Source organism: Brassica rapa, chromosome A02 (assembly GCF_000309985.2).
Source record: "Brassica rapa cultivar Chiifu-401-42 chromosome A02, CAAS_Brap_v3.01, whole genome shotgun sequence".
NCBI classification, from domain to species: Eukaryota; Viridiplantae; Streptophyta; class Magnoliopsida; order Brassicales; family Brassicaceae; genus Brassica; species Brassica rapa.
In genome coordinates this window covers 12,023,433-12,076,643 of record NC_024796.2, presented here as the reverse complement: position 1 = coordinate 12,076,643, position 53,211 = coordinate 12,023,433, and the positions used below count along the sequence as shown (strand labels likewise).

Here is a 53,211-nt window from a genome sequence, read left to right as displayed (position 1 = left end):
CTTATAATTTTTTATAGGGTACAGAATCAACTTTTCCAAAATAAATTGAAGTATTTTAAAAACCGATACAGAAGAGAAAAAAACTCAGAGAATCAATAAAATGTCACTAAGTCATTAGCTGTGGGCTTGGGCTGATCATTCAGGATCAAGACGACTTTTCGGCTGTTAACTCAATCAAATTTTCTGGCAAATATCCGGTTTTGAAACATTTACTTTTAGTGGATTGGAATCTTGGGCTTTTTTAATAGTGTAAATTATCATTCCATGTGTTTCAGTTTATTTGATACTAAGTGTTTTGTCCGCACATGCGGACTAAATACTTATTAGTTTTTAATTTATTAATTCAAAAATCAGTATATACTGACATATATATATATATATATATATATATATATTTATTTATTTTTATTATTCTATTAAATTTTTAAAACACTAACATATTAAAAATATTTTATAAATATCCTGATTCAAATGTGTTTTCTCAATTAATTTTAACTATATTTCTTTTTACATCTTCATTTTTAAGGGGGGGGGGGGGGGGGGGGGGGGGGGGAGGGGGACAAATATATGGTCAATTAGCTACTTATAATTTTTTATAGGTTACAAAATCAACTTTTCCAAAATAAATTGAAGTATTTTAAAAACCGATAGTTTTCAGAAGAGAAAACAAACCCAGAGAATCAATACAATGTCACTAAGTCAATAGCTGTGGGCTTGGGCTGATCATTCAGGATCAAGACGACTATTCGGCTGTTAACTCAGTCAAATTTTCTGGTAAGGGGGACAAATATATGGTCAATTAGCTACTTATAATTTTATATAGGTTACAAAATCAACTTTTCCAAAATAAATTGAAGTATTTTAAAAACCGATAGTTTTCAGAAGAGAAAACAAACCCAGAGAATCAATACAATGTCACTAAGTCAATAGCTGTGGGCTTGGGCTGATCATTCAGGATCAAGACGACTATTCGGCTGTTAACTCAGTCAAATTTTCTGGTAAGGGGGACAAATATATGGTCAATTAGCTACTTATAATTTTATATAGGTTACAAAATCAACTTTTCCAAAATAAATTGAAGTATTTTAAAAACCGATAGTTTTCAGAAGAGAAAACAAACCCAGAGAATCAATACAATGTCACTAAGTCAATAGCTGTGGGCTTGGGCTGATCATTCAGGATCAAGACGACTATTCGGCTGTTAACTCAGTCAAATTTTCTGGTAAATACCCGGTTTTGAAACATTTACTCTTAGTGGGTTGGAATCTTGGGTTTTTTTAATAGTGTAAATTATTATTCCATGTGTTTCAGTTTATTTGATATTAGGTGTTTTGCCCGCACATGCGGACTAAATACTTATTAGTTTATAATTTATTAATTCAAAAACCAGTATATACTGATATATATATATATATATATATATATATCTTTTATTTTTTATTATTCTATTAAATTTTTAAAACACTAACATATTAAAAATATTTTATAAATATCCTGATACAAATGTTTTTTCTCAATTAATTTTAATTATAATTTTTTTTTACATCTTAATTTTTAAATTATTATTTCCAGATAACAACACAATATATAATAATTATCTTATTTTTTAAATTTTTTATTTTGAAAATTTCATTACATTAATTTATAATAAATTATCTGTTATAACTTATAAACCTAATATTAGTTATATAAAATTCGTTTTTAATTAATTATATAATGAATTTTTTCAAAATTTTATTTTTCATTAATATATAACTACACATCTTTGTTTTTTAAACTTAATAAAAGAAGGAATAAAAAGTGATGTTTGTGAGAACATATTGAAAATAGAAATTGTAACAACATGTTTATCTTGATAATATAAGTTTATAAAATAAACCATTAAAATATGTATAACATTATTACATAAATTGGAGCATTGAGATATACACTAATTATATATTTTCTTATAACATGTTTCTGTTTTTGGATAATTTTTATTTTTATTGTAAATATTTTATGATTAACTAATGTTTAAGCTAATTATTCATTAAAGGTACAAAGATTTTAATCGCTCTAACTTTTAACGTGAGAATTAGAATGCGAAAAATCACTTTGTAAATAATAATGTATATAAAATAGGTTACAATAAATATCAATTATACTTATGAATTAGCATTCAGATACTTTTTATAATATAAGATAGATTACGATAAATATCACTTACATATTATATTATACTATTATTTAACTTTAATATTAAAAAAATACTCAAAAATATATATAATCTTGATTTATTGTATAGATTATATCATAACAGTTACTAATACTTAATTTAAAATAATAATATTATCCAAATTAATGAACTAATGACTCAGCTAAAAATTACTGAACATGATAAATAAGCAAAATTCTCTAAAATTATGGAGAAGACGACAACTAAACAAATTCACTTATCAAATAATAGTATAGATTTAAAAAAATTTACAAAATAAGTTATGTTTTCAATATATTAGATAAAAATTTAACATAAGTTAAAAAAATTGTTTGAGATTTATTGAATTTTTCTTATTAGTTGAGTCAATATGGTTTTATAATATTTTTACATCATCAAGATAAATTATAAAAAAATTGCATATTATTAATTTGTATGTATTAACTCTAAACATCAAATACATAAAGTAGAGAGAGTAGTTTATCCACGCAAAACATTAGATATGGAGGCAAAACGGAACTGGGGACAATACATGAATTTAAACCCAAAACTTACAAAAATAATTCTCTTTTATAATTTTCAAGTGAGGGTACGCACACTATCACCCATACGAAATGCAAGTACACCCGCCCCTTCTCGGAGGCCTGAGGCATTTGCCTACACATGGGCACGGCCCTGGTGTGTCTTGCGGTCATTGCTTGGCTGGTGGTGGGGGATACACATCTGTTCATTTTGATGATGAGACTTTTTAAAGCTTTTTCTTTAGGTAGATACAATTTTAATTCATTAAAAAAACAAAAAAAAATTCATAATAACATATATTAAAAGTTGCCATCTTACATGTTTTATTGACTTTTTCTTATTAACCTAATCATATCGTTATTATCTTTCTTTTATATATAAGACAAGCGGTTATGTTTTTTTTTTGTTCAAATACAAGCGGTTATGTTTATAACCACAAAACTAGATACTGACCCGCGCAGATGCGCGGAATTGTTTATAGTTTATTTTTTTAATTATAATTTTATGAAATTTTATAAATTTTGGTTTGCGTCCAAATTGTATTTTTAATTTTTGGTTTGCTTCCAGTTCAGTTGTGGGTTTTGGTTTTCGGTTTAAGAAATATAATAATTTTTCGGTTCTTTATGAATTTCTTTGGTTTCGATTTTGTTATTTTGTTTTGGTTCAAATAACAATATTAGAAACCGATAATATTTTGAGTTCAATTTGAATGTGTGGCTCTGATTTTGGATTTGGCATTTTATATCTTGATTCTAGTTTAGTAGCTATAATTTTGGTTACATTTTTGGTTTTTATTTTTTTTTTGTTATTGAATGACTTAATATTTTAAATATGTTTAGAGAACAGGTATATCTCAAGATAACATATCCAGTCAGAAAATATCTGTAAATTTCGTACTTTGATGTGATCAATGTAAGCTGTATATTATTTTTGGATTTTATGTGATAGTATGGACTTAGTGTCCACATATATAATTTGAGTTTTATGCTATGGATGGGCAGAAAAATCTGAATCAAAAGAACCAAACTGAATCGGATATGAAAATATAATATAGAATCAAAATTAAAATTGGTTAAACATCCTAACAGGTTCAAAATTTTAGTATCTAGAAAATTGGATCCACTCAAAACCAACAATATCTGAATATATCTGAATTAGATTTATATACCTAAATATATTAATTATTTGAAGATTTAATATCCAATAAAATATCCAAAATATATAAAAAATTTTGAAGTTGTCCAAACTACTTAAAAATATATATACAAATAATCAAAAGTAAATATCTAAAATAGCTAAACAATACTCGAAACACCAAAAATACTTGATATATCTATTGATTCTCCATCTAAATATTTAACCCAAACCAATTTTCTGTTAATTTAAGTATTTTAGCATATATTATTAAAAAAATTATGTTATATTATTTTATTTTTATATTTTGAGAAATTTTAAGTGTATATGAATTTTAAAATTATTGAAATAATTTAAATGGGTAATCGAAACCCAAACGGAATCCGCAAAAATCGGGCCAAAATTTGTAAATACCCAAATGACGCTTAAATCCTTAACATTAAAAATCCGAAACCCGAATAGATCCAAACCGAACCCAAAAACCTCTATGCTCTGTTTCATTGATTATGAGCAGCTCATGAAACAATATTTTGTTTAGATATGATAGTGTGGCCAAATTATATTCAAAATTTTGATGGTGTTAAAAAAATCTCAAATTATACACGAGAAGTTAGCTTAGGATTTGTCCGTGAATGAATATATTAGAATCGGTTTGTTCACATTATGAAAAAATCTGAAGATATAGGATCAATAGAACATTTTCACATGCTAGAAATATATAAAAGACACAATGCAGAAAGTCTGCGAAAATGAGAGGGCAACATATAACTTACTCGCAATGTTTTGCTGTGCTCCCATTACTATCATTGGATGTGACAATGCTCGTATATGTGGCATACTCAGTGCCATAAGACTCCAAAAGGAGGCAATTTAAGTGCTGCCTGAAAGTAAACACCAGTGCACGTCCAGTAGTTTCTGCTCTGTCAGAATTCTGTAGAATTAGAAGAATGACTGCCACTTGTATCTAACTTAGTATTAGAACCTTGATATTCCTTGAGTATTCTTTATTACTCTCCATGGACGCTTTTCTAATTGGTCTTTTATTGTTTCTACTTTCTACTTTCTTTTGTTTTTACCTCAACAACAGTGCCAAGATCTTTGCACTTCACTATTATTCTCTTTCAACCTCACATATGAGCCCTTCACTATGATTTCGTTGAGATTCACTGTCTGTGCAATTCTCACAAGTATATCTCTTCCTTAGCTATTCTCACGTATGCTCCTTCTTTATCCCATGAGCGTGTAGCTTCCTGCAATGAGCAAATTATATCCACAACAACAATCATTAACTCATATGAATTGCTCATAATCTGAATTGGTGACATAGGTAAAGGCATCAAATACATACACACACAAAAAACCCTAAATCATATGTAAACTAACAAATCAACTAAATTCTAAACACTAATTAAAAACTCAAATTTTATTTTGCTAAGATTTTTAGTTTGGATTTGGAATCAAAACCCAGATATAGGTTTCATTGGATGTAATACATTGGCTTTGAGTCGATTGATTGATGATCTTCAATCAGACGGCATCAATGGTATCTTTCACTCATAACCCAAAGCCCTAAACGTATATCCCACCTATCCAACTGCTTTAAACCACAAGAAATACACAAATGATCATTACTATAAAAAGGATCACACTATTCTTAAGCAATATCCTATAGAAAGAGAGAAGCAAACAGAGATTGAAGTCGAGTTTTTTTGCTGGAAAATTGTATAAGCATGTTCGTGAAGACGAAGAATTTCGTTACGGATTAGAATTATGTTTGTGAAGGATGAGATATTAGTTGGTTTAATTTAAGTATATTGGTTACCATATAAAATTGCATATGAAGCTTGTCTTTAATTATATTTAGTCACAACATTCAATGAGTCCAAAAATAAAACATGTCATGGTAAATTTTAAATAGGACTCTGTTTTAATAGATTAGATTGTTCACAGGATTAGTACTGTATCCTTTTCCGATTGGTAAAAACTTCATTTTTGACCAAGTGCGTGTTGGTTTCACCTAAGACTCGCCAAAATTGTGTTCTTAAGAGCGTCCTCATCAAGTAGATACTAAAATAGAGGTTCTCACAATATAATAATAACTAGGTAAAGACCCGCGCCTTGCGCGGGATGAGTTTACGTAATGACAATGTAAAATAAATTTCATATTTGTATTTAACTTTCATAATACATAAAATAAATAACATTTATGAGATAATGTATGTTATGAATTTATAGTAATTAATTCTATTAGAAAGAAGGTGCATTTCATATTTTTTACGTTCGTTCTGGACAGTTTTTAAAACCGGACCGGACCAGACTGGTCGGTCAAGCAGGCCAGATCATGACTCGTTGAAAAAGCTGAATCCAGTTCGATTTAAATCAGGTTATGAAAAAAATGGTTAAACCAGTCAAAATCGGTAAACCCAGTGATCCGGATCAATTTCAAAACTTGGTTCTAAAAAAATAATGTATAATTAATGTATTTTCAGTTGTTATAAAATTTAATATTTCATAATCAACATTAGATTATCACTATTTAACTCTGGTTCTTTTTAATTTAATTTTAAATAAAATAGATAGTAAAAAATATCTTTTTGGCTCATATACTATTCTCAGTTATATACTATTTTCACTTTGTTATATTTATAAAATTCGAAACTTTAGTTGTAAGAATAAATAAATATGGTAACTTGAACGATCAATCATTTGATTTTATTAATTTAAATTTAAATAGTATTCACTTGTTTAATGTATATGTAGCTGGAGCTTATTGTTTATTTTATAATTAATAAAATAGAAATGCGAGCGATGTAGAAATATTCTTTAGATACAAATAATGTAAAATTAGAAAGTTCGGTTCTACCGATTAAACCGGTCCAGCCAGTAGTTATACCAAGTCGATATCTGGTTTGGTTTTCAAAAAAAAAAATCGGACTTATAATTCATATGAATTAGACTATTGAAAATTTTGATGGGCATACAACTCTTACAAACTCAAACAGTGCATTTTACTATTGTAAAAAATCGAAGGAACAACAAAGTCAATTAATCAGATCCTTTCAAAATCATAGCCACACATATAGAAACGTACTCAAAAACCAACTTAAAAATCATTACAAAATCAATAAATTAATTAGAGAGCCATTAATCTCAATGATCAGACAAAAATAAGCAAATGAAAAATATAAACACCTTTTTATCTCTTTAATTTTTCCTGAAGTACAAAACGTAGCACAATATAAAAGCCTTTTTGAATCTCAATGATCAGTCAGAAAGCAAAAAACAAAAAAAATCTCAACCAATAAAATAATGAAATAATAATAATAATAATAATAATAATAATAATAATAATAACAATAATAATAATAATAATAATAATGAAACAAAACAACAATTTGTTTGTCTTCTAAATTCACTCTTTAATAAAATAAAGGATACTTTTTCAAAAAAGTAAAATAAAATAAAGGATACTTAGAATATCTTAAGTTTAAAATGATTAGATTACATAGAGAAATCAAGAATAAAAAAACGTTCAAAATTGTAGGAAGATGATAACCGGTGAACATTCCACTGAACTATTGTCTTTAGACAAAAGAAAATTATGACTCCTGTATTTTCTTCTTAATCACAATTTACTATCGTATTTTAGTTATTTATGGAACCATACACATCAACAGTTTAGAATGTCCAATTTATATGGTATCAACTTCTAATGGATCTGAAATTATAAACAATTTAATATGAAAAAGATGTGTTGACTTTTCATTCTCGAGTGTTATTGGATATGATATATTGGGCTTGATATAAACTAAGCAGGCTTATATTCAAAGTGGCCTTATTTGTTAGTAAACCTATCCTATTAGTATTAGTCATTTGAGTGAACAAATAGGTCTCACAACAAAAAAAACCTGAAACACACATCGACAGCAAAATCGAAAAGGGGGATTAGGGTTCAGTTGCAATCGAATTTCACTCCGAGGATTTAACGCTTTCTTACTATCCTTTCCATCGATTCAGTAAAGTTTATTTTATAAAACAACAACTATTAAAAAATGAACAATACTATCTTCCAGAAATCACTTAAAAATATATATATATATATTAAAACTAATATCATATCCCAAAGTATTTCTGGTGTGGCAAGACCAAACAATATTTGAGAACTTGCTGTGTCTGTGATGAACAAAGTTAAAAAAGATAAGAGATGAAAACAAAATTGTTGATATGGCTTTTGTTTGTAGAATGCAATCTAATAGGTAGTGACATTATATATAGCTAAATGGTGGGCTCAATGAATGACATTACCATATATTCAATTATTGAGGGATATTACATATGAATTGCTCAATTTGCGATAACATAACTATAGTAAGTCGAAATTTACTCTTTTAATAACTTTGGAAAGTCTCAATTTACTCAGTTTTATAACTGTTGAAAGGGGAATAATTGCTTGATTCACGTTACCAGTTATAGCAATGTACATTAAACTACACCCGTAACATTAATACTGATGTTCAAAAAAAAAAAAACATTAATACTAACATTCATTTCTTAGAAATTTACGAATCCCTTTACCCCCTATATATAATAATAAATATTAACTGCATGTATGTACCCGTTATATCATCTAAGTTCATGGTAAAGACAAAGTAAATAGCCAATTAAAATTAAGAAACCAAATCAATCAAAACCATAACTTGGTAAAATTTCCAACATGACTAAACCATAGTACATTAAACGGAGTTTCACCATTGTAATGCATCAATAATAAAAACTTGAACATCTAATCTAAAATGTTGGAACTATCGTTGATAGGGATGTATACGTTTCCTATATAACTTTGTTTTGGCATATGTTTCCAATAGTTTTTTTTGTGGAATTTTTATATAACATGTCTGTTCTCAACACTGGTGAAAGAAACTTGAATGAAGTTTGTAACATGTTATTCTAAAGAGTGGCTAAGCTTTATAACATGTTTCTATAAAAACATTTAGATTATGAAAATTAACACGATTGACAATAACTCAAAATGTTCATTTTGTAGGTACATATGTATGTGGGATTCACTGAAGAACTGTTCATTGTCAAAGTATTGGTGTGTTCAATAAAAAATGACTATATAATTTATGTTATAATAAATGGTCGTTTTGTCAAAATGTCATATTAGGAAATATAGTCGGACAAAATTATTTAGGTCAGTGGCAGTAGTTGTAAATTCTCTAGTAATGAAAGGGTCTCTACATAACTTGGCTGAGGAGGGCTGAGAGGTTGGCACGTCAGCATAATGGCAGTGATGTAAATATAATACAAAATTAAGGTTACTCTTTCTCAATGTTTCTCCATTAATAAGAAAGGGATAATTTTGTGACTATTTAGTTATATATTCAATTTTAAATAAAAGAAAATGTTGTAACTAGTAGGGAAGTAATACACTTACATTGGGCTTTTCCATTTTCTCTTGCTCTATATATCTTTTCATTATTTTTCCAAAAACTTCTATCGTGTATCTCATAAGAGTATCTAAAAAAAATAGTACAAAATTTTAAAAGTAAAAAAGGTGAGAGAAACTCTTGTAAAATAGAACTTTCACGATACTCTCTAGAACCATTTTACTATTGTGTCAGTTTATAATTGGCTTATTTTTTCAATGGAAATTAAAATTTAATTATTTATCAAAAATGCATTAAAACAACATTATTTAGATACTTATTCTTAGATATTTACCATTAAAATTGATCTTAGGCAGCCCCAATGAAGATTTTTTTAGTCAGGTTCTAAGTATTAAAATAATGAATTTTTTTTATAAAAAGTGAATATAGAGAAACTAATTGTTCTACATTTAGATCCTTAACAAAAAAAAAAGATAAGGTACTCTTTACACATAGGTTAATTTTTTATTGGTTTATCTCAATATTATGATTTATAATTTATCTATTAATTAAATAACAAAAAGATATTTATATTAAATTTGTTAGAACTGTTTGAGAAAATACTCCCTGTTAATCATGCTCTTAGGATCTTTAATTTGGCTCGTCACTTCTCAGTCAACCAAAATTATACAAAGTAACTTTCTCGGATTGCACACTTATTGGGAATAACATCTTCCCTGCTTTGTTGGTAATTCTACAGTCTTGTTGCGTCAATTATGTAAACCCTACTTTGTACATAAAACAAAAACAAAACCCTACATATAGATAGTTCGTGAATCAAAACATTGTTTTTTTCCTGAAAATTTGAAAGCACACACATTTCAAAAACGAGTTTGTTAGAGTTCCAATCTTGTTTCTTTGGCAGAAGAAAAGTATTGTGAATTTAATTCCCAGCAAGCATAGATATCATATTTGATTTTCCTTTTTAATTGATCGATATCATACTTGGATGATTGACAGGTCTTTTGGGCCCCGGGACAAGAATTTAGACTATGTTTGAGTGATAGCCATATTACATGTTCTTGTTTTTGGCCTGAAATTATGTAGAAGGTTTTAGCTCATAACTTCTAAGTAAAATAAACAAAAAAAAAAATCTTGAAAATGAAAAGAAAAACATCAATTTATGATCTTCCTGAAAAGATTGGGATGAAAACATATAAGCTCGAGTCTTTTTACTGCAAAATCCGTTTTGTAAGACTAGTAGTGGTGTCCATATGATTTGTAAAAACCCGTGCACGGTCTCAGATGAGACATGCATGCTACATCAACCATAGAAAGCACGTAGTAGCGTTATTATCATAAGAAAAAATATTACTACACAGATATATAGTTTATGGTACACGTCAATTATTACACATTTAATGTTGTCCTATTTTGTTGAAGTTTCAGTCGTCCTTTTTATTTAATTTGCTGAAGAAAAGTAGTTCACCAATTTAATTGGGATCGATTGTTAGTCTACAAAATTGAACAAATACGTGAAACATGCTACTCCAACGTAAAACCATGATCTGCCATAAAATTATGATTTATGTTTGCATAATCTATTCTATGATAAAAAAAAATCTTTGATTTCACGGTAGCATGATGATTTTCTTCGTTATAAACTATTTTGATTATTCAACGGAAAATTGACATTCTACTTTCTATTGCATAATCATGGTTATGCTATTCTGATGCAGAATTATTATTATTGCCAAATAATGTTCCATAATTTTGCGATTACAGTTTCTAATGCAAAATAGTGATTTGTGATTACAATACAGAATACCGGTTACAAAATGGAAGGTGAGGCGTGAAGCTCTTCCAATTGCAGTCTTGGCTTCCCTATGAGTAATCATCATTCCCACTAACTCAAGCATTATAGACTCAACCTTGTTATTATTCTTTTTGCCAAGGTTTACTCTGTGTAGTTCAAAAATGTTGTAATCTTTTACAAATTATTCTCGTATTTATATGATATTAACAAATATGGTAAAAAATACAAAATCCAGTATAATCTTTATGCAGTAAACGTTAATAACTTGATATATCAATATAATTGTTTGTTTAAAATCAAATTCCCACTATTTTTTATACCTTTTTATAAATGTGATGGTAAAGTGTAAAATTTACGAGTCCAAATTTTATAGTTTCTAGTCATGTAGATGATTTACAAATGTGAATTAAGATATTAATCCATGCTAGAAATTAAAATAATAATCACATCATCATGTAATCGTTTTATTATTGAGCTGTTAAGTTGTTGTCACACTACAATGAAGACTAACCATAATCGTAAGCAGTGAGATATAAAGCATTGAAGTGTTTTGTAAAAAGTATTAGTTAAAAACTTTTGCGAATCTTTGACAAAAAAAAAAAACTTTTGCGAAAATCTCGTTTTTGTTGATGTAAAGAAATAAAAAATAAGAAAATTATAAAAGTAAAAGAAAACAATGATCGTATAAGATCTTTAGAAAAACGAGTATAAGATAAGGAAAAACTATCGTTTTGTACGAAAACTCATGATCAAAGGAATATACAAATGAAATACGATTTTTTGAGACAAAAACGAAAGAAACATTTTTTTTAACGCTTGAAATATAATATCCATCTTTACAACATCTTGAAATACAATAATATTGATAGCTACGTGAAGCTTAGCATGTGTATATAACTCAACCATGCACTTTGTGGATTATTCATATAAACAGCCAAAAAGAAGAATATATGGCAATGGAGAAGCCGATGATTTCTGGAGAGGTGCCGGTCAGCCCGTTTTCACGGCTGTTCAGCATGCCAGGACTCGATTGCTTCAACATCGTAACCATCGGATTCAAACACGAAGCCAATCCATCAGCCTTTGTTGAAGGCTTGAAAAACACTTTGCTCAACCATCCACGCTTCTCTAGCATACTAGTAATTATAACACACATGTTCATATATGAATTTACATATATATACTCTTGCAACGATATTGCCATATTGGTGCGCGACTTTGAATTAAGTTTGAACATATTTGTTTATGTAAAACTTTGTAGGAGACAGGAGTTGGTGGAAAAAAAGCCAAATGGATTCCCACAAAAGTAAAAGCTGAAGATCATGTAGTTGTTCCGGATATAGATCCCACTATTCAAAATCCTGATCAGTTTCTAGAGGATTATACATCAAATATGGTTTTTTCACCAATTGATATGTCGAAACCGTTGTGGGAGATGCATATACTCAATATGAAAACATCAGATGCAGAATCTTTCCTTGTGGCAAGATTTCATCACTCCTTGGGTGATGGGATGTCACTTATGTCTCTTTTACTCGCTTGTAGTCGAAAAGCAAGTGACCCAGAGTCATTGCCCACTTTGGTTGCTCCAAAGAAAAGCAAAGTAACCAATGTTTTGTGGTCGTTGGTTGCTCGTGTGTGGTTCATAATTAGACTAATGTGCAACACTTTTGTTGAAGTTTTCAATTTTCTGCTCATTTTATGTTCCGTCCGCGACGCTGCAACTCCGCTTATGGAGAAACCAATTGCTACACTTAGCCCTAACAAATTTATTCATAGAGTAATTAGTTTGGACGATGTGAAAATCGTGAAGAACGCAATGAATATGGTATGTTATTCCTTTTTCTGGTATTGCCTATTACTTAACAGTTGACCAAACGTGAACTTCAATAATTTCTTGTCGTCTCTTAATCAGACTGTGAATGATGTTATTCTTGGAATGGTGCAAGCTGGTCTTTCACGATATTTGAGTCAAAAATATGGTACATCTTTCTATACATTTATATTAAGTACTACTCCCTCCGTTTTTTAATATAATTCGTTTTATAGCTATACACGTAGATTAAGAAAACCATTAATTTCTTATATTTTCTAAACAAAAATATCATTAATTATTTACTTAACCACAATTGAACCAATAGAAAAATAGAAGATATATTACCATTGGTCATACAACATTAATTATTAGTAAATTCTACATAGAAAATCGAAAACGACATATAATTTAGAACAAAAAAATTCCTCTAAAACGACTTATATTAAAAAACGGAGGAAGTAATGAATTGCATTTATTCACGTTTCTTACAATTCTTGTTTTGATCTTTTGGAAACAGATTCTGAAACAAATTCGAAGTTAAAGAGATCTCTTGAAAATGTTTCTCTTCGAGCTGCTGTATTCTTTAACCTAAGATCAAATAAGAAAATCGAGGTGCAAAATAACAAACATGCCAAAACGGTCTCAAATATTTTCTATATTTATATTATATATTATAACCTCAACGCTCTAATTAATCTTTTTTCTTTTTCAAAAAAAAAAAAATATAGGATCTTGCTAAAATGATGGCGAAACTTTCAACGTCAAGATGGGGAAACTCAATTGGTTATGTTATGATTCCGCTATGGATGAGATCTGAAAACGATATATTTGAATACATCCGACGAGCCAAAACAATAATGGATCGGAAAAAACTCTCACTTGAGCCTTTATTTTCCTATGTGTTGCTCAAATTGACCGTCGAAATTTTCGGATCCAAGGTGAGTTAGTATATATTTCGTACTTCGATCATTTCAGATATATTATTTATGTGAATGATGAATCCTAATGGAATCATTTGGTTGTGTGAGGGTGGGAAACAGGCACTAAGAAATCTTGCAATGAGAATTTTCGGACGATCAACAATCATATTGTCAAATGTTGCCGGTCCATCCGAAGAAATAAGCCTTTTCGACCACCAAATTTCTTACGTTGCTGCAAGTGTATCCGGTTTTCCACAGGTATGACCCTATGTCTTCCTTGATATCTTTTACAAGTAGAGTATCAGCGTTGTTGTAGATACACATTGAGTTTATTAATAGTAAATTTGAATAAGGGAACAATATTAACCGCAATGAATTACTCATTATGTTTCATAATAAGTGACTTATAATGTTTTCATGCGAATTAAATTTTTTGTTAAATGGTCTGTTTTACCACTATTTAATATAATTTTTTGTTTAATTTTATTAATAAATTAAAAAATAAAAGCAAATTTTAGCAAATTTTGTTTAAAATATGCATGAAAATGTAAAACGACATTTATAATGAAACAAAAATTTAAAAGTTAAAACAACACTTAATATAAAACAGAGAGAGTAAAAAATTTCTCGAAAATTGTATAAAATGTCCCAAAATAAAAGATTTTCATCTTCTTTCTTCTTTTTCTATTTTTTTTAATTTATAAGTGACTTAGTAAAAACTCATCAATGATGGTTTTTTTTACTTCTAAAATGGTAACTTTTTTTCCTTTATAACACAAAAAATGAAAAGAAAAACTAATATATGATAAATTGATATATAATTATTGGGAGTTTAGTTTAGTTTTCTTCTAAGTTATCATTGCGTTTGAACGAATGAAACAGTATATATATATATATATATATATATATATATATATGTAGAGGAGACTAACAACATGTTGTTTGTTGGATAAGGCACTCATTGTCCACATAACAAGCTATGTAAACAAAGTTATCATCAATCTTGGAGTTGATCTCGACGTAATTCCAGACCCTCATCACCTATGTGATCACATGGTCGAAGCTCTCCAGATGATGAAATCAGCTGCAGAAGAAAAATGTTCTGCCGATTTAAACGTTTAAAACGAAATGTTTGACGTAGAGATCAAAACCTACTCATCCCAATTCCTATGATATACTTGTGTTATCGATATATACTGTTTTCAATAAATGTTGTTTTCAATAAAGGTATGTGCGTGTTGCAGTTATTCATTTCCTAAGATATGTGTGTTATCTATGTATAAATATTTTTCCATAAATATTACTATGTCATTTATTATACAAGAACGTTATGCTATTTATTGCCACAAGAACATAAATGTTACGTCAATTTCGAAACAGTTTGATAATTTCTGATAGGCATGATCATTCGAATTTTGGTTTGCTTAACTTGGGTTTTGAGTTTTGGGTTTTCAGTTTTCGATTTTAGGTAACAAAATAGGAACCTCCTTAAAACCGGTTCAGATCGGTTCGGTTATCATTCGTTTGGTACTTTGGTTATCATTTAGTTCGGTTTGGTAGAAGTAATTATGTCAGGAACTGGTAAAGTTCTAAAACATTATCGGGTATAATTCGGTTATGGTACTTTATACCTAAACTACTTAATATATACATATATATTTATCCATATCATGTTTTAAAATAGTTTATAAAGAATTAAAGATTTAATTGGTGACCACTAAAAAAAAGCAAGAATAAAAAGGGAAAAAATGAAAGAGAACGAAATGAAAAATTAGAAATATTTATTATTTATTATTTATTCTTGAATTTAATAATGAACATTCTTCTATAATTTTTTAAATTATAGAAATAAGAAGGAACAATATGTGAAAATTATTTTGTATAAATGGTGTAAAATTTTAAAAATGAAAAAAATTCATTATTTCCACTCAATTCTTTTGATTACTATTTAGAACCTAAGAGTATTTGAATCAGTTTGCCCAAAAAAAAAAGTATTTGAATAGGTTTTAAGTCTAGAAGCATGAAACGACATCAAAAGATCTGAACCAAAGAGGAAAGAAGACAAAGCTGGCATCAGCTTGGGGGCACATCCAAAGCTCGGCGGGTCCGCTACACCATTAAAAAGGAAAATTGAAAGATAATTGATTTAGCATTGGTCTTTCCGAGGGCTGACAGTAAACTGTTATGATAGATATATTCTTTTCTTTATTTTCATATCAACTTATTTTATTAATTTGAATGAGACAGTACATAGTCTTCCTGAAGAAGAGATGTTATGTTGTTTGGTACATAGTTATGAAATAAAAATGAAACTCGAGTTGGATTCGAAGTCGCCGACTTATCTGCAACCTTATTTGATCTTTTGTTGATCCATCTGTATTCAACTGCTTCAAACTTCTTACTCCATTCTCGAATATCTCTTGTCCAATTGTAAACTTGAAAGTTGAGCTTATTATCTTGTAGAATTTCTTTTGTTGTTCTGCAATCTGTCTCCATAATTATTTTACGATATCCTAAACTCCAACAATGCTGAAGCGCCATAAGGATTGCTTGTAGTTCACTTTCCAGTGCTCTTTGCACTCGTTTACCTGTAGCTTGTGCAGCTCCTCTATAAATTCCATTTGAATATCTCACAACCCAACCTGCAGCTGTTAGTGTTTCGTCATTAATAAAGCTTCCATCTGTATTGCATTTAATCCATCCCTGTGGAGGCCTTAACCAATGTCCTTGTGGATGAACCGTTGTAGTATTGTTTCTCCGAACCACCTCAGATGTATCTGTATCCTCAATCTGCTTCCATTCTTTTGCATCACTCTTAGCGTAGCGTATGATGTTCATCCAATGTGTATGTTTTTGTTGAAAAACTAAAGCGTTCCTTCCTTTCCATAATCTCCATAGGATCCAGACTGGTAAATCTTGAAAATGACGTAGCCCTGCTGATGTACAGATCTGTAGACAGGCTCCAATCTTATCTTTTAGACTGGCCGAGGGATTTAAGAATCGTTAAATTTGAAAGTCCTGAGGCTCTCCATATCTGCTTTGCATACTCACATTCAAAGAATATATGATCTTCTGTCTCTTCCGCATTACAGCAACGTCGGCATACTGCATCTCTTATCACATGATATCTCTTCAAATTGCTCCCTATAGCTAATGATAGATATATTCTAATTTGCGTAAAACATAGAAAAAAATAGGATATAAGAAGACATATTTTATTTGTTGATAAATCATAGAACAAAAGTTGTAATGCATATTCTGAACTACTTAAATGATATAAGAAAACTTAATATGTATTCTAAACATTGGTCAAAATTAAAATAACCTAAACTCTAAATTTTAGATGATGGAAAACAATAAATAAAAAAAATATCAAATTTATTTTTAAAAACACTTGTATAAATATATATTCTGTAATTATTTAAATTTACTCTTTATTCAATTTAAATAAAATAATTTAATTAAGTATTGATAATTATTTTCAAAAGTCAATTTGGGAGGTTGGTTACCCTGTTCGGGAACGCGCTAGGCGCTAATCGAGCAGTCGGGTTGGGCCTAGCGCCTAAAGAGAAAATCAGAAGATTAATCGAAAATTATGCTTGGCGAAATTTTTAGATTGTTTACTATGTCATAAAACATGTTAATCTTTAATTGTGAATATTGTATAACATTAATACATTTTCATGTTTAAGATTGTATAAAATACACAAATAGAATATATAAACTTAATATAGTGTAATTTTCATCAAAATTATGAATATAAATGATATTTATAAAATTTTAGATCAAATAAATAAATAAAAATATTATTAAAAATAAATTGTAAGTGACTGAAGTGTAGATTAGATGTTAAGACATGAGCCTACATGAGAATTAGATAGCTGAAACTTATCAAGTTCAAAAGAACATGCCATGTTCGTTTGTACATCTGGAAGATGCATCGAGATGGTTAATCTAGATGCTTTATCAAGATGTTCTATTTGGGTGTTGTCCGTTTCTTCATTTCGTATATGCATCCAGATGAATCATCTAAATGCAACTATGTTTGTTTGTTGTTTTATTTTTTAATTTGCATCTGCATTCAGGTGGACTTGTCAATAAAATGATTAAAATATATTTTTAAAATTTTGGCGGTAAAATAGCATTTTAACGGTTTTGACGGAATATATTTTTTGCGGTTTTTGCGGAAAATGTGTTTTGACAAAAATGTGTTTTTGTAGTTTCGGCGGAAAATGCATTTTTTGCGGTTTTGGCGGGAAAATTGTTTTTTGCGGTTTTGGCAGAAATGTGTTTTTGACGTAAAAGTGCGTTTTTGCTTTGATGGGAAAATGTTTTTTCGCGTTTTGGCGAAAAATGCATTTTTGTAGTTTTGGCGGAAAGAATGCATTTTTGCGTTTTGAAGGAAAAAGTGTATTTTTGCGTTTTTGGCAGAAAATATTTTTGCGGTTTTTGCAAAAAAATGCGATTTGACGAAAAATGTGTTTTTGCGGTTTTGGTGGTAACATGCGTTTTTTGCGTTTTTGGCGGAAAAATGTTTTTCGGTTTTGGCGGAAACATGCGTTTTTTGCGTTTTTGGAGGAAATATGCGTCTTCCCGGTTTTGCGGAAACATTCGTTTTTTTGTATTTTTGGCGGGAAAATATGTTTTTTTGATTTTGGTGCGTTTTTCCAGTTTTTACGAAAACATGTGTTTTTGCGTTTTTGCCGGGAAAATGCGTTTTAATACATTTTTCCGGTTTTGGCGAAGAAATAAATTTTACGATTTTGACGGAAAAGTATGTTTTCGGTTTACTTGTTTATTAGTTTTGGCGGAAAAATGTATTTTTCGGTTCTGGCGGAAAAATATATATGGAAAAATATAGGTTTTTTGGTTTGAAATAATATTTTGATTTTAAAAAATATTTTGTCATTTATCATTTTGGACCGAAATACTCACCTTCATATGCAGGGCCGGCCCTGAGCTAAAGTTTTAGGCGCCAAATAATGTTAGATTTTTCAGGGGCGCCAAAGTACCAAGAGTAAGGATAGGGTTCGACACTTTCAGGCAGTATTTTAATGACTATTTATTTTGCACGTAAGTTTGAAGAATTTGGGCTTTAGGCGCCTCGTGATGATGGGCTGGTACTGTTCATATGGGTGAAAATTTGGCAAAATTTTTTAAAAATTCAGCAGGATGATCGAACATTATAATGTACAAAACGAACATCAATGGTACCAGATGAATCACCTGGGTTAGCAAACAAACCGCACTTTCATCTCTGCAGCCCATGGACACTACGAACCGCACCCTCATCATCTCTGCAGCCCATGGATACTCCTGAGATGCTTTGGTTATGTGGGTTGGAACTCCATTAATGGCGCACAGGTGCATACCGATTTTTTTCTATCTTTTAGTTAGGCCTGGGTATTCGGATCTTCGGATCGGGTTCGGGTCGGTTCCTTTCGGGTCCGGGTCGTTCGGGTCTAGAAAATTTATACCCAATAGGTACTTGAGAGGATTTCGGTTCGGGTTCGGGTCGGTTCCTACCGGGTCCGGGTCGGTTCGGGTCTAAAAATAAAAAACCTGCAAAAGAACCTGTTATTTTCGGATCACATCTGGTTCCGGTTCGGGTACAAGTTTTTCGGGTTATTTTCGGTTCAGTTCCATGAGTTTCAGATATTTTTCAGTAGTTCTCGTAACATTTAACCTGAAACCCGAAATCTTTACCCATGTAAACCTGTTTACGAAGCATTGAAAACCAAATAGCCATAATTTCATATCAAACTTATATGTTTTTGCAAACAATTTAACCACACAAAAGTACTAAATAACATAAATCTTATGAAGTTTCAATCCAAAAACAAAAGAAAATAGAAAACAACAACTTCATCACGTCTTCTCCCAAGTTTCTTTGCTTCGAAATCAAGTTGAACAATGAACAAAAGTCAAATCACAAAACAACAAAACAAAACTCAAAAATCAAAAGAATCAAACAAACGTAACTTAGTCATCAAGTGAATCATCGAGCAAGACAAAAACGAAACGAAACCATTATCAACAATAAAAAAGTGGAGACTACCACAGAATTAAGAAACTTGGGTTTAGATTAAGGAATTATCACAAAATTAATTTGAGAAGTCTCAAAAAGTAGAGAAGAAGAAATTAGATGAGTATGATTTAGGTCTTCCAGTTTGATTGATAAGTTTTTTTAGGTTTTGTTCAAGATTGAAGGCTGTTTGGGGGAGTGGAAACGACTGCAAGAGCCGAGGAGATACCGAGGTTTGAGACAAAACATTAAGTGACGCGCTGTAACTTGAAGTCTTAAAGCACGCCTATTTGTGTTTTTTCGGTTCCATTAATACCCGTTCGGGTATCGGGTCTTATCCGGATCCGAACCTGTACCCACGGGTCTATGAATAAAATATCCAACAGGTTAATCTACACATACTTATACCTGTACCTGGACCTGTGATTTCGGGTCGGTTCTGGTTCGGGTTTTCGGGTCCAGGTTAAAATGCCCAGGCCTACTTTTAGTTAAAAGGATCTACTTTCAATATTAATGAGCTACCGATTTTTGTATTTTTCTTCTTTTAGTATGTATTCTTTTGTTTAGGTTTAGCCTACGTGAGATTCTCTCTTTCTTCTTTTAGAGAGAGAATTTTCTCTCCATCGCTCCCCTCTTATCAAACCCTAGATCTTTCAGAGGAAAGTGATGATTCTCTTTTTGGTGTAGTATATGTTCGATCTTTGATCAACTGTCTTTTCGGATTGCCGAGTTATCCTTTAGCTTTGGCCATTTTTATTTTGTACTTCAGTCTCGTCGAAGCTTCTCTTCATTCACCATCTTTTATCTTTGATTGAGATTGAAATAATCTGCTTTTCATCCGATTTTCACTCTAATCCCGTAGGTGATTGAGCAGATACTTTCGTTTCATCGCTCAACTCAACCTCTCTCTAGGGGAATCAGACTTCCTCTGTTAATAGTTACCCAGATTTGGTGTTAAGGAAAGCATCTCTGATGAGAGTTATGAAGCGGATTTGATAAGTCGTTTATGAAGTGGATTAAGAAAAGTTGGCGTTTTTTCCAAAACGGTCCGACATATGATCTGTCTTCTACTCGGCTCAAGCTTCCTTTGTTTACAACTCCGGTGAAACAAAGTTCTTCTGATCAAATAACCACGGTGGAGATGGAAGGCGTTTCCAAGGAGCACAATTTGGTCGGGAAAGAGGGTCCAAATTTGATAGAACCAGAGAATTGTTTCAGAGGTGATCTCGGCGGAGCATCCTTTCGGTGGCAGATGACGGTGGCTGAAGCTTCCGCTTTGCAAGAGAAACACGTGTTTCAACACGTGTTGGGCAGACACAAGGATAAGGGATGCGTGAGATGATCGGATTCATTATCTTAGATCATCATCTTACTGGGCTTAGTTGTATTTGCAATATATGTGGGCCTTATTTTATTTATTTATCTTCCTTGTACACTTGTGCCTTTGGGCTTTTAATGAAATCTGGTTGACAAAAAAAAAAAAAAGGTTTAGCCTACGTTACCATAAAATTTTGTATATGTACAGGCAAAAAAAACAACCGTCTAATTCAAAAGTGAAGGCATGACCTAATAACAAGACATATCTACATATGACATTAAACAACACAACATTAAACTACGACACCGTAAGAAGTACGTCAGAAAACAACAACCACAACGACAAAAGAAGTTAGGTTTAGGACCAGGAGATGCACACACTTGAAACAAATTATCAAAGCCATATGCATCAACAAGCAGCGCCTAGTCTCTGGCCGAGATAAACAAAGTGCCAGGTTAGAGACATGAGCATCATTATGTTTAACCAAGAGGAGTATGTGTTGAGCTTGCTCAGCCTCTCGCTAAGCTTCTCCAGTTTCCTCCTTACTTCTTGCTCACTCGTTCTCTCTCCTCCTCCTCCTCCTCTTCCTTCTTCTTTTTCCGCCTTCATCCTCTCAAACATCGCCTATCCACAACAAATATATATATAACCCAAAACAACATAATGATCTGATCACTAGACTAACATCACTTTACTATATTACTAAGACAAACTGGCTAAGGAAGTGTAGATATACCTTGGTGGCACGTGGCTCCACAAATGACTTATTGGCCTCAATCATAAAGAAGGCGGACAAAAGGTTCACGCCTTGCCACATCTCCGTAGCGTCAGTGAGCAGCTTCCGACGCCTGCTAAGCACGTGACCAAGCAAACCCACCAAGATTCCAACAGATGTTGCCTTGAAGTAGACAGGATACAGCTTGCTCTGAACAACCCCGAACTGCTGCCTCCCCAACACTGAGGCCAACACGTAGCTCGACACAAACGTCACCCACACGCTAGTCCCAAACGCAGCCGCAATTGCAGTCAGCCCCACCACGCTTGCTACCTTAGTAGGACTCAGCGCCTTCGCCGTTGCTGACCCCAATCCACGCGCCGCCAACTTAACTCTCTCCCACGCGTTATGGGACTTGTGAGCCGCCTTCTCCTTGAGTTCGTGAGCCTTGTCTCTCACTTCATCTTTCACCCTCTCCTTCGACTCATGGGCTTTATGGGCCATGGTCTCCTTCACGTTGTGAGCCTTTTTGGTAACTTTATCTCTAACATCATGAGCTTTATGGGCCATACCCTCCTTCACATCATGTGCCGTCTCTCCTACCTTCTCCTTAGCATAGCCGGCTTTATCAGTAACCGTTTCCTCTATGTCACGTGCCCCACGTGCAACCGTCTCCTTCACGTCGTAAGCTTTACCCGCCGCAGCATCTCCGGCATCAGAGATCTTCTCTCCGACATCATCTACCCTATCAGATGCTCGGTCTTTAGCCCGGCCAACAACACTCGCGATCTTCTGCCTGCACTTACCGAACGCGTCGCATATGACTTCCCCAGCCGTCGCGTGGTGATCACGCGCCTCCTCCGTCACAACCGGCTGCGAGATGCCTTGACCAACGTTTGGAAAATACGACGCCGTTTCTTTCGCTTTCTCTTTAGCGTGTCTAAACAACGTAGTTTCCTTCTCTACTTCTTGTTTTTGTTCTCCCTCATCTGCCGACGGCGGCGAGATGGAGACTCTCGTATTGGTTTTCCCGTCGCGGTCGTACTCAACCACCACAACGCGGTGGCCATCTTTGACGATGACGTCGTCCTCCGACACCACAGTCTGTTGAGTGGTCACGGCTGGGCTCGGAGACCATACTTCCGCCGCAAATAAAGTGCTGAAGACAAGACACAAAGCCAACAGATTCGTCATTGTACTTGCAAGTTGCTTACTACATCATCAAATCTGAACTGCCACTACGGGTAATAAACTTATAAACACTTTGGGAGGATGTGAAACCGCAACAAACATTTTATTTTTCTTTTAACTTTTGAATGACACGTATCGCCACGTCTTTGCACGTGTCGCTTCTTCGTGAAAGTAAACTTCTCGACCGCTCGACGAGGCGCACTTTGTCTTGCGGTTTTGCCACATCGCCCGAAACAATCGTATTAGTTAGAAGGAACCACGTAATGGGGACTTGTTTGGGAATGTACCCAATATCAGTGAAAACATAACATTAATTTTTATAAATGTATACCTGTTTTTAAAATTTTAAAATATGCATTAGAAAGAAAATATCTATGTTTTCATAAATTACTAAAAATTTGAATAAATATTTTTTTAGAGGTTAAAAGTAAATTAAAATAAGAGGAAATAGTGATGAAAGTTAAAATGACAAATATCTTATAAATATACAACCATTATTTTGTTATGGTCATTTTCTTAATTTATGGCTTTGATTTCGTTATTGGTCCTAATTTCTATTAAAATAAATTAACTTAATAAATAAATACAAATTCAAAAAGTATTAAAAAAACCATTACTACTGTGGTTCTAGTTACTGCAGGAGCTGTGCACTTTTTTATCTTACCATTAGCATAATTAGGGTTTCGTTTTTATAATCACAAAGTTGGGACCTGGTCACAACGTAGAACTCTTTAAGGTTTTTAACATACTCGATATAACAGCCAAACTTACAATAGATACTCACTCACAAGCTCTTTTTATATCCATTACATGTAAGCGTTTGATGCTAAAGTTTGAGAAAGAAGCAAGAAGAAGAAAAAAGGAGATTACAGAACAGATGAAATAGAACACTGGGATGAGTGGATGGGATTTCATCAGGCCTTCACACTTGTTTCTAAAATCATTTGGTACAATGGATAGAAGTAGAACCAGAGAGATGGAGAGTACAGTCTTTGGGAGCAAGACAACAGTTGCATCTCGGAGGCAGCTTCTCGTCCCCAGAGGAAGGACATGTCATGTACTCTACTTCCAAGCAATAGAGAGGACAAGCGATCGCTGTCTTTGTTATAGTAACTCCAGGGATTACATCTGCTAGAATCGCTCCTAAATGGAATTTTTGAAACAAGAAGTAATATCAAATTCTGATTGTTATATACTTATATGTATGTAGTTAACAAGAACTATACCTGTGATCATGAGAGACATCAGCCAAATCTTGTATGTAGCCATGCTTTCCAATGTGATTGTAATTATATTCTCAAAGCATATATATATAGAAGCTTAGAAAAAAAAATGAATTATTTAGCTGCACCATTGACTTTTGCATGGTTGATTAGTCAAGTTTAGTTTACTTTGACCGAATACTTGAAATTCTTTGAACTTTGAAATGAATATGAGGACGAAAAAGAGTTGAGAGATTTGACTTAAAGTGTCGATCTTTATCCTATAACCTTATCTTTTACACTTACTATTACTACTATTGATCTATATGTTCTCCTACAGACAAATAAAACACAAACTTTACACAGAGTTAAAACCATATCTGCCTAAACCGTGTAAACTAGCAAGTCTCGTGTTCTTGTGAATCAAACTGAGGAGGCATGACCCTCTTCCTTATCAGCATTTCAGCTGTAACATGCTTTCTCTTGACTCCACCTCTTGGTCTTGATGTGAAATCTTCATCAGCTTCAACAAAATCACCCTGAAACCATCAATCAACTTCCATGTGAGATTCTAGCCTCTTTCGAGTTTGTAACAAAAACAAGTTGGGGACTGAACTTACGCAGGTGTATATGTGGCTCCCGGATTTCTCGTGGTTGTTTCTGACATGTTTGTAAGCAAATCTCTTGGCACAGCCTGAAAAGCCACATACAAAGGGTCTGATATCCTCGTGCACTGCTTTCAAGTGCTTCCGAAGATTAGAAGCCTGTAAATAATGAGGATGGTTAATAATCTAGGACTTGAAAACAGTGCTTGATTTGCGTTTAAGTGTTTCTTTACCTTTGAGAATGTTGAAGAGCACCCCTCAACTTCACACTTGAACTCTCCCGGTGATGATGAGTCTTCTTCATGAGTCCGTAGATGTCTCTTGATGTTCTTTTTCAAATGCTTAGAGCCGCATATCTCGCAGTTGATGTGCTGATGGTAGGATCGTATGTGTGCCTTGAGACATTCCTCGTTTGTGAAGTACTTCATACATCCAGGCTCCGAACAAAAAGCCTCAATAGAGTCCAATTTCACTGCAAATGTAAAATCCATAAGTACCCTTTAGAGACTTGAAAACTGGCAGTAAGCAGAAGTAGTGCCTCTATGAGAGTAGAATCGGACACTTACCATGAGAATCCTGATGCTTCTGTAACTGTGACGGATACTTAAAGGCCTTTCCACACCCTTTTTCTTTGCAGACAAGCTTCTTTTGGCCAGTTGAAGATTCCGAGTGATGAGAATCTCCATTACCAGTATCTTCCTTTTTACTATTACCAGTATCGTCCTTGTTACCATCGTCCTTACTATGAAACTTCTTAACATGCCTACTGATGTTGCCATGTACTGAGAACTCACTCTTGCAATTCTCCACTGGGCACTTAAATAGCTTCCCTTTATGAGTAAGAAGATGCCTATTGAGATGATCCTTCCTCCTATAACTAGAAGTACAATCATCCACATAGCACTCAAAAGGTCTCTGCACAACGAGTAAACCAATACAATCAGAAACAAAATCCAATAAAAGAAACCAAACTCCAGAAGCAATGAGCAGCAAAAAAAACAAGCTACTGAACAACAAATTTCAAACCTTTAGCGTGACCGAGGCAAACTAGCAGGAGCTTCTCAGGAGGTCTCCCAGCCTGATACTAGTCCATAACATGTAGCCTCGCATTTTGGAGTTCACTCTTTTGGGATCCAATGCCTCACGCAATAACATGAGTAAGACCTTTTGTTATTAAACAAAAAGAACATTCATTTCCTGCAAAGGTGTAAACTTTTAGAAAAACAATCAGAACTAAGCAAGCCCACGAGCTTCTCTGTCTCCACGAGGATGCATACCTCGAGCGAGTGGCTCTGCATATGCTGCTTCAAGTGAGCAGGTTTCTTGAACTCAGCACCACACTCCTGGCAAGTGTGTTTACCAGAGACCTCTTCTTCATCAACCTCGCAAGCTTCTTCATCTCTTTCCATTTCAACTTCCATCTAAAAATAAACAAGGAGAAGTGCCCAAAACAAACGAAACGCGTCAACTCATGAACTCTACACACTAAAGGCTTAGAGAGAGAAAGGGAGGAGGGAGATGGAAACCTTATGATGAGAATTGATGTGTGAAGTGATGAGATACTTTTTCGATCTGCTGATTCCGCAATACTGGCAGAGGTAGTGACGTATGTCCTTGGGTTTCGATGGCTTGGCGTCGACGTTAGCTGCTTCTTCCGCCATCTCGCTTTGATTTTCTACACGATGATCAGGGTTCGTCTGCATCACACGCCGCAAACTCTAGAAGATGAAATAGCGAGCTAAACAATGGCTATTTATATCGTTTACTTAATTAAACCGAACCGAACCGAATTAACTCCGGTTAGCTCAGTTAACATTTTGCAAAACCGAATTAACAAAACAAAACCGAACCCTAGACGATTCTATCTCTCTCTCTCCCTCCTCTCCTCTGTCAAAACCCACACGAAAGCTCTCTCTCTCTCTCTTCTCTGAAACTAGGGTTTCTCGATTCACCATCTCCGCTTTCTTACGTTACCATAGTTTCAACTACAAGTGAAAGCAGCTACGGATGTGAAATGCTCGGGTAACGAAACGATGCAGAAGATTCTGTACAAGACTACAACCTGCTCAACACCTCTTCTCTCTGCTCCGGTTACCTCCTTCGCCGGTAGTCTTATCTCTACACAACCCATCGCCATACCTAGTCTCCTCTCTCCAAGGTGTAAGACCTCCTTCAAAAACCCATCTCTCTGTTCCACCCCCAGACCTTTCTCTACCTCCACTATGCCGACCACGGCATGCTCTGTTTCTACAAACGGTGCCGTTCTCTCCGGGATTCTACAGAAAACCCGTGTCCTCAGAGCGGCGTCGCTACCGTTCTCAGCCTCTTTCCGGTGCTCAGTTAACGGGAGAATCCATAGTACTAGTCGAAGAAACCAGTTGTTCCACTCCGAATCAAACGGAGGTCTTAGCTCTGTTAACGCAGTGGTTGAAGACGACTCTGACGGAGGAGAAGATGATAAGCCAATGAGGATGAGCCGTCGAAATAGACGGAGCTCTAACGGAAGCTGTGACGGCAATCCAGATTTACTGAAGATTCCTGGCGTGGGTCTGAGGAACCAGAGGAAGCTTGTTGATAACGGTATCGGAGATGTCGCAGAGCTCAAGAAGCTCTACAAAGATAAGGTCTTTGAAAACTTCTACTTCGTTCTAATAAAAAAAGTTGCTGACTTTACTTTTTAATTTCAGTTCTGGAAGGCAAGCGACAAGATGGTTGATTATCTCCGTAGCTCTGTTGGGATTATTCACAGGAACCACGCGGAGAGCATCACAACGTTCATCAAAGAGAGCGTAGACTCAGAGCTCAAGGACCCTAATGCGAACCCCAAGAAGCGTTTGACGTTTTGTGTCGAAGGGAACATTAGTGTAGGCAAATCAACTTTTCTTCAAAGAATAGCTAACGAGACTATCGAGCTGCGTGACCTCGTTGAGATAGTTCCCGAGCCGGTTGACAAGTGGCAAGACGTTGGACCAGACCACTTCAATATACTAGACGCTTTCTACTCAGAGCCTCAGAGGTACGCTTACACTTTCCAGAACTACGTGTTCGTCACGCGCCTGATGCAGGAGAAAGAGTCTGCTTCTGGGGTTAAGCCTCTCAGGTTGATGGAGAGGAGCGTCTTCAGTGACAGAATGGTGTTTGTGAGGGCGGTTCATGAGGCGAAGTGGATGAACGAGATGGAGATAAGCATATATGATTCTTGGTTTGATCCGGTTGTCTCTGCTTTACCTGGGCTTGTTCCTGATGGGTTCATATACTTGAGGGCGAGTCCGGACACTTGCCACAAGAGGATGATGCTGAGGAAACGAGCGGAAGAAGGTGGAGTCTCGCTGAAGTACCTCCAGGATTTGCACGAGAAGCATGAGAGCTGGCTCTTACCGTTTGAGAGTGGGAACCATGGGGTACTGTCTGTTAGTAAACCGTCTTTACAGATGGATAACAACTCTCTGCATCCGGATATAAAAGACCGTGTGTTTTACTTGGAAGGAAACCATATGCATTCTAGCATCCAGAAGGTAACGTTATTGCATTTTTTTTTTGTATTAAAGGTCTGAAGATAGATTTTGATTAAGACTGGTTCCTTTGGTTTTTAACAGGTCCCTGCTTTGGTTTTGGACTGTGAACCAAACATTGACTTCAGCCGAGATATTGAAGCAAAGAGACAGTAAGTTCTCACTACTATTAATGTCACCATAATAGATTCCTTAATCTTACAGATGGATTCTTGATTGGTATTGGTGAAAGGTATGCACGCCAGGTTGCTGAGTTCTTTGAGTTTGTGAAGAAAAAGCAAGAAACATCGCAAGAGAAGGGCAACAGTCAGTCTCCGTTGCTGATACCTCCTCAAAAGGGAGGTCTCTGGATGGGACCAGAAGGCAAGCATGTCCCGGGATTAGAACTCGAGTCTCTTGATTTCAGAAAGGCCATGTCGCTCTTAACCAGACCGTCTGCATAGATAGACTGTCCACAGACGCTGTTTTTTTCTTTGCTCTGAAGGAGCATGTCCGAATGTCAATAGGTATGTATGGTCGGCTTTTGTTTCCCTCTTAGATGTAGAAACAATGTTTTGTTTGTTTGGTTAGTTATAACCCTTTTGTGTAGAGAAGCTTAATGTCTGGACACTTATATTAGATATGTTGTTTCTTGAAATTTTTGATGGTCTGAAACTCTTCAGTTTTCATTTACTGTCACTATTGATCGGTACAATTTATGTATTATCCTTATCATGGCTAAGCAAATATACATCAAGAACTACAAAAACCTAAAACGCCTAAGGAATGCGATTGTGACGTTTTCTTTGCTATCCTAGTGGAGGTCCCAGGGTGGATCAGACTCAGTCACGATGTAACCAGCGTTTGAGTAAAGCTTTCTAGCAGCTGCGTCGTCTTCGTAAGCTCTTAGAGCCACAAGTAACATATAACATCACATGCCTTTAACAATGTATTTAACATCTTCTTTTTCCTGTTGATGTAAGAAAACACATTAGTGATTAGTTACTCGTTTTGTAATAAAGAAGAGAGAGATGTACTCGTTGAGCCTGAGACTTAAAATTCATAAATGGCGGAGAACTGAGTTTTCAGTCTGAGGTGTGATGTCAACTACTCCGACGACACTAGAGCTTTGCATATCTAATAAGACTAGTCAAGAAAGGCGTTATGAGAATAAATGGGCCGTGTTACAAAAAAAAAAAAAAAAGAGAATAAATGGGCCTGGCCGGGCCCAAAATAAAATGTCGATCGCACGTGTGACGACGCTCTATTCCAGTCTAAGCATTTCCTTATATCGTGAACATTGAAAAAATCACTCCAACAAGTTCGCCGTCGTTGAGCTTTTATCCGCTTCTCCATCAACTCTGATCATGGCGTTGAACACCGGCATCAGATCTGTCTCAAGGCTCATAGCTTCATCCGAATCGTCAGTCTCCAGATCTGGTTAGTACCCCATCTCCTTGGATTGGTTTCAGTTGTCTTTCTTTTTCCCCTTTTCTAGGGTTTCGATTGTTGCCCAGAAATCGAATACGCTGTTGGGATTTTGATGTTTCTGATTAGCCGCAGAGTGCTTCAACATGATTAATTTTCGATTGCTTTGAGTGTTTTACCTTATCAAACGTCGAATTTTGGAAATTGAATTTCGCTTGTAACCTCAAATGATTATATCTTAATAAATAGAACATAATGCAAAGCTACTTGAACTATACGCATTGCTTTGACTTTCTTTGTTCAACAGTGAGCAGAAGCTTCCACTCAACTGGAGCTAAGAAGATGAGCGGAGGACATGGCCATGACGAGCCTTACTACCTCCACGCCAAGCACATGTACAATTTGGACCGCATGAAGTTCCAAGGTCTCAAGATGTCTCTCGCTGTCTTCACCGCTTTCAGCATCGGTGTTGGTGTTCCCATCTTTGCTGTTGTCTTCCAGCAGAGGAAGACCGCTTCTGGTTGAATTTACTCGAGTCTCTCTGCTTCAATAAATTTGTATGAGTTATCAAACTTTTCTCTTTCTGCAAGAGAGAATGTTTCTTGCTTCTTATGGATCTTAGCTACAAGTATTTGTCATTTCTTTTCTGTTTCTTCATCCTTTGCTGGCTGTTTGACGCTGGAATAATTATAATCCGACAATTATGTATTTTTTTAATTTGGATTCGGGTGCTTCTGTCTGAATGTTGTTCAGTTCGAGCTACCCTTGTGTGATCTGTATGAAACCATTAAAAGATCACCCAAAACCCCAAAAAAATCCAACATATTCACATATCTATCAATCAAAAGCACAATCACAAGAAGAAAAAAACTAAAATCAAGAAAGCACAAAAAAAATCACACATGATATGACAAATCTGTTCAAGAGCTTAAACCCACATATGTTTCACCATATTCCTCATTCAAATCTCTCAGGCATGGCAGCATTAAACTGCCAAAACATGTTTTACAATTGGAATCATTGATCGCCAGCAGCATCCTCCTACCCGCCAGTGTGGTCACCAAAATGTTCAAGAGGTGCGTTTGTTCACTTCTTGTCATCACCACCATTTTCACTAGCTTGACTTTGATTTGGCTCTTGATGCTGCTGGTGATGCTGATGCTGGTGTTGGTCTAGCGTCATCGCCAAACCGTCGCCGCCGCCGCCTCTACTTCCACGCATTGCGGCCGCCATGTTTCCCTCAGCCACTCCTAATCCTAGCTGCTGACCTCCCAACATCATTGACCCCATCGGTGCAGTCACAACCCGCCCTGTCCCAACCGGATAACTCCCCGGATTAAATGCCCACATCTGATGACCCGGCTGCTGCTGCATCTGTTCCCGCCCACCCGAGCCACTCATAGGAAGCATCCAGAACGCGCTTCCTCCGTTCGTAGTCCCAGGAGCCACCGCCCACATAGGTTGAGGCACCACATTCGCCGTCCCACGGCCCATACCAGGACCCGGACCCATCTCTTGCTCCTGAAACTGACCCGGTTTCTGAGAACTCCCACTTGGTTCCGACTCCTTGAAGTAATCCTCTCTATAAGGCTTCCCCAAAGTCGGCGGATTCCTCTCCGCCGACATTATCGGCTGGTAGCCCTGATGGTGAAACCCAAAAACGGCGGCGTTCTGAGCGGCTGTTGCTGCGTTTAACAACTTCGCGGCGGAGGAGGATGATCCGTTAGTACCGTTACTATCTTCATACAGAGACATCCCGGTGCTGTGAAAAGGAGAAGACTTCGACGACTGAGCGAAGATGGTCGAACCGCCGCCGCCGCGTAAAGTAGCGTTTAAAGTCGAGAAATTCGCCGGAATCGTTCCGGTCCCCGTGGACGCGATGATAGCAGGCTCGGCTTGCTGGAGCAGCCACTCGATCGTCTCTCCGTCTGACTTATGACCCAACTCCCTCGTCAACTGGAAAACTCTAGCGGCGCACAACGCCGGCATGCGGATTCTCCGGCCGCGGCCGTCGACTTTCGTGTGGCGGTCTTTAGACGGCTTCTTCGCGGCGGGTTTAACCACGGCGAGAGCAGTGCCCGAGCTAGTGCTCGTGGAGCTAGAGGTTGCACCTCCGGCGAAATGAACCGATCTTCCCGGTGATGGGTTTTCCGTAGAATTGAGTTGCAGCCCTGCCTCCGCCGTCGGACGGTCGTGAGAGTTCTGATCCATGTCGTGCTCTTCGATTTTGTAAAAAGATTGGATTTTTAAGCGGAACACATGTGAATTACGATGAGGGCAATTCGAATTCTCCACGAATCTGGGGGGAATTTGAAGCGGAGGAGGAAGGAGAAGAGCGGAGTGTTCGAGTGAGAGGAGATCTAAAGGTTGGAGCTTTACGAGTATAATGGCCTTTGGGAGTAAAGAGAGAATGATTGAAGGGATAAAAACAAGTGGATATGCATCAATCTATTAATCTCTCAGTCAAGCTTTATTGACTTATTTGTTTCTTAACACTGTTTTCTTGTTTCCCCTCTTCTTCCTCTTGATTCCCTTTTTTGATATGTCACTACTCTCAATTGAAAAAAAAAATTCATTTTAGATTTGGTTGATTATGGTAAACATTTTTCTTAGATTTTAATCTACACTACTAAAACTAAAATATCTTTAAGAAATAGTTCTTTTTCATTTTAATAATTACAACTTGTGCCATTAAATTAAATAATTAATAATTAATTAACCATAAATAGTTTATTTTGTTTCACTATTCTCTATCCAAATATAAAACTTATTAAACATACTAAACTCACGATTAATCTCTAGTCGGAATATTCTCTAACCAAATCTTTTTTATTCATTGAGAACATATGTAAGGGAAAATAGCATGAGAACCATGAAAGTGGTATTTACTCATATTTTATACCTTGAATTTTTTCTATTAGCATCTTTAAATTTCAAAATGATATTTATATCAGAAAAAGACCTCTAACCTAACTTATTTGTTCATTAAATAAAAAAATTGACTAGTTGTGCAGGTAAAAACGATGGTGTGTCTGTCTTTATTTTTTCAAAAAGATATTTAATTAATAAATAAATAAAAATTAAATAAAATTTTGGAAAATTAAATAAAAATCATAAAACTAATTATTTATTTGGTTAGATTCTTCCCTATCCAAACTTAGTTAGTTAACCACAAATAATTTATTTTGTTAGATTATTCACTAACCAAACGTACAAAACTTCCGATTATACTGTAATCAAATTTTACAATAAAACTTAACAAATTTATTTGAATGTTATACATTCATGTATGTTATTATTTCGTTTCACATACAAAATATCAACTATATATGTTTTTATTAAAACATATAAAGTTATTTTTAATATATGTTAAATAATGTGATGATTAGTATAATCACACTTTATATAATAATGTGATGATTAGTATAATTTACACATATATATAAATTATAAGATACAACAAATAAATTTCAATTTAATATTCTCTCAAAAATAAACATGGAAGTGGAATTTATTTGGCATATAAAAACTTAGATACTTATCTATCTATCTTATTAAAACAAAAATACATTTAATTTTGAAAATATAGATTTATTCATATGCATAAACATAATAATTGGTATTTTAGTTTATAACTAAATATATCAAAAATGCTTACTATAGTTTAAAAATAGTAATTCATAAATATGCTATATAATATATTATTTTAATTGGCTTTGTATCCAACCGCAATATGAGAAATCAACAAATTACACACAATTAAAAATCTTCTATCTATTACAAATATTATATATTACAAATCTAACAAACATCATATGAATGCATGTTTGTGAAACTATTACATTTTTGTGTTGTAGAGAATTTATATATTTATTTTATTAAAATAAACATCCGTGCTGGTGCACGTATCAAACTCTAATTTATTTTATTAAATAATTTTAAAGAAACCAGTAGATCTTAATATAAATAGTTGATTTTTTGTGTCCTACTCTATTTAAACTTGTCTTTTTTTTACCAAGTTAGTTAAATTGAAAATATTATAGATGAAATCTATAGTATAAGATCTGAATGCACTTCAAACAAGACTAATATTATCGGTTGTGATTTGGATACAGATGAATTATGAGTTTAGGCCCATAACTTCTTAGTAATTTAAAAAAATTGCATTCAGACAATGATTCATCTTTATGATAAAATAGTGTCAATAATCATAACTTCATTAGTAACTTTTGGTACATTGTACAATGTATCTCCCTTGTGTACCATTTCGGGAGACAGTAATGAGAAGGAGGAATGTTAACTCTTTAATTTTCAGTGTTTGATTAAGGGGGCGACTGGTTTTCCCGCTACCACCCGCAAACGTAGCTTTTGTGGTTGATAGCAGTTGTCGGTGGGTTGCAACAATCACTCAAATCGCTTTAAAACGTTTCAAACCGCTCCGAATCTCATAAATTCAAAAGCTGGCTCCAGCTAGCGTTTGCGGTTGCGGGTGGTTGCGGGAGGGCAAAATTTTTTTCTTTAAAAAAAAAAATATATATCTACAAAAGTAAAATATTTAATAAAAATTTTAAAATTGAAATTATGAAAATATTAAAATATATCTATTATATTTTAATTAATATTATAAAATTTTATAATAAAAACAATTTCAATAAATTTTCAAAAATTAAAATTATAACTTTCTAAATATAAATTTTATATTTATTATAATTCTATGATTTTTGATATTTTTATAATTATATTAAATGTAAATATTGTTAATTTATTATTTGACAGTTACCGCATTTGGTAGTTAACCAGTCATAAGTCACCCGCAAACACACCAATTTTTAACCGCAGTACCAGTCGTACAAATTTCTTAAAACTGTTAGAAACCGCAACCGCCCGCATCCACAAACTCCTGCAACCACAACCGCAACCACTGCGTTTGAACCAGTCAGGCTCTAAGACTACTGCGTCACGTGATGTAAACGCGGAGGGTGCATACACACTTGTAAGATTATGTACAATGGGGGTGTTGAATAAAAGATTCAACAGTTGAATCCCTATAATGAGGGTGTTAAAATTGATGTAGATTAATTGGTGTTGAAAAGATTCAACATGTTGAATAAGAAGAAAGTGGGGACCACCGACGATACATGTCACTTTCTAAAGATTTTTGATATTTTGATATTCTCTTAGTTATTTAAAACTAATTAATTTCATTATAAATTAAATAATTTATTTTTATTTCGTATACTAAAATTTATCTTTTTAAATTATCTATAAATAGAGACTAAGTTTATTTAATTTGGATATAGAAAAAATAATTATTAATTAATAAAATAGAATGTTGAATTTTATTCAACAAGACCATTGTAGTGGATAAAAATTGAATGTGTGTTGAATGATGATGGGTAAGAAAGAGAATATGACATTGAGTATTAAAAGATGATGTGGAGGGTGTTGAATCTTGAAACCATTGTATATAGTCTAAGAGCATCTCCAATTATGCATCAAAATGAGAGAAAATATCAAAAAATGAGGAAAACTCATCTCCAATGGTACATCATTTTGAAGGAAAAAATGAATATATGAACAGTATTCCATCAAATTTAAGGGAACACTATTCACAACCTCATTTTGATGTCAAGCTTTTTTTATTTACATAATGATCATTTATTTTATGACAATCTTTATTTTATGCATAAACAAAACATTAACACTAAACATAACTTTTATAACTTTATACCCAATATGTATACTGATTAAACTTCTTAAAATAGAATTACCAATAATTAATTATTAAAATATAATTTATAATTTATAATTTTATAAATTATACTATATAATTAAAAAAATAAAATAGAAAACAATACCATTGAGATACATAACTAATACAAAGTTAAAAAAAAATACAACAAACTTAATACAACATTTAACAACTCTAAACATAAGACAAACTTAATACAATATTGATGAAAATAACTTAATAATCAGGTAGGTTATTTTCAGATCCACCAAAATCATTAAAATATTGACTGAATGTGGTAGATGCATGAGGAGTTCCTTGATCTTGGTGTTGTGTAGCCCTTTTTCTGTAAAATCCGTGTTTGTTCAGCTTGAACATATGCACGAATATTTAGATCTTGAATGGAAGCTAAATCTCGAAATAAAATTTTGTTCTCCTCCTTTAGTTCTTTTAAGGCATAATTCTGACTTTGAATCTTCAAGTGGTATTCTCTTTGTGCAGTTGTCTTTTCTAGTTGCTCCAAAAGTCGTTTGTTTCCTTCTTTTAAAGTATTGATGACGATAGATGTTTGATCATCACATTTTCTTTTTAACTTAGACTTTTTCACTCCAATTGGTCTCTGAGATGAAGTCCCATCAGTAACATCTTCACTGTCATCTAAATTTAGAGAAAATGAAGACAAACCTGGAGATGCTTGTGCAGCAGAATCAGGAGTAGGATTTTCTGATTCAGAAGATGTATATCCAAAACCACATGGATTTCTTACTTGTCTAGCATGAGTGTCTTGATCTTGAAATTTCTCAAAAATTTTAATAATATTCCAAACATGATCAAACTTCCAGCCTGATTTGTATTTTGGATCTTCCATTAGCATCACTTTGGCTAGATTAAACTGTAAAATATTTTAAGATAATGATTATTTATTCAAATAAACACATGAAAAAATTACAAGTAATATATTGTCATGTACAATATCATCATTTGAAGCACCACTTGGACACCTACTTTCGCATTGTCGGATGCATGCATGTAATTTTTTTTGTTGCTTTTACGATAAATTAGATAGATGCAAAGCCTTGGTGAGATTAATAATCCATGTATATTAATTGAAAAATCATTTAAAAAGTTGGAACTTATATTTTGTACTAATTACAAAAGAGACTTATAATGTGTCACTTAGTTAGGATGTCAATTTGGCTTACGTGACAGCATAAGAATCAATTAAATCATTTGTAGGTACAAAATCCAATTGATAAGGGACATTATATTATTCCAAAATATAAAAACGTGTATTATTTCCTTTAATACAAGCTACGATGTTACCTAATATGATTAACATATATATATAACAATTAATGATTATGAATAATAAAGATTTATAACAATTTTTATACATTTCTTCATTTTTGTTTAATTTTATATTATTAAAAGAAATTAAACAATCACATTAACCATATAATAAAAAATTTAGAATTTTTCTTATATGTTATATTTAATTTTTTTTAAACGCCTTTAAATTGCAAAAATGTTAAAAATCCTATTGAAAATTTTGTGATCAATGGATTAATTTCTTTTGTTATAACAAGATACAATGATCATAAAATCGTATGAATATAAATTTTTATTTAATAGATATTCATATTATATATTTTTTTTAAATTAAACTATGTACCATTTAAAATACAAAATATGTTAATTTTGAAATTTGCATTGAAAGAGTATTGAAACCTTAATATTTTAATTTTGAAATTTGCATCGAAAAGTATAACATCAAAACATTTGGGATTACTGGTTTAAATTTTTTGTTGCATCAAATATACAAATGTTAATAAAACTAAATGAATAGGAAGTCTCAATAATAAATATATATATATATATATATATATTAAAATATACTATATATTTATGTCAATATCATTGAAATATTATTATATACCATATAAAATAATTATTTTGATTTATATACCATAAATATATTGTAAATAAACAAGAGGTATTATGTTGATTTAAGTGATTACTTTAATCTCCTATATATTAATTCAGAAACAATTCAGCATGTGTAAGATTTTATTAATTAATATTGTTCGAAATCCTTACAAGAGATCGATACAACTAAGATTTACTTAGAAGCTATTGAAATCACCTACCGAGAACATGGATTACACAACAAATTTTCTTTCCTAAACCTAACCCCATTCTATTCGTCACAACACCGACAAAGAATATTTAGAAATGTCGATTGATAATCCAAATGGTAACTTTTTTAAGTTCAACCTATTGTTTTCTTTAAATGGACCTAAAACAATTTTTAATGATTATCTAAATTGGCCACATACATAGTAAAATGTATTTTGGTTTAAAAATTATTGCATACCCAAAATCAATATGAACCATCATCATTTTCGTTTTAAATTTTGTCACAATAAAAATATAGAGTTGGGCAAAATATCTGAATCCAAAAACAAACCAAAACCGATCCAAAAAATAGTACTAACTTTAACCAAAATTGGTTAGATATCCGAATGGTTTCAAAAATTTGATATCCAAATACACGAAACCGAACCCGATCCGAACCGAAATATTTCGGGTATCTGAATATATCTGAACCAGATTTATATATGTAAATATAATAATTATTTTTAAATTTATCTAAAAGAATATACAAAATATAAAATATGTTTTTAAGTTGTCCAAAATGCTTGGAAATACAAATAGTTATAAGTACATGTTTTCACACAAAAAAGTACATGTTTAAAATAGCTAATCAATACTTAAAATATTTATTGATTTTCCTTCTAAATATTAAGGTAAACTAGTTTTAATGTTAAGTTTAAGTATTTTTGACATATATTATTCAAATTCATATGTTATATATTATTTTTATTTTTAGATTTTGAAAATTTTAACGATATATGAACTTTCATTTTTGAAAAAAATTGAAATATGTTATCTAAACCCTAACCTGAACAAGATCCGTAAAGATCCGAACCAAACTAAATCCACAAAAATCTAAACCGAACTGAACCAAATGGTACTCGAATATCCACCTATGATTAAATGTAAAAAAGTTATTGACATCAAAATGTATATTGTTTATACTATTTAAGTACTATATATTTTAAAAAATTCACTCCGTTACAGAGCGGATATTATCATCTAGTTCTTATATACACGGGATAAGATAAATTATTCTAGTGAGAAAGTTTATGTTATAACTTCAATTCGGTGGTTGTTAATACTAATCCACTCACCATATTAAATTGTTCTTTTTTTGTTGATAAAGACGTCACTGGTGAGCGGTGATTCATGTAATCAGTCTCCTCACCAACCTATTTGCCTTCTTTTTGAAAAACATTATTCACACATGAAAGAAAAAAGATTTTCGTTTTTTGGGGTGGCGGTAGCTTAGTTATCACTGAACACTTTTTCCATACAAGCTAAAATCACGCGAGATACTAAGTTTGAAGTGATTTATACTAAAATGACAAATTTATTGTTATTCAAATGTGGATTTAAAAAAATACTTTAAAATTTAGTGCTATTAAACTTATCATTTCATAAAAAAACTCTGAAATCAACTGTTTTTGAACAAAATTTAAGTTAGAGATTTTAGAGTACTTTAAGTGTTTCTAGAGTGTTTGAGGAGAGTTCCTTAGTTATAAAAATAAAAATCCAAATCTCATTATTTTAGATGAGAATCTAGAATGTTTTAACAAAAATTACATCAAATTCTCCAATTCTCTTACAATCATCTACAAACTCATTAAAAGTCATATCACTTCAAATTACAAATTCGATACACCCCCTAAAAGGGTTTCAGCTACCAAGTCCATCATCAATGTATTTTTATCATTAATATTTGGGGTTTCGTATCTTATGCCATTACTTAGGATTCTTATTTATCATAGGATTCATTTCTCCAGTTTTTTCTAACTTATCAAATATATTACGATCACTCTATAACATTAGGATATATAACGGGCAAGATTGGTAAACAAAAAAAAGTAACGGGCCAGCTTGTATCTATTTAGTTCATCTAGGAGGTTACTATTTCTTACTAATTAAGTATCAAGATAATTGATTTGTATTAGACCAAAGAAAAAGATAATTGCTTTGTGTAGACTATATGGTATCACGGTATTTCCTCCTAAATGCAGTTAACCAAATGAACTTCATTCAAATTTTCATTTACTAATAAAGTAATTGATTTATCATAATATTACAAATAGTGTAGCATATACTCTCAAAATATTAATTATTTTTTTCTTTTTTTTGGCAACCAATTATATTTTTCAATATTGCATTCGATATTATTGCGTTTGACTTGATAAAACAGTAAAATACCAAAAACAATTACTGGAAGTGTGGGGTTATATAAGTACATGATGTTTAATAGACATGTCGTATACTCTGTTATTTCTTCTTCTGTGTTCAGTCAGATTGTGACTTGTAATGAAAGACTTAGATTGGTCAATAGTCAATGGCTCCTTCTACTCTTTTTGGCCTGTTTCCTGGTGGCAGGGCGCCCATGATTTAATTAAAAAAATTGTAGTTTGGAGGTTTGAATTTTTTTTTACAGATTTGAAGTTCTCTCTATAAATATATTTATTTATTTTTTTAAAAAAAATTGAAATCTTAAAATGAATGTTTCATTTGACTTGGTCTAGGACCAGCCATGTTTGGTGGTCTGTAGTAGTCTACTACTAGTAGACTACTTATTGTAACCATGTAGCGATCCCGAGACAACCATTCTTCAGATTTTTCAAATAATAACAATTGGGCAGTTAAGAATATTTTTTGTATTTTTTTATTAGTACTGATTAATAGGTACACGCACAAATTGAAATCATATAATCCAAGTCCCAAAAAAAATCTATTAGAGCACATGTTTCATGTCTTCTTTTCTACCATATGTTGATTAAAACGCACAAGCTGAAAAGCATATTGTTTTTCTTCTTCCAATACTTTGATTAAAACGTAACTGAAAATATATTTTGATTAGCTAAACAATTTTTTTTATAAAAAAATTTCATTAATCTTCCGAAAGGGCATCATTACGGTTACATACAGACTAAGAATCAAGCAAAAACGATACCAACCATATGATTGATAGCTTTGAGTCATCGGACTACACAGCCAAGTTGTGGGCGCAACTCCAGATCCTTCCCTCATCACCATCGCACCAAATTAATCCGGTAAGGGAGCGAACGCATCCCACTTTCCTCTTCAAAGGTAACCGCAGTCTTGTAAGCGTGATATAGGACATAGCCAAGTCTCATACCTGATACTGGCAGGAACTTCAACACCATCGGAAGAAGACGGGCTGGAAAGCACGAAAACCTACCCTGTAGCTTCAGAACCTGCAAAAAGAGAAGGACAATGGTCTACCAAATCAACAAAGAGTCGCTCCGATATTGGGATGACCACATGTCCAAGCAAGTCTCCTCGCCGAAAGAAGAACCAAAAGACACCGTTTGTTTAGACTAAAAAAAAAATGAGATTGAAGATGCTCTAGATACCGAATTTGTATTGTGGAAGAAATAGAATCTCTGGATTCTAACCAAAAGATTGTTCATCTCAACAAAAAGACAATAAAGCATTAGTACACACACATGTATGTCTCGTAGTAAACCTCAAATGCAATAGAGAAAAAAATCATGTATCTTGAAGTTGAGCCATACCGCTTAGTTCAGTAGACGTTTCAGTATACTGGACTTCGTTTTTAGCTGGGCCTTTACTTAGCATCAGCCTTAAGTAAGCCTAAGAACTACTTGTAAGATTATTTTCGTTGTATGACGTGTAAAGCTTAAAGCATGTATAAACCTCATCGCCAATAAACAAACAAACAAAACAATCTCACTTTTTTTCTTAATTGACCGTTGATTTCGAGTGTAAAATTAATTGGAAGTTCCCCGCTTAATTATGAACAGAAGAGATTATCTTACTTGTTAGAATCCTAGAAAGGTAAACCTACTGGTTCTTCCCGCGAAATTTGGTTAAATTTTGGTTTCTCTTTTGTTCCACGAGTGTTACAATGAGTCTATCTACGTAGTTTGTTATATATTGGCAAGATGAGATGTAATCAGTTGCATTAACTTGTTGTGAAATTGTGTCAGGTGGCTCGGGTATAGTGGTGCTCTTATGCTCATGTTCTTCACTACTTATTGTGTCTGCTCGTGTGTCTATGATAGCTCCAATTGTAGTTAGAACATAACTTCCTAAAATGACTTCTAGTTGTTTAGGTTCAGTTTTTAAATCGTGCCCCTGACAGTAATACTTACGGGGATCAGAATTCCTTTCCTTCAATGTTTACTCAAACATTTAAAAGTATTCCCACAGGTCGATCACTAATTACAGATTTTCTCGAGTCTTTTAGTGATTTGTGATCTGTATAAATCTCTAGAAACAATGGCTTTGGGTATATCTATATGTGTGACATGTGTTATTAGACCGTGATCACATTCACATGGTTCTCGTACAGTCGTACGATCTTTTAATCATTATGGTATTACATATTGATGTTTACGTTGACACTTAAAAGCTCGAAAGACAATGCATTTAATAGCTCATTTCATCTTGCATCTCGATATTATATTATTTCCATTTCGTACAGTTAGATGCTTACGAAAATAGTCCACAAAAATGTAATATTTCTCTAGACAAAACTTTTTAAAATCACTTTCTTATGTAATAGTCTTATTCAATCCGGTTAAACTAAATCAATTAAAACCGAACCGAAATAGAAAAAGTGATATGATTTGGTGATATCGAATAAACCAAAGAGATGTTACTTTTCAAAAACTGCACTATGAATATGATTCGATATATAAACCAAATAAACCAAAAATCTATTAATTAAAATATAGTAATATGGTTTTATGTAAACTATATAAGACAACTATCATATATATAGATATTTATTTTACTGATATGATCTTGATTTAAATTTTGATTTTAATAAATTTAATATTTTTAAGTTCAATTTTGTTTTTAATTTTTTCATCAAATTAAATAAAATTTATTTTTATTGACAGAAATTTTCGATAAATTTTAGTTATTTAATAATATTATGATATATCAACTTTTCTTATGTATATTTTATAAGACTATCGTAATTGTTAATTTTTTTATTTTACTATTAATTTTAGTTTTTTTTTAGAAAGTGAGAAAATATATTTAAAATCTAGAATACTGAAAATACATTTATACTTTAATAAATATAATTTATATTTATATGAACTAAAGTTCAAAAAATTGTTATAAATGATAAATATAGTTATGGTCTTTTGGTATAAAATTGAATAAATATAAAATTTAAAATATATAAAACGAACCAAACCAGAGTAGATATTGTTTTAATATGATACGTAAATCTTATAAATTGAAATACTGAAATAAAAAAAATAATCCAAAACAAAAACCAAAATCCAAATTTAACTATAGTTTAGTAATTTATACTAATGCATAATATTTAGTCTAGTAGTTTATACTAATATCGCATCCTCTAAACATTATTTATGAAATGGGTTTTTAAATTTTTGCTTTTATATCATCACTACATTCATTTTGAAAGAAAAAAATGATGTCACAGCTTAGTCAAAAGATGGCATGGCATCTCTCTTATTATTTATGTGCAAATTTAATGATAAAGACTTTAATTTTTGGTAAAAAAGATAAAATAAGATAGTTACAGAATATGGCTATATACTATAAACGTAAATTATATATATAATTATTATTAAAATCTTAAAATAATATAACTGTAAAAGTAAAAGTTTTATCAAAATGAACTTAGGATAAAAGAAGTAAGTACTTTTGTATAATTATTCATAGTTTCATCAAAACTGATTATAAAAGTTTTAAACAAATAAACTATGACAATTTTGAGTAAAATTTAAAAATTTATGAATAGTCAAATATTTAAAGTATATTTGGATCCATGACTAATTGAATTCTTAATCCATTGAGATTATTTGAATTTAAATGTTATATAATAATTATGGTATGATGATTACTGATTTAGTGAGATAGATAAAATAAATAAGTTTTATTGATTTAACAAAAATTAAACAAAAAAATTTATTTGTAAGTATAGTTTGAAATATATATATATATATATAGTAAAAATTTTCATTTTAATTTAATTTAACCTATACCAAAAATACATTAAATATTGTTAAATTAAACAGAAAAATAAATAATAAATAATTATTTTTTATTTTATTTGGTTCTTAAATTAATAGAACAAAAAAATTATTTGTGCATATGCCGCAAGACACTAACTAGCAAGACATTAGCTAGTATAGATTATTCATATGTATGCAGAAGTATTATGGTCTAATGGTTAAGATTTAAAGGTTTCTACATCCATGTATAGGGTTTATATTCCAAGCGAGACAATTTTTACATCAAGAAATCTGAGTTTCAATTCCCGGAAAAAGTGAATTATGCAGTAAATTGGAGAAAAATGTTTACAAGAGATCTTCCGCATGGCGCAAGGAGTGCCGTCAAAAATAGATCTCACAAGACGACATCTACCATGCAGTCAGTCGTGAATTTTCATAAGGTAAATAAAATTATCAATATTGACTATGTAATGTTTCTCATAATTTGTAATAGCATAATAACCTGACAAAAAAAAATTATTCACATAGTATATTGTTTTCCATGTGCCAAGAGGGACATGATGGCGGATGATGATAAATAATGGTGTCTTTAGAATCAATCTACATCTCAATCAGTATTATATATAGCGGTCCATCTTGTCTCATCCAATATTCATATATTATGTTTATTCAACTAAAAATCCTACAAAATAAATCTCCGGTTTTAATTCAGTTTTATAAATTGAGGATATATAATGTTGAAATTTAATTGAGAGATTTTCTTCCGACTGAAAAAATAGATGAGGAGGTTTATCACTAAAAATCGTTAATATTACTTATGCATTGTTTAAAATTGATTTATAAGCCTTTAAAACTAATCTATAAATTAGTATACATTACTTTATCATAAAAATGGTTTGTAAATCCTAAATTATAATTCTTAACACTACTTTAAACCTAATATAAGTTAGAAATGTTAAATTATTATTATATTTGGAAAAGTGATATAAGAAAATTTGTGTCGTATATAACCATTATCAAATATCAAATAGCTTAAAAGTTTTAAGTGATATAAGTCTTAAATAGTATCGAAGATAATTAATTCATAAAATCAATCGTCATACTTACGGTAGGAAGCTCTTCCTCTTTTCATATTATCATGATTTCTGACCTTCGGACCATGTTTACCTTCTACCCCAAAAAATAATGTAGAGTTATTCTTCTTTTCTTTTATTTCTGAACCAATACTATGTACTTTTTTCCTATTGATCAATAAAACAATATATTGGATCCATTATTCTTTCTTTATTGTATTACTTCATTTTCCTGTAGTATTACTTGATGTTTCTGTAGTATTATGATGAGTAATCTTGTATTATTTTATCATAACAAGTAGCAAGACTGAGCCATCTAACTCTTTCAGCTTAACAAAGGGTAGGAGAGAGACAAAGCCTCCTATCAAATACCAATATGAAGTGGAAGACGGTTAGAGGAAGAGAAAAAGATGGTCGGCATGGTCGTGGCTTTTACCATTAGCATATGTTTTTCATTGCTTCTTGGTTCTTCTAGTCTCTGTCTTAGTTGTATCTAAGATTGAGGCTTAAGCTTCTATAAAAATTGTTTCATGATTCTGCTATATTGTTATTTTGTAAACGTTTATATTTTCAAATTTGCAAGTTTTAGTAAAAAAGGTGTGGGTATTGCGGAGTTGACTACTGACCTTGCATTACAGAACCATATGACTGATACTAAATATCGATTAAATACAAAGAGATGCTAAAATGGAACGGTCTAATGCCAAGTAAATATTATTAATTTGTACGCTAAACCAAACAACTTGATATATAAACAGTTCCTAATCTTATCTCAAGTATGATCAAGACATGTTAACTACAGCGTGGGACATAAAATGTGAACGACTATTCAAATATTACATCATGTGGGTTACGTAGCATTCATGTGTAGAAAGATTATTGATTGTCACTGATATTTCAATATTGCCTTCAGTTTTTTCACTGCATACTGCACATATAGATTACATATTGTACAATATAAGTGCCATTTATTTCTACGGCGGGGTCCCGAATTTTAATCACAAAAATATAGTTGTTGATATTGCAGAAGCACAATTTTCACACATGGGGGAAAAGGAAACTTATAGAATTTGGTTTTTTTTAAAGAGTTTGTCAATGTTTTAGTATGTTCTCTCTTTTTTTCTGAACAAATTTTTAGTATGTTTTCTATATATATGTTTAGTCTATAACTATATCTCAAGCTATTTTAAATCTGTGAGAAATATTCAACTATGTAATCATTTATTTATAGCAGCTTCTTCTTTTCTTATAACAGGAGCGTTCGAGTTTTTAACACCTCACTAATCTTTAATCTATAGCTTGTTGATTATGGATCCTAAAATTCATTAAGAAATAGGATTTATGAAAATATAGACTTGATTAACAAGTAAGATAAAAAGAAAAAGACTAAGCTATGATCAACAATGAAAAGTGTGTGTTTTATTAATGATTTGAATACGAGTACAAGGAAGTGTTAGGTTACAATGGAGATTGTATGTAATCAGAGCATAATTTAGCTATGGAGGATTCAGATCCCCTCTCTTTGGCTCCTTCTTTTTTTTATAGATCTTTCAGAGAGATCGTAACGGCTGCATGATCTCTGGCATGGATTGGACGCTTTAGTGATGGCTTTTAATGTCTTTGATTCTTATACGTTTTCAGTTGACTTTTCCGAGTTTGGTTTCTTTGGCTTCTTGAGTCTGCGGTGGACTTTGATTTTGGTAAGCCTATGTTCCCCTCTTGAACCTCAGTGGTGATAGAATTTAGACTCTATAGCTTTTGGATAGAATTTCGGGCCGGGTATGGAGTTGGGTGAAACCCGACTCCAACAGTCGACACATTATAACGTAATTTATTTCTCAAACTTAGAGAATCTATCCACTTTTGTAGTTTGTTGACACTTGACACCTAAAATGCGTTTAATTTAGGGTTGTTAATAGCAAGAGATGTGTATAAGAAATTATGATATCGTTCGAAATTTTATCTAGTAATTTATAAATATTGAATATGATAGTATTGAATATTATTTATTTGAATACTATTGGTATTTTTCTCATATCGTTCTACTTTTTCAATATTATGATAATCAAATATATAACTGATTGATAATTTAATATGAATGGAGATGATTATTAATCTTTCACGCAAGTCATTTTGGTATTACATACACAGAAAAGTGGGGTCTATATGACCCAAAACAAGATGAAACACTGTTTTTATATATGCAAAGAAGATTGTTTTTTAGAAAGACAGAATAATTTTTTTGCTTATAGTTATTTTAAAACATATTACGCATGCATGGTAGGTAGCTCAATAACTCTATTATTTTTATTGCCTTGTACGCACACCAACAGCGAAAGATCCCCTAAGAGCACGAACAGCGAGCAGCGGTCGTTTCTCAGTGCATCTCTCTTGAATAAAAACAATAATAAAATATTATTAAAGGAAAAAAGAAGTGATGAAAAGAAAAGAGACGTCTTTTTTAAAGGTACTCCAAACAAATGGTGAGGTACTCAACTCATAAGTTTGTCAATGTTTAAAACTTTTTATTTTTAAAATTTTAATTATATACCAAAATTGTATTATTATTAAATAGCCAAGGTATTCTTTGAAGAATCAGTGCTCCTAATAAGACTCTAAATATAATTATATATATTAGTATTCAATAAAACAACTCGATTCACTAGGCACCTCATTTTCTAAGTGGTAAAAAAAACAACAGTATAATATGTCAGTACGTACAAACACGTCCATGCCTATAGCAAAATCATCAATGTTATTTTGTATGTACTTGCACGTATAGCTTGGCTTGCTCTCACATGGGTTGATATTGGAAACTAGCTAGAGATCACAGAACCTTCAAACTTGGTTCCACCAAGTTGAAATAATTGTAGAAACATACAACATACCGAAAAGGCTTTTGAGGAAAAAATATATATTTTAAAGTTAAAAAGTTCATAAGAAATAATTTTAAAAATATCACACATAATATGACACATTCATGAATAAATATATAGGGAAAGTATTACAAAGACCAAGAGATATAATAGAGTAAATCGTGAATGACGACAAATCAACGGTGACGGCGTGGAAGAAGCAGATGATCATACAAAGCAGCTTTTCCCGGTCTCGGAAGATAAACAATGGACTCTGAAACTGCACAAGTTCTCCGACAAGAACCGTAGAGACTCACTAACCCGAACCTGTCGCTGATGCTATTCTTTACCAATGCCTTGCTTGATCCTCGGAACCTCCGATCTACGTCTTCTTCATCTTCATCGTCATCTTTGGAACATTCCAACAACGCCGCCGCGAAGGGATCTTTCTCCGTCGCCGTCACAGGGGAGCTGCTCTTTTTAGTGGCATAGTTAGATTTATGGTTTTTACCGGTGACCGGAAAGGTGATACTCCGGTGAGGAGGGAGAGGTAATATAACTGAAGACTCGTTGTTGCGGCGGTGGTTGAGTCTATGAGAGTAGTCTTTGGGTTTTCCAGGAAGTTGTTCCCATGCGAATGGAACACCGATGAGACCAAAAGGAGTCGCCGGAGAGTTTAAAGGAGAGCCTGGAAACACGAGGGAGCTAGAGGAGCAAGAGGAGAAGGAAGAAGAAGATGAAGATAAAGATCGCCGGGAAGAAATGCTTTTCTTCGCCGGAAAGTTGGCCGGATCAGATCGTCTGGCTACTAATCTGCTTTTTGAAGAATCCATAAGGTAGAAGAGATAGAGAGAGGGAGAGACAATGTGAGCTAGAGAATGGCTTTTAGTTTATTCTCATCAGAGATTTCTCCATTTAAACTGTGGAAAAATAAAGGACATAACTGTCCTATTAATTTTAAAAAATATTTTGTTCAACTAATTGTAATTACAATAAAAGGCCAAACATAATAATTACATCTAAGTACTACTCCATCTGTTCCTAAATATAAGATATTTTAGGTAGTACACATTTATTAAGAAAATTACTTTTTATCTAAAAAGTATCACTAAAATTATAAAGTAAAAACTATTCAACCAATTATAAAATAAAACTATTAAATTTGATTGGCTACACATTTTTTGATAAGCTTAAAGTTACATAGAAAGATAACAACATTTTATATTCTTATATATTGAAACATAAAAATTCTTCTAAACATCTTATATTTCGGAACAGAGGGAGTACTAATTTTATAACTCTCTTGCGTCAAATTAATTATACACTTGCATTTATATCTTTTATTTGGATGACGAACAATAAAAATTTTAGGTGGGGAATAAATCAATAAAATACGCAAGAGAACTTAAACAGAGAACAATTTTAGGTTGTTCGTTTCATGTCATTTCTATTCAGATGATTTATTTACATAATTAATTCAAATGATCCATCTTGATATTATTGGGATTGTTTGTTTATCCATCCAAATGAATCATTTAAATGGACTTATGTTCTTTTGTATCTTCATTTTCATCTAGATTTGTTTTGTAACCAAATTATTAATATATACTTGTTTTGAGTTAATCATATATTTTTTTCTCTATATTATTTTTAGTAATTATCTAAAATATAATCATTTTAAAATATGGGTTTCTGGAAATAAAATTTTGTGGCTTTAGCGAAAAATATAATTTTGTAGTTTTAGCAGAAAAAGTAATATTCTTTTGTGACTTTAACGAGAAAAGAAATTTTGCGGTTTTAGCAAAAAAATGCGATTTTGCGGTTTTGGCAAAAAATGCATAGTTTTAGCGTGAAAACATGTTTTTGCGGTTTTGGCTGGAGAAAAATGCATTTTTGCGATTTTGGCGAAAAAATTCATTTATGTAGTTTTGTAGGGAAAATGCATTTAATAGTTTTGGCGGGAAATGCGTTTTTGGCGGGAAATTGTGTTTTTGTTGTTTTGTTGGGAAAATGTGTTTTTGCGATTTTGGCAGAAAATGTGTTTTTGCAGTTTTGGCGGAAAATGTATTTTGTGGTTTTCGTAGGAAAATGTGTTTTGCGGTTTGGGGGGGGGGGGGGGAATGGCGAGAAAGTTTGTGTTTTACGCTTTTGGAGGAAAATTTGTTTTTGGGAAAATACGTTTTTTTTGGCAAGAAAATACATTTTTGTAGTTTTGTCGGAAAATACGTTTTGTGGTTTTGGTGGAAAAATACGTTTTACGGTGTTGTTATTTTTCATGATTGACAAAAATGATATTAGATGTAGGTATGTAATTTGTGAAATGTATCATGAGTATAATAAACATTATATCATTTTAACTAAACCATCTCCATCCAGATGGTTCAATTTGGTTTAAGTGGATGGTTTTAAAAATTAAACTTAAATTTATAAAGCTCTCCAGATGAGTCATTCAAATGATTTGTAATTTGAAATCTAAGCGAACAATAATCTCATTTCCATCAGTTGAATGGTGAAATGAACATGCCCTAAGTGGACAGAGAGAAAGGTCTCATTTTATTTAGTGAGTTATGAGATTGCAAGTAATAGTAAGAGTGGCGACCCCATTGGATTGATGGCTTTGACGTGAGATATGAAACCGACTTTGGACATTAGGGACATGAATTTTTAAGTTTTCATAAATAGAATGCTTTGTAAATAAATTGTGTAGTAGTCTATGATCCAATAGAATTTTTTTTGGTACATTCATTTGAAAACGAAAAAAAAAAGAAACCGATTGGTCAAAATAATTGAGTTATACTTTTTCAAAAAGAATAATAATTGAATTATAGCTACATGTAATTCATTGCTGAAAACAATGAATGAGGACAATGGTTAGTTGCCCGTTCAAAAACAAAATAAAAAGACAATGGTTAGTTGCAAACTTACAAATGGTATTTGATTACTCCATATATAACAAACATAACAAATACTACGTGTTGTAGAGCTTTTATGAATTTATCACACTTTTAGTATCAGCTCACGTAAGATATACGAGCTTCTTGCCAGTACTTTGCTAGTTCAGTGGTTGAGTAGTCTTCATTTACAAGTATTCCACGGTGAAGTTTTTTTTACATATGGAACCCAAAAAACAATATACCTTTCACTTTCAGCACTCTTGATTGCTTGCAATTCGTGACAAGGGCTAATCAAAAAGTTCATTCTCTCCAATGAAATCCATCACCCTCTCATATATATCTTCCTCAAAACCTGCTTCATGCGGGACATCTCTCCGTCTGGTAAGAGTTTTATGGATGTAGTTGTTCCTCGAAAAACATTTCCGTAAAACTAAAATCTGTGGGGTACAAATGAAAAGAAATATGCTTCATAGAAAAGAACAAAAACAAGTCAACAAACCAAACTGCATGCAAAATCAAAAACTGTGTACACTTGTTGAGATTGAGAAAGTATCTTTTTTACAAAAAAAGGTTGAGAAAGTATCTTACATGTACAAATAAATACCTGCAACAAACTAAGCACATGTTCATCAAGAGAATCTCTAGCTATTAAAAAAAGAAAAATAATATTAAAAAGAAGAGACATTCATAAGGAAAAAACTCTTTTAAAATGTTAAGATATCATATAATTAAAACTTTATAATTGGTTTAAAAAATATTTAAAAATTAAATATGTAATTAAACAACAATACAATTATTATTGATATTATGAAATATTCTTTTGAATATCTAATTGATGATGATGCTTTAACAATACTTAATTTATTTTTAAAATTTTTTTGTGAAATCATCTTTACTTAAAAATATGAAATTATTTTTGTTTGTCAACACAAATATGTTATATTTTAAACGAAAAACTAAATAGAATTCATAAAATATTTTTCCCATTGCATTTTGCCACATATCGTTTTTGTTTGTATCTTTTGTTCGTTGTATGATTGTGATTGTGATCCACAAAACAAAGTTTTGTTTGATTGAATCGTTTATATACAAAAATATTAAATGCGCAAAGCAACAAATCCGAGAGAGTTACCAAATTATTCAACAGTTTAACTTTCTTAAAATTTTAGAAAAGTGGTATGATTACACAAATGCATTAACAGCTGCTTTTTAATGTATTTGGTACAATACACAACTTAGAGCCCAGGGTTAACTTGAATCTCAAGTTCTCAACACACAAAGAATACCTGAATTTCCATGGGTTGCTCTCTTCTCTCTCAGTTGTATTCTCTTGTGCTTCAGGTCTTTGATTATGCGAATCTGTCTTGGACTTCGTTTTACTTTCCTTTTATAACTATTTTGACTTGAACATTATTTAGGTACTCTGGATCAAATCTGGCTCATCTAATTCATTCGGAAAATAGCAAGCCCATGGTTAGGCCCACTTTCTACAATGATTAAAGAAAATTAATTAAAAACTTTGATAACATTAAATCAACACCTCAATTACATGACTTTCAAATTAGTAATCTTGTCTTGAATTGTACTATAAAAATCCCTTATATATTAATTGAGAAACATTTGAAAAGATGTAACCTCAATTTTGTATTAATTAAAAGAGGCCCCAATGCATAGGTGGCACTCAATTAGGTAGTCAATTACATTCAATTGAAAAATAAGTAGGTCCACATTCGATTTTTATATATTGTTAGATACATAAGTTGGTCAAACTATATGATATAATGATATGATATGATATTTTCTTTCCTTAAATAAAACCTACGGAATTACCATAAATGACTAATATATATATGACAATTAATGAATTTAATAATAAAGATTTGATAACAATGTATATCTCCTCCATCATTTTTTGTTTAATTTTATATTATTTAAATAAATTAAACAATCAAATTAGCTATAAAAATAAAATTTAGATTTTTTCGTATATGTTATATTTTGAATTTTTAAAAACGACAATAAATGACTAAAACTATTAAAATTATTATGTTAAAAATTAATGATCAATGGTTTAATATTTTTATTATAAGAAGATACACATGATTTTAAAACCATGTGAGTAAAAAATATCATTTAATAATAAAATAAATAAATAAATATATATATATATATTAAACACTATATACCATAAGATTACATAAATATTTTAATATTAAAACTTTCAATGAATTTTCAAGAACATGTATAAATTATAAACTTATTAAATATTTCAGATTGAAAATTTTGTTATCGATGATTTAAATATTTTGTTATAAAACGATATGAACGATCATAGAACCGTATGATTATAAATTATTATTTAATAAATAACTATACAAAATATACTATTCCTAGAAAAATAGGTTGGTCCATCTTAACTTATATTACACTTTTTATTAAACTAACTATCGAATTGATAAATAACGTACCAAAAAATGTTTTGCACTTTCCTTAAATAAAAGCTACGAAATTACCTAATATGATTAACGTATATGTGAAAATTAATTATTATGAATAATAAATATTTTATAACAATTTTTGTATCTTAGTTCTTTTTTAATTTTATATTATTAAAATATATTTAAAAATCACATTAAATATATAATAAAAACATTTATAATTTTTCTTATATGTTATATTTTGAATTTTTCAAAACGTCTATAAATTATTAGAAATTTGAAGATCCCCACTCTGAAAATTTTGTGATCAATAGATTTTTTTTTTGTTATAATAAGTTACAAATGATC

General features: G+C 32.1%; 8 protein-coding genes and 1 long non-coding RNA gene across 9 annotated transcripts; 4 read left to right on the top strand and 5 right to left on the bottom strand.

Annotated features, from left to right (window-relative positions):
* Window positions 1-1,570: 1,570 nt before the first annotated feature.
* Window positions 1,571-20,529, top strand: LOC103852753 (O-acyltransferase WSD1). Its single transcript, XM_009129649.3, has 7 exons — window positions 1,571-12,174; window positions 12,297-12,863; window positions 12,951-13,017; window positions 13,369-13,463; window positions 13,580-13,789; window positions 13,892-14,029; window positions 14,726-20,529. Exons 1-7 carry the CDS (start codon window positions 11,986-11,988, stop codon window positions 14,891-14,893), a joined length of 1,434 nt encoding a protein of 477 aa, XP_009127897.1. The 5' UTR covers window positions 1,571-11,985; the 3' UTR covers window positions 14,894-20,529.
* A 787-nt stretch (window positions 20,530-21,316) lies between these two features.
* LOC103852751 lies at window positions 21,317-23,104 on the bottom strand. Its single transcript, XM_009129647.3, has 2 exons — window positions 21,851-23,104; window positions 21,317-21,738 (listed from the first exon to the last, which is right to left on the bottom strand). The coding sequence occupies exons 1-2, from the start codon at window positions 23,021-23,023 to the stop codon at window positions 21,523-21,525; spliced, it is 1,389 nt and encodes a 462-aa protein (XP_009127895.1). The 5' UTR covers window positions 23,024-23,104; the 3' UTR covers window positions 21,317-21,522.
* A 582-nt stretch (window positions 23,105-23,686) lies between these two features.
* Window positions 23,687-24,378, bottom strand: LOC103852750 (proteinase inhibitor PSI-1.2). Its single transcript, XM_009129646.3, has 2 exons — window positions 24,247-24,378; window positions 23,687-24,163 (listed from the first exon to the last, which is right to left on the bottom strand). The coding sequence occupies exons 1-2, from the start codon at window positions 24,287-24,289 to the stop codon at window positions 23,961-23,963; spliced, it is 246 nt and encodes an 81-aa protein (XP_009127894.1). The 5' UTR covers window positions 24,290-24,378; the 3' UTR covers window positions 23,687-23,960.
* Window positions 24,379-24,451: 73 nt separating this feature from the next.
* On the bottom strand, window positions 24,452-26,611 carry LOC103852749 (transcription factor IIIA). Its single transcript, XM_009129645.3, has 6 exons — window positions 26,354-26,611; window positions 26,105-26,248; window positions 25,394-25,742; window positions 25,061-25,299; window positions 24,843-24,986; window positions 24,452-24,761 (listed from the first exon to the last, which is right to left on the bottom strand). The coding sequence occupies exons 1-6, from the start codon at window positions 26,528-26,530 to the stop codon at window positions 24,621-24,623; spliced, it is 1,194 nt and encodes a 397-aa protein (XP_009127893.1). The 5' UTR covers window positions 26,531-26,611; the 3' UTR covers window positions 24,452-24,620.
* A 76-nt stretch (window positions 26,612-26,687) lies between these two features.
* On the top strand, window positions 26,688-29,033 carry LOC103852747. Its single transcript, XM_009129644.3, has 4 exons — window positions 26,688-27,451; window positions 27,515-28,342; window positions 28,424-28,491; window positions 28,572-29,033. Exons 1-4 carry the CDS (start codon window positions 26,861-26,863, stop codon window positions 28,780-28,782), a joined length of 1,698 nt encoding a protein of 565 aa, XP_009127892.1. The 5' UTR covers window positions 26,688-26,860; the 3' UTR covers window positions 28,783-29,033.
* Window positions 29,034-29,539: 506 nt separating this feature from the next.
* Window positions 29,540-30,516, top strand: LOC103852746. Its single transcript, XM_009129643.3, has 2 exons — window positions 29,540-29,758; window positions 30,054-30,516. Exons 1-2 carry the CDS (start codon window positions 29,686-29,688, stop codon window positions 30,269-30,271), a joined length of 291 nt encoding a protein of 96 aa, XP_009127891.1. The 5' UTR covers window positions 29,540-29,685; the 3' UTR covers window positions 30,272-30,516.
* Window positions 30,517-30,560: 44 nt separating this feature from the next.
* Window positions 30,561-32,281, bottom strand: LOC103852745 (transcription factor TCP22). The gene has a single exon (XM_009129642.3). It carries the CDS (start codon window positions 31,955-31,957, stop codon window positions 30,833-30,835), a length of 1,125 nt encoding a protein of 374 aa, XP_009127890.1. The 5' UTR covers window positions 31,958-32,281; the 3' UTR covers window positions 30,561-30,832.
* A 4,740-nt stretch (window positions 32,282-37,021) lies between these two features.
* Window positions 37,022-42,342, top strand: LOC117132074. Its single transcript, XR_004455554.1, has 2 exons — window positions 37,022-40,672; window positions 40,772-42,342. It is a non-coding gene; the product is annotated as an uncharacterized LOC117132074 (long non-coding RNA).
* Window positions 42,343-47,568: 5,226 nt separating this feature from the next.
* On the bottom strand, window positions 47,569-49,558 carry LOC103852744. Its single transcript, XM_009129641.3, has one exon. The coding sequence runs from the start codon at window positions 48,362-48,364 to the stop codon at window positions 47,729-47,731; it is 636 nt and encodes a 211-aa protein (XP_009127889.1). The 5' UTR covers window positions 48,365-49,558; the 3' UTR covers window positions 47,569-47,728.
* Window positions 49,559-53,211: the final 3,653 nt, after the last annotated feature.

Coding starts and splice junctions, on each gene's coding strand:
- LOC103852753 (XM_009129649.3), top strand. CDS start 11,986: ATGGCAATGGAGAAGCCGATGATTTCTGGAGAGGTGCCGGTCAGCCCG. Junction 12,175..12,296: donor CACGCTTCTCTAGCATACTA/GTAATTATAACA, acceptor AAAACTTTGTAG/GAGACAGGAGTTGGTGGAAA. Junction 13,790..13,891: donor TCGAAATTTTCGGATCCAAG/GTGAGTTAGTAT, acceptor GGTGGGAAACAG/GCACTAAGAAATCTTGCAAT.
- LOC103852751 (XM_009129647.3), bottom strand. CDS start 23,023: ATGACGAATCTGTTGGCTTTGTGTCTTGTCTTCAGCACTTTATTTGCG. Junction 21,739..21,850: donor TGGAGCCACGTGCCACCAAG/GTATATCTACAC, acceptor TGTTGTGGATAG/GCGATGTTTGAGAGGATGAA.
- LOC103852750 (XM_009129646.3), bottom strand. CDS start 24,289: ATGGCTACATACAAGATTTGGCTGATGTCTCTCATGATCACAG. Junction 24,164..24,246: donor GATGTCTCTCATGATCACAG/GTATAGTTCTTG, acceptor AATTCCATTTAG/GAGCGATTCTAGCAGATGTA.
- LOC103852749 (XM_009129645.3), bottom strand. CDS start 26,530: ATGCAGACGAACCCTGATCATCGTGTAGAAAATCAAAGCGAGATGGCG. Junction 25,300..25,393: donor GAAGCATCAGGATTCTCATG/GTAAGTGTCCGA, acceptor TTACATTTGCAG/TGAAATTGGACTCTATTGAG. Junction 24,987..25,060: donor GCTCTTCAACATTCTCAAAG/GTAAAGAAACAC, acceptor CATTATTTACAG/GCTTCTAATCTTCGGAAGCA.
- LOC103852747 (XM_009129644.3), top strand. CDS start 26,861: ATGCAGAAGATTCTGTACAAGACTACAACCTGCTCAACACCTCTTCTC. Junction 27,452..27,514: donor AGAAGCTCTACAAAGATAAG/GTCTTTGAAAAC, acceptor TTTTAATTTCAG/TTCTGGAAGGCAAGCGACAA. Junction 28,492..28,571: donor GATATTGAAGCAAAGAGACA/GTAAGTTCTCAC, acceptor TATTGGTGAAAG/GTATGCACGCCAGGTTGCTG.
- LOC103852746 (XM_009129643.3), top strand. CDS start 29,686: ATGGCGTTGAACACCGGCATCAGATCTGTCTCAAGGCTCATAGCTTCA. Junction 29,759..30,053: donor ATCGTCAGTCTCCAGATCTG/GTTAGTACCCCA, acceptor TTTGTTCAACAG/TGAGCAGAAGCTTCCACTCA.
- LOC103852745 (XM_009129642.3), bottom strand. CDS start 31,957: ATGGATCAGAACTCTCACGACCGTCCGACGGCGGAGGCAGGGCTGCAA.
- LOC103852744 (XM_009129641.3), bottom strand. CDS start 48,364: ATGGATTCTTCAAAAAGCAGATTAGTAGCCAGACGATCTGATCCGGCC.